General features: G+C 47.3%; 1 protein-coding gene and 1 long non-coding RNA gene across 3 annotated transcripts; both read left to right on the top strand.

Moving 5' to 3' along the window:
- The first annotated feature begins 19,366 nt into the window (after nt 1-19,366).
- Nucleotides 19,367-33,553, top strand: LOC133773801 (uncharacterized). The gene is made up of 4 exons (XR_009867972.1): nt 19,367-19,661; nt 19,777-19,876; nt 32,561-32,602; nt 33,376-33,553. It is a non-coding gene; the product is annotated as an uncharacterized LOC133773801 (long non-coding RNA).
- Nucleotides 33,554-34,023: 470 nt separating this feature from the next.
- Nucleotides 34,024-42,200, top strand: ZNF281 (zinc finger protein 281). 2 transcript variants are annotated; one of them, XM_062211560.1, is made up of 2 exons: nt 34,024-34,141; nt 34,369-42,200. In XM_062211560.1, the coding sequence occupies exon 2, from the start codon at nt 34,383-34,385 to the stop codon at nt 37,050-37,052; it is 2,670 nt and encodes an 889-aa protein (XP_062067544.1). In that variant the 5' UTR covers nt 34,024-34,141; nt 34,369-34,382; the 3' UTR covers nt 37,053-42,200. The 2 variants fall into 2 exon arrangements, with proteins under 2 accessions (XP_062067544.1, XP_062067543.1); XM_062211559.1 differs by having other exon boundaries at nt 34,365-42,200.
- The last annotated feature ends 28,763 nt before the right edge of the window (nt 42,201-70,963 follow it).

Here is a 70,963-nt window from a genome sequence, read left to right as displayed (position 1 = left end):
TGGAGCAGTGGTCCCAAGTACCACAGCGAACTAAAATAATCTGATTTATAAAAATAGCGACATCTGTCCTGCTCTTCTGAAGGCACTAAGCTAAGAAAAGCCACGGAGGGGTGGGTGTTTAGTCTAGGAGCTGAGACACCCGCATTGTACATCACAGTGCCTGGGTTCGAGTCCCAGTTCCCACCCCTGACTCCAGCTTCCTGTCGGTGAGCCCCTGGGAGGCAGTGGCGATGGTTCAAGTAATTGGGTTCCTGCCACCCACGTCCCCAGCTTTGGCTCCAGCCCAGCCCCGAACCTTGCAGGCATTTGGGAAGTGAACTAAGGGATGGGCTGGCTCTCTCCCCTCTTTCCTATCTCCTCTCTTCCTCTCCCCCCCTCCCCGTCTCTTTCTCTCTCTCCTCCTCCCTCTGCCTCTCAAATGATTCTTTTTTTTTTTTTTTTGACAGGCAGAGTGGATAGTGAGAAAGAGAGAGACAGAGAGAAAGGTCTTCCTTTTTGCCGTTGGTTCACCCTCCAATAGCTGCTGCGGCCGGAGCACCACGCTGATCCGAAGCCAGGAACCAGGTGCTTCTTCTGGTCTCCCATGCGGGTGCAGGGCCCAAGGACTTGGGCCATCCTCCACTGCCTTCCCGGGCCATAGCAGAGAGCTGGCCTGGAAGAGGGGCAACCAGGATAGAATCCGGTGCCCTAACCGGGACTAGAACCCGGTGTGCCGGCGCCGCTAGGCGGAGGATTAACCTGTTAAGCCACGGCGCTGGCTTCAAATGATTCTTTTAAAGCAAAGCAAAAAGAAGAGTCTGGTGTGAGGTCTTGGCAAGCAGGTGCTCACTGGCATCACAGCAGTTCCGTGTTGTTCTCCCCTGGGTGCTGTGAAGTTCACAGATGCTTGGACTCTCGCCATCAAAATGACTTCAGCATAAGGGGGGACAGGCCGAAGACCCCTCACTCTAGTGGCTGTGACTACCTGTGGACAGCTTTTCTTGAATCACCGTTTTGGTTAGAAGGAGCACAGGGCAGTGAGAAGTGTGCAGGTGGGAAGCGAGACCGTTCCAGCCCATCCACGAAGCGTGGGCTTGCTGCCGTCTCCACTGGCGTTAAGAGGCTCTTGCCCAGCCCGGGCCTAGTGATGCCCTCCCAGGCCGGCCTGCTTTGCCTGTTCTCCGACGTCAGGTCTGACTGTGTCACAGCAGCACTGACAAAGCCCGCTTGGCCCAAGTGGATCACCCTGAGGCTCCGTCTCTCCATCTCTCTCTCTTAGATCACATTTGGGGTTTGGAGCCACCCCCCACATTAATTCGTTGTTTAACAATGGGGATGTGCTCTGAGAAATATACCATTAGGCGATTTCATCACTGGGCAAGCATCATGGAATGTGTTTACACAAACTGAGAAGCTATAGGCTACGACACACTTAATGCGCTACAACCTGTGTGGCATGGGGCTGTGCTCAGTACCGTGGGTGACTGTGACACAGTGGTATCTGTAATCGAAGCACAGAAAAGGAGCTAGGCTCTAGGAATCTCCCAGTTCCATTCTCATCTTACGGGACCACCGCTGTGTAGTCAATCCCCTGCTGAGCCACACGTTGTAAGGCAGCATGGGACTATATTTTTAAGGCTTCTAAAATCAAGCAAAAAAGACTTCGGGGTGTTGCTTGCAGGGGCCATATAAAACTAATGAATTGAACTTTTCAAAAGGAACTGCTATTTCACTTTTTTTTAAAAAAAAAAAGTATGTGAAAAAGTGACACAGAGAGAGGGAGAGAGAGACAGACTGACACGCAGAGAGCGTTGATCTGCTGGCTCACCCCCCAAATGCCCAACGCCGGGCCAGGCTGACCCCAGAGTTAGGAACTGCATCCAGGCCTCCCCCAGGGGTGGCAGGGACTCAAGCAGTTGAGCATCGCCTGCTGCCTCCCAAGGGGCACAAGACAGCAGGACGAAATGGGAAGCACAGTGGGGCTTGAACCCAGGCGCTCTGATAGGGACGCTGGTGTCTCCTTTGCGGAGCCCAACACCTGCCCCAAGCTGTGGCTTCACGGGATTTCTCTTAGATGTGACACGGAGGGTGCTGTCAGAAGCTCTGAACCAAGGTCAAGACCTGGGTGAGCTGTGTGCCTGGGCAGGCGGCTGGATCTCCCAGGGCAGATTCTCTCCATCTCATAGTCGTTAGGAGATGGAATTTAAGGCATTTTTTCTAGCCTTGACATTTTATGGTTGTCTTTTTTTTTTTTTTTTAAAGATTTATTTATTTGAGAGACAGAGAGAGGTCTTCCATCTGCTGGTTCACTCCCCAAATGGCCACAGCTGCTGGAACTGAGTTGATCTGAAGCCAGGAGCCAGGAGCTTCTTCCAGGTCTCCCACATGGGTGCAGGGGCCCAAGGGCTTGGGCCATCTTCTACTGCCATCTTCCCAGGCCATTAGCAGGGATCTGGATGGGAAGTGGAGCAGCTGGGACTTGAACTGGCGCCCATCTGGGATGCTGGTGCCGCAGGCAGAGGCCTAACCCACTGCACCACAGTGCCAGCCACTAAAGTTATCTTAACTGATCCTAGTCATCAGATTAAAGAGAAATCAGAATTGTGCTGCTACCCTATTATTTTTGTTTTTTCCCATCAAGGAGCATGGCCTTTATACTGGAAAGAATGGTTTAGAAAGATTTGCTGCCCAGTTTGGATGTCAGAGCTCCATCCAGAAGTTCAGCTTAGGACCCGGGACCCACCCTGACCAACTAGAGCCCTTTCAGATTTACAAGAATCCTCTTCCAGACTTTATATCACCACGGTTGTGCAAAGCTGTTGCAAGTTTTCGCTGGTGTAACAAGAACAACCGGTTCCTCTCTTGGGCCTCTGGCCCGGCTCCTGCCTCTTACAACAAATATTTATTGAATATCTTCTATGTGCCAGATCCTGAGACTACAGCAGTGACAGGTTCAACAAGGTCTTCTCTTGTGGAATTTTGGAGAGATGAGCAAAAATACAATACAATAAAATAAATACTTAGAATAATTAGCCATCATCGGTCATGCTAAGAGCTAACTGGGAACTTGCTTAGCATAAGCGTCCAGATGAATGCCGTGGTGAGAATCGTGGGAATGGGGTACAGAAGGTTCTAGATAGGTTTCACGGTCACTCCGGTTGTTGGGTGGAAAATGAATCAGTAGGGACAGGAGGAGAGGTAGGGAGCAGAAAGTGGCTTGGAATGATAGGAACCGGACTGAGATCCGGTTCAGGGTTTCCTCAGGTGGCCAGCTGGTGACTGCGGATGGTGCATCCTCCTCTCTGCCATGTTATGATGTGTGTCCTATTTTGCCCGTGTGTATGGATCTATTTCCGGGCTCTCTTTCACCCTGCTGGCTGCTATTAGCACCCAACTTTTCCATGGCTAAAGCTTTTCGGTAATTTTGGTAGGGGGCGAGCAATCCTGCCCCACTACCTTTCCTTTTAGGAGCTGTCTGGAGTTCCAGACACGGCATCACCCGTGGTGCCTTTCCGCGTGGCCTCGAGCGCCCTGGGTGATTAGAATACACAGCCGTCTGGGAACTGCGGTGACATAATTCTGTCCCCTTCCCCTGCACACTGCTATTGGTATTTCTATTGGGACTGCGTTGTCGTTTAAAATTTGTACTTAGTTTAAGGAGAATCCGTGTCCTTACAGTGTGGAATCTTTCTGCCCAAGTAGAAGCTGGGCTGATCTGAAGCCAGGAGCCAGGAGCTTCTTCCAGGTCTCCCATGTGGGTGCCAGGGCGCAAGGACTTGGGCCATCTTCTACTGCTTTCCCAGGCCACAGCAGAGAGCTGGATCAGAAGTGGAGCAGCCAGGACTCGAACTGGCACCCATATAGCGTGCCGGCACTGCAGATGTCGGCTTTACTCGCTACGCCACAGCGCTGGCCCCTAGAACGGATATTTTTAAAAACACCAAACTACTCTTTTAATCTTATGAAACTAGCCCACATCCAAAAACAAACAAGATGAAACAAAAGAAGGATAAATGTGAAGCTCTGATTTCTGTCTCCAAATAGAGCCCGCGGCGGGCCGAGGCGTAACTCGGTGCTTACCTGAACGAGATCTGGGGTTTTGATTCAGTTCACTGCTGCGCACGGTGCATGGTGCCATGTGGGATGCCCTCGCTAACATGCTAACGTGGTCCTAGGCGTCCCGAGGAGAGTTATGGCATGCCACCTGATGTCTTCCAATACACCGTGGGCAGCCCATGCAACCGGGCAGAGAGCTCTGTCCTGCCCCGAAGAGCCAAACAGGCAGAGGTGGAGTCTACAGGGAGGCAGAGTCCAGCCCGGTGCCTCCCTCCGCCTCCCTCCCTCTGCCTCTCTGCCTCTCACGTACACGCAGAGCTACGGGAAACCGCTGAAGTAATTAAGCCCCTGCCACTCACCTGGGAGACCCAAATTGCGTTCCAGGCTCCTGGCTTTGGCCTCGCCCTAGCCCAGTGGTTGAAGGCACTCAGGGAGTGAACCAGCGATGGGGGATTTTCTCTGTCTGTCCATCTGTTTGTCTTTGCCTCTCAAGTAAATAATTTTTTTTTTTTTTGACAGGCAGAGTGGACAGTGAGAGAGAGACAGAGAGAAAGGTCTTCCTTTTGCCGTTGGTTCACCCTCCAATGGCCGCCGCGGTAGGCGCGCTGCGGCCAGCGCACCGCGCTGATCCGATGGCAGGAGCCAGGTGCTTCTCCTGGTCTCCCATGGGGTGCAGGGCCCAAGGACTTGGGCCATCCTCCACTGCACTCCCTGGCCACAGCAGAGAGCTGGCCTGGAAGAGGGGCAACCGGGACAGGATCGGTGCCCTGACCGGGACTAGAACCTGGTGAGCCGGCGCTGCAAGGCGGAGGATTAGCCTAGTGAGCCACGGCGTCGGCCTCAAGTAAATAATTTTTAAAAATTCCTCCTGGGACAGGTGTTTGGTGCAGCTGTTGGGAAGCCACAGCCCATGTTCTGTGTGGGAGTGCCTTGGTCCCAGTTCCAGTTCTGTTCGCCTCCGTAGCTTCCTGTTAGTGTGTTCTGTGTGGGAGGCAGTGCGTGACCGCTCCAGTACCTGGAACCCAGGTTGGGTTCGGGGCTCCTGGCTCCTTATCAGTCATTGAAAACCACGATTCTAGGGCCTGCATTGTGGCGCAGTAGGTTAAGCCCCCGCCTGCCAATCTGGCATCGTGTGTGAGTGCCAGTTCAAGTCCACTCTGTTCCACTTCCCATCGAGCTCCCCCTAATGCGCCTGGGAAAGCAATGGAAGATCTTCCAAGTCTTAGGACCCTGCCACCCATGTAGGAGACACAGATAAAACTCAAGGCTCCTGGCTTTGGCCAGGCCCAGCCCCGGCCGTGGCAAGGGTTTGGGGAATAAACCAATAAATGGAAGATCCCTCTGTAACTCTGCCTTTCAAATTAGTTAGTTAGTTAATTCATTTTTTTAAAGATGTATTTATTTATTTGAAAGTCAGAGTTACACAGAGAGAGAAGGAGAGGCAGAGAAAGAGACAGGTCTTCCATCCACTGGTTCACTTCCCAATTGGCCGAAATGGCTAGGCCAGAGCTGCGCTGATCCGAAGCCAGGAGCCAGGAGCTTCTTCCAGGTCTCCCACGTGGGTGCAGGGGCCAAAGGACTTGGGTCATCTTCCACTGCTTTCCCAGGCCACAGCAGAGAGCTGGATCAGAAGTGGAGCAGCCAGGTCTCAAACTGGCGCCCATGTGGGATGCCAGTGCTTCAGGCCAGGGCATTAACCCACTGCAGCACAGCGCTGGCCCCTGGAATGTTATGTTTTTAAGGAAGAGTGTGTGTTACTTATTAATCGGTTTGACTCAGAAAGAGAACGTACTTGGACCTGGGTTTGAATTCCTTGCTCTGCTGCTTACTAATTTGCAAACTTGGGTGAATTAGCTGACTTCTTTGAGGCTTTTTTCTTATCCACCGAAGGGTCACTTTGGGAGTGACTGAAGTGTAGTATGTAACAGCATTAGTAAATACCATAGACATTTTATATATTTTGGATCCTTTTCTGTCTTCCCCATTTTCCGTGATGCACGGAAATGAACACTTTATAAAAACAAGATTAAAAAAAAAAAGACAACAGGTTTAAAAGTCTGGCTTCCAAACTCTGGATCTTTCACTCCAGAGACTGTGGTCAACGTCAGGACAATCTGGGCTTCACTCAACTTCCAACTGTGGGCTCCCAGAAAGGGATATTGTTTTTCTTTGACGTGACAGTGGCCAATTTCCCTAGAGTCAAGTTCTCCTCTCATCTGACTTTGTAATGTTGATTCAGCTCTTTTTAAAAAAACATTTATTCACTTATTTGAGACTCAGAGACAGGGAGACAGAGTCTTCACCTGCTGGGTCACCTCCCGAATGCACACATGAGACGGGGAAGAAGCCAGGAGCCAGGGACTCAATCCAGGTCTCCCACGTGGGTGAGGGGAACGCGATGGCTTGAGCCAGACTGCTGCCTCCAAGGGTCCACGTTCGCAGGAACCGGAGCTGGCGATCAAACCCGCAGTCCAGTGTGGGGCGTGGGTCTGTTAACCGCCAGGCCACTCCCTGATTCAGCTTTTAACAAGAATATTGATGCATCCCATTCAGTACACAGTCATGTAACAACAATCTTCTGCATCCCCTCAAACGTAACTAATGAAACTTACAGATGGTCATCTTTGGTAAAAAGCCACGTTCTTTATTTGTAAATTGCTTATGCTGTGTTTCTTGGCAAGTAACGTTGTAAAAGATCAGGATTGCCCAGGACGGGGTCCTTGTTTCAAAATCAGTGTATTCATTTGTTTCCTTGGAAATGCTCTTAAGTTCATTTCTGATGGTTTTTCCCTGAAATTTCCCAGCAGTCAAAGTGAGGCCAACTAACGCATTATGTACAATGTAGACAAATTAATGTTGGAAAGAAAGAAAAGTAACAAATTTAATGACAGTGGAAAAATGTTTGTAAGATATTTTTATGTGAAAAAATAAGCTTTAGAGTAGGCAGTACAGAACGAGCTCCTGCCACCTTGCAAACAGAATGTATTTATATATGTTGGGCATAAAAAAAAGAGGAATAGGAAAGTATGAACCAATGATAACAATGCTTCTTCCTTACTTAAAAAAAGAATTATGATTTATGGGTCAACTGACAGACTAAAACACACACATGCCACTTGTTTAATGGGAGATATTTCTGAAAGTTATTCTAATTTTAAAATCTGACTTTTAAAAAGGTAAGCATTTCTTATTGGACAATTCTGTAAGGTTGTCTATAGGTAAGGAGCTCTAACAGGGGTGGCATTGTGGCACAGTGGGTTGTGTTGCCACGTGGGATGCCCACATCTCATATCGGAGTACCTGGGATAGAGTTGCACCTCTGGTTCCAATCCAGCTTCCTGCTCAGTGCACACCCTGGGAGGCAGCAGACGATGGCTCAAGTACATGGGGCCCTGTCGCCCACAGAGAGACCTGGCTGGGGTTCCTGGCTCCTGGCTCCAGCCTGACCCAGTCTTGGCTGTTTCCGGAATTTAGGGAGCGAACGAGTAGATGAAAGACCTCTCCCTCTCTACCTCTCTCTTTCTTGCTCTGCCTTTCAAATAAGTAAATTTTTTTAAATATTGTTTTAAAAGAGCTTTGCAAATCCATAAGACCTCAAGTAGAGTCTCAGCAGAAATATTTACAAAAAGCCAGGACAAATAGAACAAAAGAAGAAATGTCAGTGTTCAACACAGGCACAGAGAAGCCTTGGCGCTGTCTTTGTGGCACAGTGGGTAAGCCACATGCCCGTGTCCACAACAGCCAGGGCTGGGCCAGGTGAAAGCCAGGAGCCTGGAACTCCATCTGGGTGTCCCACGTGGATGACACGGGCCAAGTACTTTAGCCAGCACCTGCTGCCTCCTAGGGGCACTGTCAGAAAGCTCGATCAGAATCAAGGGCTCTCTATCCCAGGGCGCTCCAATATGGACGAGAGTGTTCCAAGAGAAAGTAGCAACGCAAGTCTATTATTAAGACATTAATTATGAAAACAACCAGCCTAAAGAGTGAAAAGATGTTGCCTCTAGGGAATGGGAAATTGGAGGTGGAGGGCGATGTTTTTAAATACAGGTCCTGCAGAACTTTGTGACTCTTTGAACTGTGTGTGAGTGTTGCTCTGATAAGAATAAAGACTAAATTAAAAATGAATAGGATCGATGTAGTGGCTCGGCGTGGGCATTTCTACGATGCAGCCAGGCTAACGCGGTCCAAATGGTCTAGTGGTTTCTGATGTTCTGACTTTATACAGAAATAGCCCCCAGAGAATTGAGGAGTGGCTGCGTCTTACGATATCAAGTCTCAGATAGGCCTCGGCAGGTGTGGGTGGCTGGCCACAAATGCCCGAAACCCCGTCCAGTGCCTGAAGAGCTGCCGTCTGCGCTGTGGATGGAAGGGCTTCCCCTGTGCCTTGGGGGCCACATTCCGCAGGCAGAGCTGACCTGGGCCACCCCCAAGGACCTCTGCAGCACACTCTCACACGGATGTGACGCGGGATACACGCAGCAGTGTCCGCATGTTTTTAGAGCCTCTCTCCACTCTCACAGTGTCACCGCGGTAACCCAGAAGAGACCGTGTTGGCCAGAAGAGTGCATTCCCACAGAGCTGGCAGTATTGTAGCCACGAAGGCGTGCCCCAGTATCTGAATATCTGCTGGTTAAACAGTTACTTGGTGTCTATTTAAATGATAACAAGTTGTATTGAATGCAACCCTCTTGCTGTCTGTACATTTGTTGCTTCTTATTGCAATCAGCTGTTCTGGGGTCAGCACTCAGGTGACAGAAAACACCTTAGGTTGTTGCAGGTGCGAGGCCATGGCTTGCTCAGTCCATACAACAAAGCCTTATTTTATACTCTTTGTAACTGAAAATTCTTTTGCCTGATTTAAGAAGTAATGTTATCTAATTTGTTGAAAGAGAAAGATTCATAGCCTGGCACAGTTTAGTTTCTGGTTGTGGAGTCAAGAGCTGAAAGTCTGGTTATGCTACAGAGACCCCCATTCTCCTCAGTGGCTCCCAGGGAATAAAAGAGAATGGGAGCTGGAACCGACCCGCTGCTCTTCAAAGGGCTTGATCCTCACACAGATTCTAGGTGGAGTCCAAAAACTTGTTGAGTGAAAATTCAATATACTTGGCAGAATTAGTATAGTCAGTATCACTTTTTGTTTTTTAAGATTTATTTATTTATTTGAAAGGCAGAGTTATAGAGAGGCAGAGGCAGAGAGAAAGCCATTTTTCACCTGCTGGTTCACTCCCCAAACGGCCGCAATGGCCAGAGCTGCACTGATCCGAAGCCAGGAGCCCCAGTCAGAATCACCTTTTAAAGGTGGATTAGAGAGGACTGGCGCTGTGGTGCAGCAGGTTAAAACCCAGCCTGCAGCGCTGGCATCCCATATGGGTGCTGGTTCCAGTCCTGGCTGCTCCACTTCTGATCTAGCTCCCTGCTAATGTTCCTGGGAAAGCAGCAGAGAATGGCCCATGTCCTTGGGTCCCTGTACCCATGTGGGAGACCCGGAAGAAGCTCCTGGCTCCTGGCCTCTGGTTTTGGATTGACTCAGTTCCAGCCACTGAGACCATTTGAGTGAACCAGCAGATGGAAGATCTCTCTCTCCAACTCTTTCTTTTTTTTTGGACAGGCAGAGTGGACAGTGAGAGAGAGAGAGACAGGGAGAAAGGTCTTCCTTTACCATTGGTTCACCCTCCAATGGCTGCTGCGGCGGTCGCACTGTGGCCAGCGCACTGCCCTGATCCGAAGCCAGGAGCCAGGTGCTTCTCCTGGTCTCCCATGGGGTGCAGGGCCCAAGGACTTTGGGCCATCCTCCACTGCACTCCGGGGCCACAGCAGAGAGCTGGCCTGGAAGAGGGGCAACCGGGACAGAATCCGGCGCCCCAACCGGGATTAGAACCCGGGGTGCCAGCGCCGCAAGGCGGAGGATTCGCCTATCGAGCCGCGGCGCCAGCCTCCAACTCTGACTTTCAAATAAATAAAACAAAAGCTTAAAAAAAAAAAGATGGGTTACATAAGACTTCAAATGCACCTAAGGAATTTATATTTATTTGCTATCCTCTACTAAAGCAAAACCAAAACCCACCAATTGGGGCAGGTGTTTGGCCGAGCCTTTAGGATACCTATGAGCCACAAGGGAGCACCTTGTTTCAAGTCCCAGCTCTGCTCCTGCTTCCAGCTTCCTGCTAACACACACCCTGGGAGGCAGCAGTGTTGGCTCAAGTCCTTGGGTCCCTGCCACCCACGCGGGAGACCTGGATTGAGTTCCAGACTTTTGGCTTCAGGAATCCTGGCCCAGTCTCAGCCATTGGCAGCATCTGGGGAGTGAACCAGCTGACACGCACACACGCTCTCTCTCCCTTGTGCATTTATTCACTCTCTCTCTCTCTCTAGACTAAAAATAAAATAAAATAAAATAAATCACCAATTAATTTTTGGCCTACTATATGAAGTGAGCAAAGACAATAGCTATACGTATAAAAGAATGAGAGATAAATATGAATAAGCAATTTTGTTAAGCATAACTGTGCTACAGAATAACAAATGCCAGTCTAGGAGTGATAACACCTAGATTTTATCTTCATTCCATTCCTTTATTCTGTAACCTGGGGCAAGTCACTTATCCTCTTTTTTTTTTTTTTTTTTTTTTTTTGAAGAGGTGATTTATGTATTGGGAAAGCAGAGAAAGACACAAAGAGAGAGCTCTCATCACTGGTTCCTTCCCACAAATGCCCACTCCAGTCCACATTGTAGCCAGGAGTCTGACCTAAATCTTTGTCTAAGGGGGGGTAGGGACCAAGCGCTTTCCTCCACATTTGCAGGAAGCTGGAATTGAGAGCAGAACAAGGACTTGCACTTAGGCACTCGAACATGGAATGTGGGTGTCGCAAACTATGGCTTAAGGCCCGCCCCTATTTTCATCCTTTTTAAAATGAGATATGGTGAAGCTAAAATGAGATCACCCTCCTCAAAGCAAATCACAAAGTAAAAGCTCGTGTAAATGTTTACAAATGAATGAATTAAAGGTCAGAAAGTGGAGAAGCAAACTTGCAGGAGGCCAACTGGAGGTTCTGGCTTGTGAAAAATCTATGACTCGGATTGGCCCTAAGGGGGGGATTTCCAAACATTTTGACCTTGGTGCTGTTGTATTGTTAATTTTAAAATGTTCACACATAGTTCTTTATTTCAAAGAGATTGTTGTCCTTATATGTACGGTGCATCAAATGTTATGCCAACTGGGATGCTATAACAGAGGAGACCTTGGATTTGATGGAAGCTGAGAGACTGGAATTCTGGAGGTTGAATATCCAGGTCCCTTGAACACTCATTCGACAATACATGTTCAACAACACAGGTCCTGATGGAGTGTGATGTGGAAGGGATGTCAGGCCGGCTTAGGGCCCTACATGAAAACTGTCGAGCGAGGCTCTGCAGTCAGAACCGTGTGCTGCAGAATTAGCTCTGGCAAAAGGCAGAGCTCAGCTTGAGATGCCAGGGTGTTTGTGCTTGCCTTGTTTTTTGAACTTTCAGACAGACCGGAGCAATTACCCAGTGAATTTCTTTTCCTAGAACAATTTATCCAAATTCCGCAGCCGGCTTAGGCTACTGCAGGCCCTTTTTGGTTAATATCAACAACGTGTCCTCTATGTTCTGTCTCCAGATTTCGAAACGGCATCATACGGCTCTTGTCCTCAGACAGTCTACTCTCTGTATTATCCTCCACACACAACGGGAGGTGCGGAAGTGCTGTTAGCGCTGAGCTTCCAGAAGTTCTGGGACACTTGACAGGTTGTGATTTCTGCTAAGATTGAAGGTGTTTTCTCAAAACCCATTCCTGGAAATGTGCAGTGACATCCTCTTAAAAGAAAGTGGACATCTGGATTTACAGCAGACATATTTCATAGACGATTACTGGATAAGCTAGCCTGGGTATTTGATTTATTAGGTTTTAGTATTTCAGATTTATTAGATTTTTATGTAATTATCTCCCTTTCTATTGGAAGGCAGTTCTAATTATGGAAGAAACACAACATTTTTTTAAAAAGACTTATTTATTTGAAAGAGTTACACAGAGAGAGGAGAGGCAGAGAGAGAGAGAGAGAGGTCTTCCATCCACTGGTTCACTCCCCAGATGGCTGCAATGGCCAGAGCTGCGTCTATCCGAAGCCAGGAGCCAACAGCTTCCTCCAGGTCTCCCACATGGGTGCAGGTGCCCAAGGACTTGGGCCATCTTCCACTGCTTTCCCAGGCCAGAGCAGAGAGCTGGATCAGAAGTGGAGCAGCTGGGTCTTGAACCAGCACCCTTATGGGATGCTGGCGCTACAGGCCAGGGCGTTAACTTGCTGCGCCACAGCGCCTGCCCCGAAACACAACATTTTGAACTGGGAAGAGATAAGAAGAGAAAGGGGCAAGTGATCCAGTTCTAATCTTCATCTTCTGTTTTGTTACGAAGACAATAAACTGAAGGTTACTGTTCATTTGGTCTTTTGGGAGGGAATAAGCCATCAACAAAATTCCTCTTGGTGGAATTTTTAAGCTTCAAAAAAATGAAAGATACAAACTCATTGGAGAAACAAACAAAAAAGAAAAAAATACGAGAGCCATTCCCTTAAATTTTATAATTTGGTAGCAACATTTCAACATTTTGGTATATTTTTGTACAATTTTTACATGAATTTTTATACAGTTATGATAAAAATTTATATGCTGCTTTTGTCATATAACAGCTTAGAATGTTTATTGCCCCCATGTTATTAAAAACCTTTTTATCTTTAAAGATTTGGGTTTTTTATTTATTTGAAAGGCAGAGTTGGCCGGCGCCGTGGCTTAACAGGCTAATCCTCCGCCTTGCAGTGCCGGCACACCGGGTTCTAGTCCCGGTTGGGGCGCCGGATTCTATCCCGGTTGCCCCTCTTCCAGGCCAGCTCTCTGCTATGGCCCGGGAAGGCAGTGGAGGATGGCCCAAGTCCTTGGGCCCTGCACCCATGGGAGACCAGGATAAGCACCTGGCTCCTGGCTTCGGATCAGTGCGATGAGCCGGCCACAGCGGCCACTGGGGAATGAACCAACGGCAAAAAGGAAGACCTTTCTCTCTGTCTCTCTCTCACTATCCACTCTGCCTGTCAAAAAAAAAAAAAAAAAAAAAAAAAAAAAAAAAAAGAGAGAGAGAGAGAAAGGCAGAGCTGCAGAAAGAGAAATCTTCCATCTGCTGTTTCACTCCACAAATGACTGCAGTTGCCAGGGCTGGGCCAGGCTGAAGCCAGGAGCCAGCAGCCTCTCCTGGGTCTCCCACGTGGGTGCAGATCCATGGACTTGGGCCATCTTCCGCTGCTTCCCTGGGTTATTAGCAGGAGCTGGACTGGAAGTGGAGCACTCTTGAACCAGCCTCTCAGGTAGCAGCTTCGCCCACTAAAGCCACAATGCTGGCACCTAAAAGTTTTTCAGAACTTGTTTTTATAAAATACTTTATAACATATTTTTCAAGGGGCAGGCATAGTCATGCAGGGGTTAAGCCACCACTTGGATGCCAGCATCCCATTTCGGAGTACAGCAAAAGCAAACCAAGTACAAGATTCCAAGTTTCCCTCCAATAAAAACAAAATTCACCTCAGAAGGATAGCTTGGTCTGGTCCTGGGACCTAAGAGAAATGGTCCTAAAAGATGTCAGGTGGGGGCCGGCGCTGCAGCACAGCGGGTAAAGCCAAACCCTGAAGTGCTGGCTCAGGTCCCAGCTGCTCCACTTCTGATCCAGCTCCTGCTAATGTGCCTGGGGGGACAGCAGAACAAGGCCTGAGTGCTTGGGTTCCTGCTCCCATGCGGGAGATTAGGATGAAACTTTGGGCTGGCCATTTGGGCAGTGAACCAGCAGGTGGAACATCTCTCTCCCTGCCTTTTCAAGTCAGTTACTAAATCTGCCTGTTCCGTGGATCGTGCATGAGCTTAGAAGGTGGAAGGTCTTGATTCCGGTTTGAGGCTTGCCACTAAGCCACACAGTAAGCCACCAAACCACTTTTGTGGCCGTCATTTCGGTTATTGAATGGTCAGTTTTAAGGTGGCCACCATGTGCCAAGCATAGAATAGCACTAAGGCTGTGTTCTTTAAGAGCACAGGCTGCTGGGAAAGCGTGAACACAGCAGAAGAGACCTACAGAGGCTGGAGAGCTGAGAGACTGAGGCTGACCTGCGGGGCATCCGGTGACTTCTGGGTTAATGCAGACGCCCAATGGCACCCTATGTAACAGTCCATTATGTATGGCAAATGTCAAAACTTTCATCAGGTCGAATCCACAGAAGTGTCAGGGACAACCATCAGCAGGAAGGGTAATGACAGGACATGGGAAACTGGACACGCAATGACAAACACATCTTCACCAACTCTCATTTCCAAGGTGCAGCTTAGGGGTGGACGCCATGGTGCAGTGGGTCCAGCTGCTGCTTGGCAGGCCCACAGCACACATCAGAGAGTGGCTGGCTTGACCCTCAGCTGCCCCGTGCTGCTCATCCAGATTCCTGCTAACGTGGTTGGGAGGTGGCAGATGATGGCCTAAGCACTTGGGTTCCTGCCATCCACATGGGAGACCAGGATGAAGTTCCTGCCTTTTGGCTTTGGCCTGGTCCTAGCCCTGGCTGTTGTGGGCATTTGGGGAGTGAACTAGCAGATGGAAGATTATCTATCTATCTATCTATCTATCTCTCTCTCTACCTACATACATACATACCTATCTCTCCCTGTCGCGGCTTTCAAATAAATATTATTTTAAAAAATAAAACAATTTTGCAAAATCTGTTCCATCAAAGGGTTGACCTTTTTAATCGTATGCTTCACCCGAAAGCAACTGCTGTGACTGCTTCTCTTGCCCACGTCCACTACTGTCCCCATCGGAACAGTCCAGCTAACCGGTCCTCCGTTCTCTCTGCCTGAAGGCACCCATCCATCCCCCACATTATCATCACCGCCCCCACCCCGTTTCGCCCCTATGTTTGAAAAGCTCATTCTTCTAGGGTTCGTCTCCTTTGGTTTCTCAGATCCAGTTCATCCAAAGCTTTCCGTATTTCCTGAGGCGCCGGCTCAGACTTCATCCCCCTGTCCTCACCGACACTCCCTCGCCTGTGCTCTGGTGAATTCGCCTCTGGAATTCCCCGTTAGTTTCCTCGTGTGGTTCTTGGCTTTTATTTCCTACATTGCCTTCAAACGATTCCCCTGCAGGCGCACATCATTCCCTGCGAAAATGATTTGATCCTTGGAATTGCCATGTTCCCGAGTGAATGACAAATTTGGTCTTAAGAGGCGACTTCGAAGACCCCAATCGGGGATTTCGCCCACACAGGGTTCCCTCACACTCTTTTCCTGTCTCTCCGGCTCAGGCCGTCTCTTGTGGGTCTCCGTAATTGTCTCTTCTCCATGAAGACTCAGAATCCCAGTTCTCCGGAGATAATTTAATATTTAATGTTTTATTTAATATTTAACACCCTCACCCACATTATCCTGCCTTTCTTCAGTTCTCACGCACCAATTGACCCGTTCTGCGCGCGCCTTAATCTGTAAATTCCGAGGAGAGGGACTGTGTCTGCGGTACACACGCACAGGGGGACCTGGCGACGCCTCCACCCTCACCCTCCTCCGGCTCCAGCTCAGCAGTCCCCACGGACGTAGCCATCTTATTGCGCGTGCTCGCTTTTCTAGCCACAGGATTGGCCAAGGGGTAGGCGTGGCAAACAATCTGAGCCAATCACGACAGCCCACACCTTAGCCGCCAGTGATTGGCCCACGGATGGACACATGACCCAAAGTGGCTAGAGAAGGAAGCCATTTCTTCCCGGTGTGGGAGCTGTGGGGCTGAGCCCCTGGGAATGTGGGGACACCAGGTCTCCTGCCGGAGAAGGCTGATCCGAGGGAACAAGCAAAGGAGACTCTTGCCATTCCAAGATTGAAGTGTTTACTTTTCCCATTTGGAGTCTCCTCCCCTTGTTTCCTCTGGTTTGAGTTGGGTTTTTATCATTTGCAAATGAGGAAGCTCCGCTTCATATAAAATTTAAACTTATTTTGAAATCCTTGTAGCGGAGATGTGTAAAGAGGTAACTTCCATATCTGGTATTTCCTGTTGCATATCTGGCCAATCATCTTAACTTTTTAAAAAAAGATTTTATTTATTTATTTGAGAGGCAGAGTTAGAGGGAGAGACAGAGAAAGAGGTCTTCATCCACTGATTCACTCCCCAAATGGCTGCAATGGCCAGACCTGGGCTGATCCGAAGCCAGGAGCCAGGAGCTTCTTCCAGGTCTTCCATGTGGGTGCAGGGCCCCAAAGATTTGGACCTTCTTCTACTGCTTTTCCAGGCCATAGTAGAGAGCTGGATCGGAAGAGGAGCAGCCAGGACTTGAACCAGCACCCATATAGGATGCCTGTGCCACAGGCGGAGGCTTAGACCACTAGGCCACAGCGCCAGCCCTATCACCTTAACTTTTAAAAAAATCTATAGATTTTTTTTTTTGCCAAAACTGAATTGTTCTGAGTTTTTTCTAATTCACTTACTTTCTACAGCCTTATAGCGCCTGAAAAAGTAATGCAATATAATTTATTTCATCTTCAAAGAAGGCCAACTCAACTGCCCTAAAGTTAACTTGTATTATCGACTATCCCTTCAAGTAGTGATTTCTTTATTATTCAGACTAAATACATACAGAATGCCTTTTTCAGACAGATACTGTGCAAAACATTCAATTTTGACCATTTTACTCAGATTAGCTAAGCTACTCCTCCCCACAGATCTCTAGGAAGGTACCATTATTACCTCCATTACAATAAGGAAACTGAAGCACACATTAAGTAACATCCCCTGAGGTCACACAGTTAGTGCACAGCGGAAGAGTTAAATAAACTTCAGTATGCCCAGAACAGCTGGGTTATTTGTTAAAAATACAGATGCCTGGGGCCAGTCCTATGGCATAGCAGGTTAAGCAGTGGCCTGCATATGGGCGCCAGTTCGAATCCCGGCTGCTCCACTTCCCATCCAGCTATCTACTATAGCCTGAGAAAGCAGGGAAGATAGTCCAGGTGCTTGGGCCCCCCCACCCGTGTGGGAGACCCAGAAGAAGCTCCTGGCTCCTGGCTTTGGATCCACCCAGCTCCGGTCGTTGTGGCCATTTGTAGAGTGAACCAGTGGGAGGAAGGCACCTTTCTCTCTCTCTCTGCCTCTGCCTCTCTGTAACTTTGCCTTGCAAACAAATAAATAAATCAAATAAATAAATAAATAAAAATGCAGATCCCTGAGTCTCACTAATTCAGAACCAGGTCAAAAAAAAAAAAACATTAAAAATATTCTTTAGTTTTTTTCCATTTACCCAAAAATTCTGATCTCTCATCTGTAGCCTTCAGTGATCTTAAATTTGATCAAAAATATAATTCAATCTCCTTGGTTTTTATAATAGAATAAGGTTTGGTCACCTGTGCATCTGATATTTAAATTATACTTACCTTACTTCAATAAAACCAAATATATACCCTTCAGGCATTTGCTAGAGTTTTTTTTAAATTAATTTATTTGAGAGGCAGAGTTACAGAGAGAGAGAGAGAGAAAGAGATCTTCCATCCTTGCTGGTTCACTCCCTTAATGGCTGCAATGGCTGGAGCTGGGCCTATCCGAAGTCAGGAGCCAGGAGCTTCTTCCGGGTCTCCCACATGGGTGCAGGTGCCCGAGCACTTGGGCCATCTTCTACTTTCCCAGGCCATTTGCAGGGATCTGGATCGGAAGTGGAGCAGCAGGGACTTGAACCAGCATCCATATGGGATGCCGGTGCCACAGGCAGAGGCTTAACCTACGAGGCCATGGTGCTGGCCCCTTGCCACCGGCTCAATGGAAAAAAATAGCAGGAACAGACATCTGAGAGACTGGACCAGAGAACATGCTCCCCACTTAATCCTTTAACATCTCGTACCACATTGCTCAAGGGAACTGGGGTTACCACAGAGCGACGTGGTTGGGCTTTGTGAGTTTGGGGATGCTTTCCAGTGCTATCCTGATTCCCCAGCTCCTGTTCATTGCTCAGCTTAACTGGAGATGGCCTCTGTGTTTCCAAAGCCACCGTTGCGCAGGTCACAGATAGCCACCCTGGGGAGGCATTCTCAAGAACCAGTCCAGCTCAGTTTAAATCCTGCTTCTGCTGCCTCCTGGCTTGGGGACTTTGCCTGCCCCAGCGTGCTGGTCATTTTCTTATCTGTCCAATGGGGATAACGATGGTATCTGCATCCGAACTGCAAGGTGCAAGCGAGTTAAGCTTGTAGAGCATTAGAGAAGTGCACACGCTGCAGGCATTCGCGACTGCTGTTCACCAGAAGAGGAGTTCCAGCCAGGGCAGCCAGGGCAAGGCCAGCACTCTGCTCATGGCCACAGCCTCAGTGCCAGGCGCACCGTAGGCACTCACATATAAACCAACCCAAGGGTACTTTCAGGCCCTTTCTCACCTGCACTTACTGTGACCATCGCTCAAACACGAGGCAGCAGGTGCCCCCGGCAGGTGCTGCTCTAAGCACTGTTGTTAACTCGTTCAACCCCCATAGCTGTCTTGTGAGACAGGTACAATTAGTGTGCACTTTTGTGGATAACGAAGCAGAGAAAGTTTAGTGGTTTTCCCACGGCCACACAGCTAGGAAGTGGCAGAGGTAGGACTGGAATCTAGGCGTTTGATTTCTGAGCTAAGCACTTCTCCTTCGGTGAACACACCCTCTTTGGGGTGAGTGAGTGGTGCAGTGGTTAAGATAGTGCGTGGGATGCCTGCATCCTGTAGCCATCAGAACGCCCGGGTTTGAGTCCTGGCTCCAGTTCTGATTCTAGCTTTCGGCCAGCGTGCACCCTGGGATGCAGAGGGTGATGGCTGAAGCAGCCGGGCCCCTGCCACCCACCTGGGAGACTCGGATTGGGTTCTTGACCCTGGCTCAGCTCCAGCTGTTGCACTTATCTGGGGAATTAGCCAGCGATGGAAGACCTCTGTCTGTCTCTGTGTCTTTGTAAAGTAAGAAGAATTTTCCCTCTTTCTGCCTCTTTGGCTCCGTTCTCACCGGTTCTCTTCTCTCCTCGGCTCTGAAGCGCCAGCATGTTCCAGGACTCTGTCCAGCCGGCGCCCTCGTGGACTTCAGACGCCTGCGCGGTGAAGGTCTCGTTCTCCACCCGGGCGCTGTGGATTCCCAAATCATTTCTGTATCCCAGATGCCTTTTGTACGGCTGCTCGCTCAGGGGATCACACTGACGCTGAAATACAGGAAACAAGCACCGCCGCCTCCTTCATAGACGTGCACGTTCCCTTTCCACTCAGCTCGCTAGCTCGGGAGCCAGGAAGCGCCCGTGGTAACCCGGTGCTCCCCTGCTCCCTGCGGTCCGCTCCCACGTGCCCCCAGCACCTTCCACGCGCCTCACCACCTCACAACCACTTCCTCAGTGCGCCGCTCCCTGACTGCTCGCCCTGCCTGCACCACATCAGTGTGCGCGCTCGCTGCCGCTGCAGGCAGACGGAGCTCAGCAAGAACCCGCAGCGCGGAACTGCAATACTCGCTTTTCCTAAAGAGAGGCTGGGCTCCTTCCTGATCCGGATTTCGTCACCTTCCCCCTGCTCACTTGAAAACCACGGGCTTGAGCAATGCGGAGCCCCCGGCAGGTAGCTGTGGCAGGCCTGCTCTCGCAAAGCTGGACGGTTCAGAGCCTTTCTCTGCAGGGTTCCGTGCCCCCTGGCTCCGGGGTCACGCCTCCCACTCCTCCCACTCTTCCCACAGTCGGATCTTCAGAGCATCACTATAGGGCTTAGCTCCCTTGCCACAGCCCACCCTCTTCCCTGGAAGGACGGAGTGTTCTACTGTGGAAACGACTTACCGGGTAAGCTTTTTATAGTCCATTCATCACAACGAATATGTACTTATTTCTAAAAATGTTACTCCTGCACCAGACTGCTGGATGGCAAGACCAACGTCTTAGCCCTGTTTATGGTCACACAATGCCTGATACCAAGTAGGCAATAAATGTAAATGAGTGAGATAAGGAGGATTATAACTCATTTTTAAATTTAAAATATTTAATTAATATGATGGGGAGAAAAAAGAGAACGGTATCTCTAACCCACTGGTTCGTTCCCCAAATGCCCACAACACTCAGGGCTGGGCCAGGTCAAAGCCAGGAGTCCAGGTCAGCACCGCGGCTCACTTGGCTAATCCTCCACCTGCGGCACCGGCACCCACTGTACTAGTCCTGGTTGCTCCTTTTCCAGTCTAGCTCTCTGCTGTGGCCCGGGAGGGCAGCGGAGGATGGCCCAAGTGCTTGGGCCCTGCACCCGCATGGGAGACCAGGAGGAAGTACCCGGGTCCTGGCTTCGGGTCGGCTCAGTGCCAGCCGTGGCGGCCATTGGGGGAGTGAACCAACGGAAGGAAAACTTTTCTCTCTGTCTCTCTCTCGCACTGTCTAACTCTGCCTGTAAAAAAAAAAAAAAAAAAGCCAGGAGTCCAAAACTCAATTTGGGTCTCCCATAAGGGTGGCAGGGACCCAAGTACTTGAGTCATCACCTGCTGCCTCCCAAGGTGCACCTTTGCAGGAAGCTTGAATTGAAAGTGGAGCCTGGCATCGAACGGACGCACCCCAGCACGGGATGTGGGTGTCCCAACCAGCATCTTAACTGCTACGCTGAATGTCCACCCCGAGAATGGTTATGAATTGTTCTTATGTATTAATTGGTACAGAAAGTAAGCAAAAGAAGTAAGCTTGGTAGAACATTGTTCTATGATTCACTATAAAAATATAATAATATTCAAATATGAAGGGATCTTCAAAAATTTCATGGAAAATGCATATTGTTAAAAAAACTATGCATCTCAAAGTTCTTTTGCATCCAAATAAGTTTGTTTTTTAATAATTGTTTACATGATCCTTTTGAAGTATCTTCAAGCTGTTATTACAGAATGAGGAAAATGAGGATAAGAGAGGTGAAGAAAATCACCCAAAGGTACAGCACCGGTGTCTGGTAAGGGCTGGAAGTTCAGCCACATGTGTGGACTCCAGATCTTTAGCTTTTAGCCTGTGCACCTGACTGCCTACTGGGCTCTTCTTTGGTTCTTCTGCAGGACTCCCATTTTAGCCATCCTCCTTGGGGCTGGTGTTGTGGCACAGCAGGTTACGCCACTGCCTGCTGTACCAGCGTCCCATACAGGGTGGTGGTTAGAGTCCCAGCTGTACCACCTCCAATCCAGCTTCCTGCTGATGTGCCTTGGAAAGTAGCACAAGATGGCCAAAGTACTTGGGCCCTGCAACCCATGTGAGAAACCCAATGGAGTTCCAGGCTCCTGGCTTCAGCCTGATCCAGCCCCAGCTGTTGCAGCCAACTGGGGAGTGAACCAGTGAATGGAACATTGATCTGTGTGTGTGTGTGTGTGTGTCTGTCTCTCCTTCTTTCCCTTTGTAACTCTGCATTTCAGATAGATTATTATAATTATAATTAATTAATTATATAAATATTTTAAAATATTTATTTAAAAGTCAGAGTTACACTGAGAGAGGAGAGGGAGAAAGAGAGAGAGAGAGAGAGAGAGAGAGAGAGAGAGAGAGGTCTTCCATCCGCTGGCTCACTCCCCAGTTGGCAACAATGGCTGGAGCTGAGCCAGGAGCCAGGAGCTTCTGGTCTCCCACGTGGGTGCAGGGGTCCAAGGACTTGGACCATCTTCTACTGCTTTCCCAGGCCATAGCAGAGAGCTGGATTGGAAGTGGAGCAGCCGGGTTTCAAACCAGTACCCATATGGGATGCCGGCACCGCAGGCAGCAGCTTTACCCGCTATGCCACAGCACCAACCCCCAGTTAAACAAATATTAACAGAAAAGACTACCTCCTTTATGTCACCCAGCACTGCTCTCAGGAAATAATTTCAGAAACGCTTTTCTCTTGTGAAAAACAGACACTGGGGAGCGTGTTGTGGTGCGGCAGGTTCAGCTGCCACTTGTGATATCCACATTCCACACGGGGGTGCCAGTTCCAGTCCCAGCTGCTCCATAGCTCCGATTCAATTTTCTTGAATGCTCCTGGGATGCACAGACAATGGCCCATGTGGAAGACCTAGAGGGAGCTCTTTGCTCTTAGCTTGAACCTGGCTCAGTCTTGGCTTTTGTGGGAATTTGGGGAGTGAACCAACAGATGGAAGGTCTCTCTGTGTCACTCTGCCCTTCAAATAAATAAATAAATAAATATTTTAAAAAAGAAAAAGGTGGGGCTAGCCTTGTGGCATAGGGGGTAAAGCCGCCACCTTTGACACCTGCATTCCATGCAGGCACCGGTTCCTGTCCCAGTTGCTCCACTTCTAATCCAAACCCCTGCTAATGGCTTTGGGAAAGCAGCAGAAGATGGCCCAAGTGTTTGGGCCCCTGCACCCAGGAACTCCTGGCTCCTGACTTCTGCTTGGCTCGGGCCTGGCTGGTGCAGCCATCTAGGGAGAGTGCCAGCAGATGGAAGATCTCTTTGTCTTTCCCTCTCTCTGTAACTCTGACCTTCAAATAAATAAACAAATCTTTAAAAAAAAAAAAAAAGAAAACAAATATTAGTATTGGACAATGAGAACTGTAGAACACATAACGTCCTCTCTTTCGCATTGCCCACTTGCAGCTGAGGGAGATTCCTGGTAGAATTCTTTTTTCTGGGCTTCTGACTTCTTTCAGTTGTTATTTTTATCTATTTTATTTATGATTTTTAAAAATTTTATATACTTATTCATTTGAAAGGCAGAGTGAGAAAGAGGGAGATCTCCCATCACTCTACAAATGGCCGCAACAGCTGGGGATGGACCAGCTGGAACCAGGAGCCTGGAATTCCTTCTGGGTCTCTCACATGGGTGCGGGGCACAAAGTGCTTTCCCAGGCTCATTGGCAGGGAGCGGGATTAGAAATGGAGCAGCTGGGGCTGGCGCCATGGCTCAACAGGCTAATCCTCCGCCTTGCGGCGCCGGCACACCGGGTTCTAGTCCCGGTCAGGGCGCCGGATTCTGTCCCGGTTGCCCCTCTTCCAGGCCAGCTCTCTGCTGTGGCCAGGGAGTGCAGTGGAGGATGGCCCAAGTGTTTGGGCTCTGCACCCCATGGGAGACCAGGAGAAGCACCTGGCTCCTGCCATCGGATCAGCGCGGTGCGCCGGCCGCAGCGCGCTACCGCGGCGGCCATTAGAGGGTGAACCAACGGCAAAAGGAAGACCTTTCTCTCTGTCTCTCTCTCTCTCTCACTGTCCACTCTGCCTGTCAAAAATAAAAAAAAAAAAAAAAAAAAAAGAAATGGAGCAGCTGGGACTTGAACAGAAGTCACACGGAGAGACTTAACCTGCTGCGCCATGATGCTGGCCCCTAAATTTCTTTTTAATTACAGATGGATATGTATATGTTCACACATTACAATACATATCCGTATAGTACATGTACACAGTACACAGGTTGAGTATCTCTTATCCAAAATGCTTGGGACCAGAAGTGTTTTGCATTTGGATTTTTTTTTTTTTTCGGATTTTGGAATATTTGCAGTTTTTACCGGTTGAGCACCACCCCTACTCTGCAAATCCAAAATCCAAAACTTTTTGAAAAGTGTCATGATGCTCCAAAAGCTTCATATTTCAGAGCTTCTCGGATTTTTAGATCAGGGTAGTTCAACCTGCATATTTTATATAGTGTAACTTTATATGTGACAGGATAGTTAAAAATAAAATGTTTCTAGTTTATTGATACGTGCACGCACACACACTCAGACACTATGGTTTTTTCCTATACAGTACATACATACACAAATTGAATGCCTTTTTCATGTTAACTAAGTAATTTATCTCACTGTGGTCACCTTTTCACTTAAAGGAACTACTTCACAGCTTTTCCCTGGCACAGTGACATTGTCCATATGACGACTCTTGCACTTTGGGGCCATTTTTAAGTAAAATAAGGGTTACTTGAATACAGGTACTACAAGACTTGAACAGGGGATCTGATAACCCAGAAGGGTGTGAAGTGACTAACAGGCAGGTAGCTTATACAGTGTGGAAACTCTGGACAGGGGCCAGTGCTGTAGCACAGCAGGTTAAGCTGCCTCCTGTGGCTCCAGCATCCTATGTGGGCACTGGCTCCTGGCTTCTGCCCAGCCAGCCCTGGCCATTGTGGCAGATAGAGGACTTCTGTCTCTCCTCTCTCTCTCTTTCTCTCTAGCTCTGCCTTTCAAGTAAATAAAAAAATAAATCTAAAAAAAAAGAAACTTTTGACAAAGGGATGATTCACTGCCCAGGTGGGATGGAGCAGAACAACACAATTTAAAACATGTGTACTGCTTATTTCTAGAGTTTTCCATGTAATATTTTTGGATCATGGCTGACCACCAGTTACTGAAACCACAGATGAGGGAACTACTGTCTGTGTAATGTACATAATGGGACAGTCGGAAATAAAATCTGAAAGAATCAGGAGCCCCCAAAAAGAGACACAACAATTCAACTAGAAATTTTATATAATAGTTATTCATATAATAAATCAATTTTCAAAATTGTTCAAGTTTATTATAGTCTTTGTATTTAAAAAGAATCAATTAAAAATAAACAAGTTGTATTTATTTAGGCAGAGATTGTCTATCCACTGGCTCAACTTCCCTAATGCCTACAACAGTTGAGAATGGGCTGGGTCACAGCCAGAAGCCTAGAACTCAGTCCAAATCTCCCATGTGAGTGGCAAGGTTCCACGTCTCTGGGCCGTCACCTGCTGCCTCCCAGGATCTGCGCAGGCAGGGAGCTGGAATCAGGAGGAGATCTGGAATTCAGACTCAGGCATCCGAGCAGCATCTGAACTGCTGACCAATCTACCCCACAGATCGACACTCTAATCCCCCAATCAAATCAACATTTCGTTCTTCTGTCTTAAACAGCAAGCCCTCCATATCCATGGGTTTTGTAACCACAAATTCAAAAATTCATGGATTAAAATATTAGAAAAAAGTGCATGTGTGCTGAATGTGTACAGACTGTTTTCTTGTCATCATTCCCTAAGCAATACAGTGCAACAGCTGCTTACATAGTATTTACATTGTATTAGGTATAAGTAATCCAGAAATGATTTAAAGTACACAGGAAGATGTAGGTTGGTTATACGCAGACACTGCACCATTTTATAGAAGGAATTGAGCATTCTCATATTTCCGTATCCGCAGAGGGTGCTGGAGCTAATTCCCTACAAATACTGAGAAATGACTTTCTTTACTTCCTTATCCATTTGCAGATTCTGTTTCCTACTAGTGTTTTAAAAAATTATTTATTTGTTTATTTGAGAGACAGAGACACAGGTCGAGGGAGAAAGAATTCCCAGCCTACTGGTTCCCTCCCTAACTGCCTGTAACTGGCCTGGGCTGGGCTCGAGGGTGAAGCCAGGAGCCCGAAATCCAATCCAGGTCTCCCACGTGGGTGGCAGGAACCCAGTCACTTGAGCCACCGCTGCTGCCTCCTGGGGTCAGTGCTGATGGGAAGCCGAAATCAGGAGCCAGAGCCAGGTGTGGAACCCAAGCACCCTGAGAGGGGACAAGGCCATCTTCACTGCTGGGCCAGGCACCTGCCTCTTGGGTGAGTGTTCGTCGTGATGTGATTCAGTACATAGAACGTGTGCTCCACCTCTTCTGCTGATAGCATCAGCATGTTTTTCTGTTTGGCTGTGTCTGACTGACTTCCCCTTCCGCTCAGCCTTCAGGAAATCAGTGCCAGCACCTGAGTGGACATTTGTACGCATCTTCTGCTGATTCAGTTATATTTGGGGCAGGGGGGGAAGAGAAGGTTTAGCTAATAATTTACAAGATTCAGAAAATATACATTGTCTTTTCTACTGGCTTTTTTTCATCTAACAATACATTCACATCCCTCCAGGTTAATATATGTAGCTCTATCTCCTTTTTTTTTTTTTTTTTTTTTGCTGATTAATATTATATGGGATGTGGGGCTGGCACTGTGGCATAGCGGTTAAAGCTGCTGCCTTCAGTGCTGGCATCCCATGTGGGCACTGGTTTGAGTCTCGGCTGCTCCACTTCAGATCCAGCTCTCTGCTATGGCCTGGGAGAGCAGTAGAAGATGGCCCAAGTCCTTGGGCCCCTGCACCCATGTGGGAGACCTGGAAGAAGCTCCTGGCTCCTGGCTTCAAATCGATGCAGCTCTGGCCTTCGTGGCCAGCTGGGGAGTAAACCAGCAGATGGAAGACCTCTCTCTCTTTCTCTCTCTCTCTCTCTCTCTCTGCCTTTGCCTCTCTGTAGCTCTGCCTTTCAAATAAATAAATAAATCTTAAAAAAAATTACATGGGATGAAACTATTACAATTTATTCAGCCATTTTCATGTTGAAGGTCACTCGGGTTGTTTCCAGTCTTTGCCACTGCACCCAGTGCTGCAGCGAGCAATCTCAAATACATGAGGGTGCTTCCAAGAGTTTGTGGGAAAATGGAATTAAAGGATATATTTATTTCGATGCAATAATATTTGAAGTATATGTATAATTTTTCAGAATGTTCATTTCTATGAATTTTTTGAAGACTCCCCTCATCTGCATGGATTTCAAAAATTTTTTACTCCTACGATAAACTTGTCTTTTAATTCGGTTTCCACGAACTTTTTGAAGTAACCTCATGTATATTCTTGTACAATAATGTGTTTATATGTGGGATATAACCTCTCAAACAGGAATTGCTTATAGAAACTAGGAGAGAGGGGCTGGTGCTGTGGTCCAGCGGGTTAAGCCACTGTCTGCAGTGCTGGTATTCCATATGGCTGCTGGTTCAAGTCCTGGCTGCTTCACTTCCGATCCAGCTCCCTGCTGATGGCCCAAGTCCATGGGTCCCTGTATCCACTTGGGAGACCTGGAAGAAGCTCCTGGTTTCTGGCTTCAGCCTGGCCCAGCCCCAGCAGTTGTGTGCATTTGGGGAGTAAACCAGTGGATGGAAGATCTCTCTTTGTCTCTCCTCATCTTTCTGTAACTCTGACTTTCAATTAAATAAATAAATAGGGGGCAGCACTATAGTGCAGTGGGTTAAGCCACCATCTGCAGTGCCAACATTCCATATAGGTGCCAGTTCAAGTCCCGGAAGCTTTACTTCCAATCCAGCTCCCTGCTAATTCGTCTGGGAAAGCAGCAGAAGATGGCCCAAATCTTTGGGCGCCAAGAAGCTCCTGGCTCCTGGCTTCGGCCTGGCCCAGCCTCAGCCTTTGCGCCCATTCAGGGAGTGAACCAGGAAATGGAAGATCTCTCCCTCTCTCCTTCTTTCTCTAAATCTCTTGCCTTTCAAATAAATAAATAAATCGTTAAAAAAAAGAATCTTTTTTTAAAAAAGAAAGCAGGCTATAGCATGATTTATAAGCAAATAAAAATACACAGCATAGTGCCACACATTCAAAGCAGCTTAGTTAAATGATGCTAATAATAAGGATATTTGACCATGCTGTTACCTAGCAGCCTTTTGATGGGAAAAGATACGTTTCCTAGCAACCAATGTGTATACATCATTGGATAAGAATTTGTAAGCAAACTGCAAAAGACAGAACCTGGCCCATCGCTACTGAGAACCGTTGTTACAAACCAGATTTCCAGCTGTGCTAGGCAGACCACCATACACTGATGGAGAAGACAGGTTTATTTGAGGCCCTAGTACTGGTTACTGAGTTCCTAGCCCTATGAGCTAATCCAACCACAACACGCATGTAACAAACCTGAGCTTTCTGGGGCAGGCACTGTGGTGCGGTGGGTTAGCTGCTGCTTGGGGCACCACAGCCCACATCAGAGTGCCTGACTGGAGTCCCTGCTACTCTGCACTTCCTTTCCCACCCCCTGCCACTGGGCCTGCCACAGCTGATGACCCCAAGTACTTGGGTTCCAGCCCCCCACGTGGGAGCCCTGAATGGAGTTCCTGGATCCTGGTTTCTGCCTGTCTCAGCCCTGGCTGTTGGTGGCATATGGGGAATGAACCAGCAGGTGGAAGTTAACTTTCTCTTTCTCTCTTCATTCTGTCTTCCAAATTAAATAAATTGAAAACACCAAACTAAAATGAACGTGGGCTTTGGAAGGTACTACCAATTGTATTAGTAGAAGCTGGTGACCTAAGATTTATGAAGGTGTCTGTTCAAAGCAGTGTGTGTGGAAGAGCACTATGTTGGAGCCTGTATGGTGGCACAGCAGGTTAGGCCACTGGCTGCAGTGCCAGCATCCCACATGAGCTCTGGTTCAAGTCCTGGCTGCTCTACTTCCAATTCAGCTCCCTGCTAATGCACCTGGGAAAGTAGTGGAAGATGATCCAACTCTTGGGCCCCTGCACTCACGTGAAGACCCAGAAGAAGCTCCTGGCTCCTGGCATCAGCCTGGCCCAGCCCTGGCCTTTGTGGACATTTGGGGAGTGAACCAGCAGATGGAAAATATTTCTGTCTTTCCCTGTTTCTCTCTGTAATTCTGCCTTTCAAATAAATAAATAAATCTTAAAAAAAAAAAAAAAAAAGAGCACTATACTAGAAATTAAACACTAATCCTGGGCTCTTGCCAACCTGTCAGCATTGTGGCACTTGGAGCACGCCTCAAATCCCCACATTTAAAGTAAAGCTTACAGGGCTGGTGCTGTGGCATGGCGGGAAAAGGCGCCACCTGCAATGCTGGCATCCCATATGGGTGCTGGTTCCAGTCTTGGCTGTTCTACTTCTGATCCAGCTGCCCGCTCATGGCCTGGGGAAGCAGCAGCAGATGGCCCAAGTGCTTGGGCCCCTGAACCCACCTGGGAGACCCTGAAGAAGCTCCTGACTCCTGGCTTCAGCCTGGTCCAGCCCTGGCTGTTGCAGCTGTTTGGGGTATGAACCAGTGGATGGAAGATTTTGCTCTCTCTCTCTCTCTCTTTCTCTCTCTGTAACTCTGACTTTCAAATAAATAAAAAAAATCTTAAAAAATAAAGTTCATAATACTCATGCTGCCTGCTCTGCAGTGTTGTAGTGAGGAACAATTGGAATTGTGTAAATGAAAGAGCACTGAGTCACACAGATAACAGCACTGGTGCTGTTCTGATCTTGAGTAGTCGGTAGGTACACTGTGTGGTGGCACCTTTCTTCTTCATGTTGTCAAAAAAGAACATATTACCACTTACAGGAAGATTGATCTTGTAAGAATCATGAAGTGCACTATAAAATACTGAACAATCAATAAAAAGAAACAACAGAGTAGACGTGGGCTATTCAATCTATCTGCAGATACCGTTCAATGGGCTTCTAGAGCAGCAACAATATTTGCAAAGCTGCCTGCGCTTTTAATGTTTCCTAGGTCAATGAGAGTGAAGTAGTAGAGTGATTTTTCCTCCTTTCCTTTAAGTTTCTATGTTGTACTCCTGGACAGTACCAGATGCAATATCCTGGTGTTCTTTCCCTCGTCCTGGCCCCGCCCATTAAGTACACACAGGCCTAGAGGAATCCAGCTACGCTTTGGAGGATTCCTGCCCCATTACTGGTTTTTCAGTGTAACTGCAACACTGAGAAATTGGTACCTCTATAGATGAATATCCCATATGTGTATGGTGGAACGGTAAAAACTAGCCCACAGGCACGAGGGATTGTTCCCTTCAGAAACGTGGCGTACGTAAGGAATTGCTCTCCAGCAGGACAGAACGTTGGTATCAGGGTTCTGGAAATCTCAGTGCCAGTTGGAGATTGGCAGTTGGTTCGTTCCAGCTGTTCTTAAAGGTATTCTCTCTGCAGGAATTTAAAAGTGGCTCATAGTTATGGCTTAAGATTGTGATGCTTAGCTGTTTCTGTTTGGCTTCTTTCCTTAGATAAAATACAATGTTTATAAACCTCTGTAGGGTTAGGTCTGTTATCACCACTGTCCATAGGTGGTAAAATCACTGGGGAGAACAGATCATGAGCTCTGGGGCATACAATTAGATTGATTACTGTAAGTGCTTTACTTTCAGCCGGTACCGGCAGCTCCAGGTAGAGGAGGGTGTCCTTGGCGTAGCGTCAGCTTTCCAGCTTCTTCGTGGTCTTTAGTGGCGCTGGTTGTGTGCATCTGTTGAGGAAAAAGAATAAAGAAGATATTTTTTGAGATTCAAACTGCCTGTATCTAAAATCCCTTTTCAGTCTCAGTCTTATTTTCAAGAGGGAAATTGTTGATCATGTTTCATTGCTTGCAAGGCTTGAGTGGATGATAATTTAAAATGGACATGCAGTAGCTAAAAGTATTGGGGAGCAGGTATCCCCCCTCATAGTTCAGACGCGTGCATTCCAAACCAGGGTGCCTAGGTTCGATTCCCGGCTCTGGCTCCCGACTCTAGCCTCCTGCTGATGCAAATCCCCGGTGGCAGTGGTGATGGAAAGATGATTGGGTTCTTGCCACCATGTGGGAGATCTAGATTAGGCTCTCAGCCTGTGGCTCTGGCTGGAGCCCAGCCCCAGCTGTTGCAGGGTTTGGAGAGCTAAAAAGCGAATGAGAGCTCTTATTCTCTCTCTCTCTCTTTCTGCCTCTCAAATAAAAATTAGAGACATCCTATATTCTCCTCAGTTTGCTAAGACATGGGAAAAATGTGATTTTTTTAAAACTCCCTTTGTAATTTGTAGGAACAATTACACCTACTATAGAAGAGCTGCTTGGTTTTCAGAGCATCATATAAATTTCATGTAAACACCTGGGTTTCTTATATAGAATGATAACACGTGTTGTTCAGGGTTCAGGAAATTTTATTTACTCAGAAACTCATGTTGTCTATAAAACACAATACTCCTATCTTATAAACAGAATTAAAATTTGAGTGACCTGTTAATTTTTCTCTATACAGCAAAATATGAAATAGAGGATGAGCAACTATTAAGAACTGTTACTCATCACAGAGTTTTTCCATGAATCAGGGAAAATATTTTTTTTTGAGTGCTCTAGAATTAACTCGAATGGGGCAATCAAGTGGGCCATAACATGAGTACCATGTAAAGAGCTTAAATTCAGTCTGTATATGTAGATCTTGACCGAGGTTACTTGAAAGATGGACTTGAGAGTAGGTATTGAGCTTGGCAGAAATCATGTACACACAGGAAAAAATCCTTTGAACATACTTGAATTTTTAAGTTTTATGACCAGAATGGAATTTTAATATTTGTTTATTTGAGAGGGAGAGAGAGTGCTCCATCCACTGCTTCATTCTCCAAATGTCCTCAATGGCCAGGGCTGAGTGTGAGACAGGGACTCAACCCAGCTATCCTTCAAGGCAGGCAAGAATCCAGTACCGACGCATCAGCAAGAAGCTAGGTGAGGGGTGGGAGCTACAGCCAGGAATTCAACTCAGGTACCCCCATGGGAGCCATAGGCATCTTAACCACTTGGCTAAAGGCTTGCCCCAAAGTGAAAATTTTTGAATGTACAAAACTCTTCATTCTGATTTCTTATTAATACGAATGCGAGTCCTGCAATAGTTCTGGAAGCTGATAAAATCCATGGTAACCACGCGCCACGCTAATGTAAAAGGTGTCTGTGACAGAAGAGATGGGAGTGGGCTATATGGAACTCTTAGCACTACTTCCTCCTTTTGCATGGAAATCTAAATTGTTCTCAAAACACTCCATTAAAAAAGAAAATAGCAACAAAAAGCATTTCTGTCTTACTCAATCTCCTTGTTTCCATTATCTGTAAGTATTCATAGGTAGAACAAATATTAAAATCTTCCTGTGGTATTTTTCCATTTGAAAACGGTTTTACTTAACTCAATGAACAATTTTCAGATTGAGTGTAGACCCCTATTTAACACTTGCTAACAAGAATAATATAGATTTTCTTTTCCTTTCTATGGTGAAAATACATGGAAAATTTGTTCCCTATCATCTCTAATGAGCTTAAAGCAGTTCCATCCTTTCCAAATTTAAGATTTTTAGATTTAAGAGGCTGCATTTATATTTTATAAGTAGCTAAGCATTTTCTAAAGCTCAAGACTAGTAAGTAGCAGATCTTTGAAACATTTATTCTATATAGGATACAAGAAAGACGTATGCTGTTCCTAACAGCCGATTGTGGGAAATTAATTGGTTTTTAAAAAGCATTATTTAGAAAACTATTCATATCTATCACCTTAAGTCTATGATGTTAATGTTTTATACTTTCATTTGCTTCAATGTTTACCCTAAGATTGTAACAAACGTTTTCTCTTTGTGGTCTAAAACATTGCTTAGAAACCCTATTGCTGAGCGCTATTTCTGTCATTACTTGGATGGCATTTTTCTGAACTTAATTTTTTCATTATCCAGCTATCTTTCAGGGACTGGCATGCTGGTTTTTCCCAATTAAAATGCTGTGTGCTTGGGATGCTGTTTTTGTTTTCTGTTTCTAAAGAATTGAATAGCACAGCCGCCGTAAGTGATGTGCTGGTATGTTATCATATAAATGCTCAAGGTACAGCTTCTAATGCTGAAAAATAGGAAAATAAATTGACCTTGATGAAGTGTGTCTTCTTTTGTCTGTTCCCAGGAAAGTTTATTTCAGGCATTTCAACTGCTGAAATGATTAGCGTTAACAGCTTTCCCCTTCCATTTTATTTTACAGGGTCTCTTCATCTTCCTGATATATGGGGTGTACAACCCAGAGGTAAGTCTGCTTGGAGTATCTCAAGGCTGACAGAGTGAATGAGAGAAATGACAGGTTTCTTATCTTGATAACCGAGGAACAAAGTTGGCTTTTCCTAGGCGTGTCCTCTTGCCCTTCATGCTTGGACTGGCTTATATGCATCCAGGCTTACCATTAAACACTGACGCCCTGAAGGATGGGACAGCCTCATTTCTCACAGGCACCGACTAATATTTTACCACTGCCCGAAGTTTCCTGAATCCTCGGTCCTCAACGTCTCGCTATGCGTGGCGCCACTGAAGTTTCAGTTTACGTGGAAGAATGTTCGCGCAGAGTTGCGTGGGTTTAGAAAAGTACAATTACGTCTTATCTCAACATGCTCATGAAATATTATCTTTTTCCAGGCAGGCTCAGAGAGGCCCGTAAGTGTTAGTAAACAATAGTTATGGTTTTGATTGTGAAACTTCTCGGGGGAGTTATTTAATGAGGAGAATGACTTTAGTGAGGAATGGACATGTGGTTTCATCAAGAAAACACCCCCTGCGTGAACTGCTGTCCCAGTTCTACCAGGAAAACTGTGATTGATCAGTGCGCCTCGTGAGGGGCGCCCGTGGACCCCTAGCACCGACTACAGCCCGTGTGCTTCTGGGGACGCAACTTGGGCTTCGAGAGGCCACTGGACCAGCTGCCCTGGGGAGCGGCCCGGGTTTCTGGGGCGCCAAGGGGAGCTGCAGCGGCCTGGTGGCCAGGCGCCCGCGGCCCAGCTGAGTAGGTGTGTGGGCGTGCTTCCACAGGGCTGCTGCACCTGGCTCCCACGCGCCTGCCTTTTCCGGTAGCCTGCAGGTAGGTTGGCAGTCACTCAATTTTTTTTTTTTTTTTTGCAACGGTCCCTCCATTGCGGTTTCCAAGTGGGTTCCTCCTACAAACAGACACGACGCCTTATTAGTGTTTGCAAACGAAAAGGTGATCAACGCGGGCTTTGGGGTGGTGGTGGTGGTGGTGGTGGTGCTGGGAATTTGGACCCTTGTTTCGGTAGACTCAAACCCGTCCCGAACGACCCAGTTCTGGGTTTGCATCTTGACCCAGTACCTGCATTGGCAAACCCTACAGGAAACGAAGCCCCCCCACCACCAGGGCCTCAGTTTCCCGTCCGCCCTCCTCCTCCTCCGCCCCGCCCCCGGCCCCTGCCTCTGAGACTCCCACGCCACGCCGCGGCCCCCGGGCCCCCAGCTGCCCGGCCCTCGGGCCCCACCTCCAGCGAGGCCCCCGGCCACGCTCGCCTCAGGCGCGCCTCGGGAGCCCCGCGTAGTAGGGCTCCAAGGCCCCGCCCCCCGCCCCGTCTCCGCCCAACCGCCCCAGTGATTGACAGGCAGGCCGGGCGGAAACTGCGGCGCAGGCGCCCTGACGCGGCAGAGCTCCCCTCTGGCCGGGTCGTGGAGTTCCCAGCAGACACCGCGCCGCGGCTGCGCAGTCCCGGGGAGGCTTTTAATTCCATTGTGGAGAGGACGGCGTTATTTTTATTAACCGGAGGCGACGGTGGCTGCGGCGGCGGCGGGACCCGTAAGTGTGGCCGGCGGGGCCCGGGAGGGGGAGGGCGAGGCCCGGGGGCGGGCCGCGGGGCCGCGCGCGCCGGTGCCGGGGGCGCCCGGGCTGGGAATGAGTGCTGGGCGCGTTGCGGGCTGGGCGGCGGCGCGGCGGGGTCCCGAGCGCTGCGGTGGTCCCGGCCCGGGGCCCGGTCCCACCCCTTGTCCTCCCTCTCCCCTCGCCCCGCTCCTCTCCTCAGCCAGGCCTCCTCCGGGGCATGAAAATCGGCGGTGGGTTCCTGAGTGGCGGCGGCGGGAGCGGCAGCAGCGGCGGCGGCGGCCGGCGAGCGGAGATGGAGCCCACCTTTCCCCAGGGTATGGTCATGTTCAACCACCGGCTCCCCCCGGTCACCAGCTTCACCCGGCCGGCGGGCTCGGCCGCCCCTCCCCCGCAGTGCGTGTTAGCCTCCTCTACCTCCGCAGCCCCGGCCGCCGAGCCCCCCCCTCCGCCGGCCCCGGACATGACTTTCAAGAAGGAGCCGGCCGCGTCCGCCGCGGCCTTCCCCTCGCAGAGGACCTCCTGGGGATTCCTGCAGTCGCTGGTTAGCATCAAACAGGAGAAGCCGGCGGACCCCGAGGAGCAGCCGCAGCCCCACCACCACCACCACCACCACCACCACCACTACGGGGGGCTGTTCGCCGGGGCCGAGGAGCGGTCCCCGGGCCTGGGAGGCGGGGAAGGGGGCGGCCACGGCGTCATCCAGGACCTCAGCATTCTGCACCAGCATGTCCCGCAGCAGCAGCAGCAGCCAGCCCAGCACCACCGCGACGTGCTACTGAGCAGCAGCAGCAGCAGCAGCCGGACCGATGACCACCCTGGCCACGAGGAGCCAAAGCAGGACGCCAGCGTCAAAAAGGCGAAGAGGCCAAAGCCAGAATCTCAGGGAATCAAAGCCAAGAGGAAGCCAAGCGCATCTTCCAAGCCGTCTTTGGTAGGCGATGGAGAAGGTGCCGTCCTCTCCCCCAGTCAGAAACCTCACATCTGCGACCACTGTAGTGCTGCCTTCAGGAGCTCCTACCACCTGCGGAGACACGTGCTCATCCACACCGGGGAGAGGCCCTTCCAGTGCAGCCAGTGCAGCATGGGGTTCATTCAGAAATACCTGCTGCAGAGACACGAGAAAATCCACAGTCGAGAGAAGCCCTTCGGGTGTGACCAGTGCAGCATGAAGTTCATTCAGAAGTACCATATGGAGAGACACAAGAGGACGCACAGTGGAGAAAAGCCATACAAATGTGACACTTGCCAACAGTATTTTTCAAGGACTGATAGACTGTTGAAGCACAGGCGCACATGTGGTGAAGCCATAGCTAAAGGAGCCGCTAGTGCAGAACCTGGGTCGTCCAACCCTAACAATATGGGTAACCTGGCTGTGTTGTCTCAGGGAAACACAAGTTCTTCAAGGAGGAAAACGAAGTCAAAGAGCATAGCTGTTGAAAATAAGGAACACAAGACTGGGAAAACGAACGAGGCGCAGGTTTCAAATAACCTCAGCATGCAGAGTTACACGGTGGAGATGCCCACCGTGTCTGCCAGTGGCGGCATCGTGGGCACTGGTCTAGACGAACTACAGAAGAGGGTGCCAAAGCTCATCTTCAAGAAAGGCAGCAGGAAGAGCACGGATAAGAACTACCTTAACTTTGTGTCACCACTCCCAGACATTGTCGGGCAGAAGTCCTTGTCCGGGAAGCCAGGTGGCTCCCTTGGCATAGTGTCTAATAACAGCGTGGAGACCATTAGTCTTCTCCAGAGTACAAGTGGCAAACAAGGTCAAATAGGTAGCAATTACGACGACGCCATGCAGTTTTCAAAGAAAAGAAGATACCTACCAACTGCCAGCAGCAACAGTGCCTTTTCTATAAATGTAGGACACATGGTCTCCCAGCAGTCGGTCATTCAGTCCGCGGGGGTCAGTGTTTTGGACAGTGAGGCGCCATTGTCACTTATAGATTCCTCAGCTCTCAATGCTGAAATCAAGTCCTGTCATGACAAGTCCGGGATTCCTGATGAGGTTTTACAGAGTATTCTGGATCAGTATTCCAACAAGTCGGAAAGCCAGAAAGAGGATCCTTTCAACATAACGGAACCACGAGTGGATTTACACACCTCAGGAGAACATTCAGAGTTGGTTCAAGAAGAGAATTTGAGCCCAGGCACCCAAACACCTTCGAATGACAAAGCCAGCATGTTGCAAGAGTACTCCAAATACCTCCAGCAGGCTTTTGAAAAATCCACCAATGCAGGTTTTACTCTTGGACACGGTTTCCAGTTTGTCAGTCTGTCGTCACCTCTCCACAACCACACTTTATTTCCAGAAAAACAGATATACACTACGTCTCCCTTGGAGTGTGGTTTTGGCCAATCTGTTACCTCAGTGTTGCCATCCTCATTGCCAAAGCCTCCCTTTGGGATGTTGTTTGGGTCCCAGCCAGGTCTTTACTTGTCTGCTCTGGATGCCACCCATCAGCAGCTGACCCCTTCCCAGGAGCTCGATGACCTGATAGATTCTCAGAAGAATTTAGAGACTTCGTCCGCCTTCCAGGCCTCATCTCAGAAACTGACTAGCCAGAAGGAGCAACAGAAAAACTTAGAGTCCTCCACGAGCTTTCAGATTCCATCTCAGGAGTTAGCTAGCCAGATCGATCCTCAGAAAGACATAGAGCCTAGAACAACATACCAGATTGAGAACTTTGCACAGGCGTTCGGTTCTCAGTTTAAGTCGGGCAGCAGGGTGCCAATGACCTTTATCACTAACTCTAATGGAGAAGTGGACCATAGAGTAAGGACTTCAGTGTCAGATTTCTCAGGGTATACAAACATGATGTCTGATGTAAGTGAGCCATGTAGTACAAGAGTAAAGACGCCCACCAGCCAGAGTTACAGGTAAGGTCCCAGAGTGACCAGGCTGGGGGTCTTCTAATGTAATTTTGTTTTATTTTGAGAACACTGCCATTGGAATGTTTCTACACGATCCTATTAAGAATAATGTAATGCCCTTTCAATGCAACTTTTCATATTTAGTTTATTTTGTTAGTGTGATTTTAGCTCTGTTTGTATTATGATTTTTAATCAAAATCAATAGATTAAAAATAGTTTGACATTCAAAGTGACAATGTTTAGCAATCAAATTTACATGTATAGATTGTCAGGGAATAGCCCAAAAGTTTTAAATGCAAAAACAAACAAACAAACAAAAAACCTCTACAAAAACTAAAAAAAAAAAAATCTTTGTTGCTAGGATTAAGGTTATTCTAATTGCTTTACTCTCAGGAAAGTAATAACGCATGGGAATTCTGTACGTTATCACTGTAATGGAATATCCAATTTACAGATAGTATGATACACATTTCATCTTTTAAGTAAGGGATCGAAAACATTTCAAATCGCCCTATCTGGGCTGAAATGTTATACATTTCATCATTTAAGTTAAGGGATTTGAAAAACATTTCAAATTGCTATCTCCATCTGGGCTGATCCAAAATTCGGAGATTGTTGGCTACCTATATTATTTTGTTGCAGCTTTTAAATGTACTCTGAACTTCCAAACCACATTCATTCCAGCCTGGTAGAACAAATACTCTTGGATCTTTGATCAAAGCCTGGAATGATAGCTTTAATAAAAGAAGAAAAAAAGCACCCTCTGTTGATCCTGTTAACAAGGCTGTAATTCCATTAAGTGATTCTACTGACATCCAGTACAGTGTTGAAGCCCAGGTGGTTGGTTGGCTCCAGTAGAAGAAGCCATGTTGGAATCACATAATACATTGAAATTTGGGGTATGCATTATTTATTATACGTGGCCTAAAACGTTCTCTTCTCTGTGCTGTTCCGTATCACCCACACGTCTGTGTTTTTGTTGTTATTAACCTCCCTGGTTAGAGTTCTGGACCGTCCTCCTCCCGTCTCTCCCCTGTCTTGACAGTTTGGATTTGAAAACGACTTACATTCCAATAGATAATCGATTATGCCTTTTATATGCCTTATGGCGTCCAAATAGCTAAACCAGAATAAACATCCCTAACCCCCATCTTTTTTTTTTTTTTTCAAACCCCATACTGATTTCCATGTATAATAAAACCCCATGTACTTGGAGCTACAGGTACTAACAAGGTTGTGATTCCAGCTGGTGGTGTAGCTCACGTGAGGGGCGAGGGTGTGTTTGTGTTCCGTGATGACATCAGAACCTCTCAGTGAGATTGCAGCCTTTGCAGTGTGTTTTAAAGGGTGCGTCAGTCAGTATTGTACAGGGGTCTTGTGAAGTCATCAGAACCTGCTATGAACGCTAATTGCCATTTGAAGCTACTGATAGGCGGTGGCTCTGCTCTAAACCACTTTTTAGCAATTGTATTTTTTCTTGATTATATATTTTTTAATGTACTTTGATGTTTATGCTGATGAGTTTTTTATGTACTTTTGGTGATGTTTCAGTCTTATGTACTCTTCTGACGTCAGAAAAGTACCACTGGTTGTTTGCAGTCTTATTGTGTAATCAGCCTACCACAGGCTTCCATGTATAATAAAGTAATTAATATTGTGCAAGTGTAAAACACTTTTGTTATAAAAGCAGTGTTTGGAAAATAAGAAATTATTAAAAATGGTTACAAAATACTAGTTAATTTCCTTTCCCCACGTTCCTCCCTTTAGCTTTGACTGCTAAAGGGTCTTTGCAAGATTCTTAGGAAATGTGTTTAATCCTCTTAAATACACTCAGTACTAAAAAGTCTGTATTTCTTATTTCGGTAAGTGTGGCGAGTTCTGTTGGGTACAGAGTATAAAGCTGTAATGGCAGGAGGGAGAGGACCTTTTCCACTGTATCTCTGAAGCTGTATGATTTTTCTCCAGTTTTTTGTTTCATACAGGTTTTGAATTTCTTTAACTTTTATTGTGTGTACTGAATACTGCATATGTATTATTCTGATTGTTTGCTCTAGTTTACTACCAATAAAAGTCCTGTTAATCACAAAATCGAAGAAAGGAGATATCACTTAATATCATCCAGTCATGATTTCTGGAGTTTTCTATGGACTACATAAGCTGTTCACATCACTGGAATAACCTGCAATTCAGGAGCTTGCATTTGTATTGTATATTTTAAATCTAAGTATTTTATGTTTCTAGGCTTGTTTTATTTGAAAGTGGGTTGAATGTTTTGTGTTTGAGGCACTCAATAATACGGGAGAATAGAAATTTAACATGTAAATGGGAACATGTTTTATTGAAACGGGTTAGCTGTCCTGTTACTCCAGAGAGATTATTTATTGAGGCTTTGAGGTCCAGGTGCATACCTTTTTGCCTCAAAAAAGGTTGAAATGCAATGACAGTATGATGTAGATAAAATTTTATGGTCATGAGCATTTTTTAGTATGAAAAAAGTATTGCTAAGTCATAGTTAGCAGTATTTTTTAAAATTGAGACTATGGGTATTTAAGAGCTAAACCATGTAAATATTAGAGATGCAGAAAATGTTGGAAAGCTAGTAAGTATGTTAAAGGTGAGGGAGGAAAGAATGCAGATGGCTAAGATCATGAGAAAAACTGCTTTGGAATTTAGTGGCTACAAATGTTGAAAGATCAGAAATATTAAAAAGGATAGAGGTTGTCCGTTGAGGCTTTGCTTCTCGTCGTGTATGATAGTCTTGTAAGATGAGGAATGATTGCGTTCAATGTTAAGCATGGATTTCTGTGTAGACAACTATCTCTACTTATGGGCCCATTTGATTAGGAAATGGAAGTCTCTTTGCTAAGGTTATTCACTAGATTTGGCCGTTTTCTTGAACCTTTTACTGATCTGCCGTGATTGCCCCACACTGATGACTTATTTCTCTGTTCCAGATCACCCTTTAACAGATTTATTTTTTTAACCCACCTGCCTGCCTTTTTTGTGTATTGTTTGTATCTGAAGAAGATTATTTTACAACGAAAGGTTTTTACTTGTAAGGCGTTAGGGTATGAAGTAGGAAACAGATGAGTCTCTGGGTTTCTGTTGTGTTACTGTATGTTCAGGATAACCACCATAATGTAGCAATTATTGGCCATTAGTTTGTGAGGTGATTCATTGATGAGAACAGAGAAACATGAAAAATAGCTATTTAAAATTACGTTTGTTTATGTTTTCAAAATTGCGTAGACCGATACAAATATAGCTACCTCAGATTTAGTCTTCTGTATTACATGAATCAGATGAGAGGCAGAAGTTGTTGTTCGTTCCTGGTATTTGGCTTTTTCTAGCTGTTCGCCATGAGTAGCGTTTAAGCCTGAACTGGGTGATAGCTTGAGCAATATGGCCTTGTGGGAACATATGCAATCTTTCGTTTCCAAATTGATAGGTTCTCGTTAAAACAGAACATCCCTCATAAGTTCCATTTTTAGAGCAAAATGTGAAGACTGTCATTTTCTCAGTGTAGTGGTCTCCGTGCTTTAGTAAGCGAGATTTCATTTTTTCAGAGTGATGCAAGACTCTTTTGTTAGTGCTGTGGTGGGAGCCGTACATCAGGCTGGGTTGAGGTTCTGTCAGTATTGTTCCACAAACATTTCTGTTACGCGACATCTCCTGGTATTTGAGAAAAGAGGTCTATTGGTGATTTGCCCATCTGCGTGTACCCTGTTTGAAATGATAGAGTTCTCTATAGATTTTTGAGGGAAATTATTATCGTCTACTTGTTAATATTTTTTATCCTTAATAATTTATTTTTTAAAATGTTAGCATGAAGACAGCATCTTGGAATTCTATCATCTTAAAAAGAATCTTGAGACCAAAAAAAAGATCCTCTCTGAATCTATTGATATTTTAAAGAGTTTATTGACATAAAGAGGACATATACTTTTTAAAATTATTTCTACTCTTTAATACAAATACTGTTTTGCTTTTTTTTAAAAAAAAAAGTATTGACTCTTGAGTGTGACTAAGTTTCTTCTGTGTGGCTTCCTGATGAGTCTCTGGCTCCCTCATACAGGGAAGTGTCATGTAACATGTTGGGGGCCACTGACTTGCACACCTGATAAAGTTGGTGTCCTCCTAGCCCCTGACCTTAGTCGAAATATGTCTGCACAGGAAATCTTAACAAGCCAGCCTGCAAGCCCACAAGACCTCCCCCCCTGAACTCTGACACACAGGTCTTACCTGTTGTGACTACACACTAAGAATCCCTTCTGTAGAAGACTGCCTAAATACTGTAATTTTCTCATATAAAAAAGTCAGAAAGCTGATGCCTAACCCCAAAGTCATAAAATGTTAGGATTACTTTTGAATTTTATCTGCAATTCAGTTACTTAGTGTTTATGGAATATATTTAAGTAATATGAAGCCAGAGAGTTTCACGATGAGCTGGGCAACTGAGCTGAATAGAATATTTATTTCTTCGCCCATCTGATGGCTCCATACAGATGCTGGATGTAACAGTTGCTCAGTGTTTTCCATCAACAGCCACCACCAAAAACAATAAAAACCCATGTTCATGATGTTCAATCATTACAGACAACTACTGTGGCTTTTGTAGTTGCACAGAAGAACCTTCCCAAATAAGTACTGGCAGAAGTGAAAGGAAACCCACAGCCAACCCACACCTTTTTACGTAAGAGGAGTACTACTGAGTTCTTAATAACATTTCCACTATCCTGAGTAATGCCTGAGTATGAGTAACCAGGTTGAAATGTAGAGCATGCTGTGTTGAAATAGGTGTCTCTTGGGGAGGATAGATAAATAGCTGGACCTTATAATCCAAAGGGGGAAACTTGGTTCTCTGTGTTTGTAGAGAACAAAAGAATAATGGCCAGAGGTTGAAGGCTAGGGCAGGTAGAATGAAGAATAGGTTTTGCAGGAAGGTAAGGAATGTAGAATTTATCCCAGTATTTATAGTGTCCTGGAGAATTTAAGTAACTGAAAGGGTAAAGGAGATCTTTGGTTGGAAAACGTCGCTCTTACTTTGTCATTCTTCCGGTTCAGACTTATTTTGGTACCTTTGGTTTGTTATGAACTTTAGTACTATTGTGGAGCAATTAATAAATAACTCTTAACAGACAAGTGTGGTGCACTTCTGTTTACATTGCCAATCTAGGGAAAAGATGGCTAATCTTTGTGTTTACATATTAGAGCTTTTCTTCAGTAACTCATAAAATCACACAACTTCCATTGGTTGGTTAGAACTTTAATTTTGTTCCCGCCAAAACAGTCTAAGTTACTATTACATGCATTCCAGTAAATCCACATGGAGTTTAAGAATTAAGAACTCTAATCCACATCCTCCACCCATCAAAAGAGAAATTTACAAGTACAGTGCATAACGGTGTATTGTGATAGGAATAGGGAAGGGAAAAGTGTGATTGCAAAACGTTAGAAACCCTTAAGTTTTACCTTGAAAAGTGTTTATTCAATTTTAATTTGTGACCAGCTCATTTATTTTGCTGCAGATAAGAATCTTGCTCTCTCTCTATATATACATATATATAGTATATATATTATCTGTTGAAAAAGTCTTAAGGGAGAACTTAAGTTTCATAATCTTGAATTTTGGGATTTTTTTTTAAGTCTGGAAATGACATTATCAGATTAACTTTTTAAAGAGAGGATTGCAAAATTGAATGACAAAACCAGCAATATAATTTGTGTTTGGTTGCACATAAACTAGGCTCTTCCTCCCAGGAAGCCAAGTGCAAATATTTGAAAGACAGTTCCTTCTTTTTGGAGGATAATGGGAACTGTAAATGGGTATCATTGTCGGTCTCCGTGAATAGACAACCCATGACCTTGATCGCCTCGGTGGTGGAGCTGCAGAGAGCCTTGCTGGTGGCTTGCAGTTTCTTCATGGTCCAGAGCAGCAGAAGTGCTCGCTGTAGATAAGAGCCTGCTGAGGTGGGACCTGACGTTTTCCTCTTGCAAGTGGGTAAGGGACGTGGTAAACAGTAGGAAAATGCATTTAACAGTGCAATGTGCAAATTTTATTCAGTCACAGGTACATTAGAAAACACCAAGGTTCATAGCACTGTGTAAATGCATTAAAACCTTTTTAAAAATTGGTCTTATATTGCTTTTTACTTGTAAGTAGTCTTTCAACAAACATCTTAAAAGTGTGAATATGGTAAAGATGATGCTTGTAGGATAAGTTACCAAAGGATTTTATTCATTTAGATGTGGGGGACAGAAGCTGAAGTTGCAAATGTTTAAATTTTTTTTTAAATGAAATCCACTAAGATGTTATTCATCTGTTGTATGCTCAGGCACATATGGAACAGCTAGCTGCGTGGGGTGTGTGCATTTGTTTTTGTTCTTAAAGGTTTAGATCAGAAAATTGGCAAGGGGTTATCTGAAACTATTATACTCTTAACTTTCCAAGTAGCCTCTTGGGGTTTTTGGTTCGTTTTTAGTTTTTATTTATTTGAGAAGCAGAGAGATAGGGCTCACAACAGCCCAGACCTGGAGGAGGAACTCAATCCAGGTCGCCCGCCCGTGTGTGTGTGTGTGTGTGTGTGTGTGTGGAATCCAGTCACGAGCCTTCAGGGCTGCCTCCCAGGATCTGTGTTAGCAGGAAGCTGGAGTCTGAAATCGAACCCAGGTACCGAGATACAAAACTGCTCAGCTAAACACCTGCCCCCACCTCTTTGTTTCTGTAAGTGAAAAAAAATCAGATGAGCAGATTGTTAGAGATGTGTTTGAAGTCAGAAAAACCTTTCGAAAAACCTTAAAACTGTTGTGACAGATTTGTGTCTGAAAGGGAAGGAAGGATTCTTGTGTAAGAACAGTGAAAAAATCAAAGGAATTAATGGACATGTTTACCATGCTGTTATGGTTAAAGGACTCCAAAGGGTGGAATTCGAAACATTGGCAAGACCTGACAATAAAAACTGACCATGGGTCGCCTCCTGAGGGTTTCTGCTGGTGCATCATAGGAGTGCACTGCAAAGCAGAATGGAAACGTGAGGTGGGAAGGTTCCAAGAACCGTACTGGAGAATGAATAGAACGTTAGGATTTTCACTTTGTTTCGATTTATGAAACCTCTGGGAAGGATAAAGAGGGACTGTTACTAAGGGGATGGAGAAAAGCGCTTAGGAACAGAAGCAGGAATGTTGTGCTTAGTGGTTTATTTCTAAGAAGTCCTTAAGTTTTTCTCCCTCAAAACTTGACTTTTGACTTACTATAATAATTTAAAAAACCAACACCATCCTAAACAGCTTGTGATACAGAGTAAAAAATTACATTTTCATTGTTAAATACCTAGTGTTACAAAAGAATGATAACTATTTTTGGCTTTTAAACCGTGTCAATTCATCTACATATGTAATTAAAGTCTTACATACATGCAAATAAAACTTTACAGAATTGATTTTGCATAGTTATAATAGCAAAGCTTCTCATGAAAATTATTTTTCTGATTTCTAAGCCAAAACTAACATGTATTTTATAACTTAATAAGAAGTGATCATATGGCATCCTATTCAGTCATTTGCCCAACTGAACCAGTGCTCCATCTGGAACTAAAACACAAAGACATTTTGAGCAGTCTGAAAGTACTGTCTGTTAAGAATGTGCAGTACTGAAATATCAGTTGGAATTTTGGCAGCTGAATGTGAGAGGAGAAATTAAAAATATATGTTGAAATGCCTGTCATAATTCAGTTATTTTGTTTGTAAGCCATGTATATATAGTAATTTTTAAGTTTTAAATTTATATTTAAGACTACCTCCCTCCCTTCATGTACTTGCTTTGTAATAAAAGTATTTAAAACACAGATTACTGAAGGCTGAGTATACACACACACACATATATACACATACACATAAGGAAATTTATTTTTAAGATGGAATACTAGCAAGAGCAGATGGTGGGGATACTGCCCAGCAGTTAATAAGATTGATGTGTTTAGAGCTGTTAAAATTGAAAGAAGTTTAGCATATCAACAGGAAGCAAACCCCTGTCAGAACCAGATTTGATTTTTGTTTCTGGGACCAGGATTGTGGCACAGTGGCTTTAGCCGTGGCCTGCCACTGCTGTCATTCCATATGAGCACGGGTTTGAGTCCTGCCAGTTAGCAGCTAATGTGCCTGGGGAAGCAGCAGACGGTGGCCTGAAAGCTTGGGCCCTGCACCCACGAGGGAGAGCAGATGAAGCTCCTAGCTTCGGCCTGGCCCAGGCCCAGCAGCTCTGGCCGTTTGGGAAGTGAACCAGCAGGTGGAAGAGAGTTCTATGTTTCTGTCTCTTCTGCTCTGTCTGCCTTACAAATAAATAAAGCTTCAGAAATCTCATTTCTTACAGGGTCCTAGACATTGGGCTTTATGAAGTAGGTGCTATTTTTGGAATTCTTTGTTCATATAATGTGTGAGTAATACCCAGTTTCTCCCTGTGTTTCAGAAATAGTCACTTCAGATCTTTTAAGAGGTTCTCGAATGTTGGATGGCAGCAGTTTGGGTTTATAATAAAATGTAAGAACTGTTTTTTGGAAAAGGAAAATTTTCCTTTGGATTAAATGACAATGCATTTCTAATAATCTGTTGAAAGGTGAAAATAAGCAATTATCTTGTAAGCATGTGAAATGAATTCTTACTCAAATTATCACTTCAGTGTGTCATTTGACTAGAACAGATTAAAATTCTAGTCCTATTTGCCATTCCTTCTATAAGACCATGGGATTAGCTGAAGTCTGTGGACAGCTGGAATTTATAAATCTAAGTTTTTTTAAAAAATGTTAATTGTATCTGAATGGCAGACAAGAGACCTTCCATCTACTGGTTCACTCTCCACATGACCTCAAGCGCCAAGACTGGGCCAGGCCAAAGTCAGGAGCCAGAAACTTGATCCAGATGTCCCAAGTGCGTGGCATCACCTGCTGCTTCTCCAGGTGTGCGGTCGCAGGGAGGTGGAATCAGATATGGAGCCAGGACTGAAGCCCAAGGGCTCTGATACGGATGTGGTCGGCCCCGGTGGCATCGTAACCCTGCACCAAGTGCCCACCCCGATGTAGTCGGATTTTCTTGTATGAATACAGCGTCACTTGATTTTAGATTGGAAGTGGATGAAGACGTGCTTTGACAGTTTTGTAGTTTCACTTTGCTGGTTTGATTTAAAACTGCCGTTTGTACTAGAAATAAATTGGCCACTTTCCTCTCCAGAGGCTCCTGTAAGTTGGTGTAATTTATAAGATGGAAATGAATGACGCTCAGTGCTCCCCTTGACTTTGGGCCCAGTTATGCCACCCGAATTGAAACCACATGATTTTAAAATGTGAAAGATTGATACGATCTGAAGAAACACCAGGGCATAAAACCACCTGATTTTGCATTTGGACACTATTCCCTCCTCTGCTTAGCTCCTTTTAATCATGGAATTTTCAACTGAGTGTGACCTCCCAGCTACCAAGTTCAGAGGTGGTGCATGCCTTACATTAAGCACTAAGTAACGATGCAGCAAAGTGTGGAGAAGCAAGCTGCTGGTGGTCACTGACATCTAGTGCCTTAGTCGTGAGTATGTCCTACTGGTAATTGGAAATTAAGCCAGATGTTTTGATATTAAACATTTCAGTATAGTATCTCCCAAATGAGACTAAAATGTGTATGCGTGATGGTTGCATTACGAGAAAGATGTTACGGAAGAACGGGGCTGGCTTCAGTGGTGCAGCAGGTTAAGCTGTCGCCTGTGACCCGAGGATCCCATATGAGCACTGGTTCCAGTCCCGGCTGTTCCACTCCCCCACATTGGAAAGCAGCAGATGGTGGCCCAAGTCCTGTGCCCCTGCACCCATGAGGGAGACCAGGATGGAGTTCCTGAACCAGCAGATGGAAGATGTATTTATTTGAAAGGTGGGATGACAGAGGGAGACTCTGAACTTCCTTTGCTGGATCACTCCCCCAAATGGCTGCAGTGGCCAAGACTGGGCCAGGAGCCTAGAACCCCCTGTGGGTCTCCCTTGTGGGAGGCAGGGGTTCAAGTACTTGGGCCATGATTTGCTGCTGCTATTCCCAGGCATAGTAGCAGGCAGCGGAATTGGGAACAGAGCTGCCAGAACTCAAACCAGACTCTTAACAGGCGCCCTGATGTGGGATGCCGGCATCACAGACAGCAGCTCACCTGCTGTGCCGCAGCGGTCCCCAGTGTAAGACTGTTCAGTACTTGTGTTCTCAGATTTTTCAGTCCATGAAGCACTCCATGCATCCCATCAGTCCTAGAAACTGAAAGGAAAGCAAGAGAGAGAGGGCATTACTTTTTTTTTTTTTTTTTAAGGTTTATTTATTTATTTAGAGAGAGAGAGAGGTCTTCCATCCGCTGGTTCACTCCCCAATTGGCCGCAACGGCCTGAGCTGCGCCAGGAGCTCAGGAACTTGTTCTGGGTCTCCCATGCGGGTGCAGCGGCTCAAGGACATGAGCCATCTTCCACTGCTTTCCCAGGCCACAGCAGAGAGCCGGATGGGAAGTGGAACAGCTGGGACTCGAACCAGTGCCCATATTGGATGCTGGCACTGCAGGTGGCGACTTTACCCGCTATGCCACAGCGCCGGCCCCAATAAACAACTCATCAGATGAGAGCTCTGTGGCCTTTGATGGCCAGCTCAGCGAAGTTGTTGAGATCCTAGCCTGAAGCAGCCTGGTTGTCCGGGAGCTGGCGGGACGGGTGCACCAGCAGCCACAGCAGCGTAAGCTTGTTAGCCGTGCAGCGTCTCAACCCCTCTCCCGGCTGCTGCATCGGAATCCGCATGTTAGCCAGGTCCTGCAGGCTACCAGCTGGGGAAGCACGGTTCTCCAGTGGCTTTCCTTTCTCATCTCTTACCAAAAATCCATCCAGTTCCTGTGGGTCCTGAATTCAGATCTCACTGCTCTAGTTTATAAAATCCATCTGCACACCTCTGGCTGCCTGCCGTCAGACGCCAGACACTATTGTGAGCAGAAAGGGGGCCACGTGGAGCGCCCTTAAGTCTAATAGAGGGGACGGGTGAACCACGCGCGTGTGCTGAGGGGTAGCTGAGGTGTGAGGGGGGCAGAAAGGGGCCAGAAGGCCATGGGTGCACACCTGCCCATTCAGGCGGGGGATTCCTGGGAAGGGTGGGGGTAGTGGAGTGAACCTAGGGAGGCAGGGTTTATTTAGGGTGCCGAGACCCAACCGTGAGGGTTAGGAATCATGGGTGGTAATTGCTCTGGGATGTCGCAGTCCACATGTCCCTTGGGAGTGTTTTCCCAGTGAAGAGCCGAGGCTCAGGGAGGCAGTGTCGCCCCCCGGGGAGGACCGGTGAGACCCTTTGGTGATACCGAGCTTTGGGGGTTCTGTTTCATTTTTAATTTTACTGCTCAACCGTGTCTTCCTTCAGAGGTTCAGGCCTCATGGCTGGGCCTCATTTAAAACCTTGCCTGTGGCATCAGATGGAAGAAGGTGACGTCATCTTCCTGAGCCTGGATGTCCTCACCCACAAGCACCCAGTGCACCGGCCAAGGGCTCCTAAGGAGGAGGGTCCCCGGTTACTGGTAGTCAGCATTCAGCTCCTCCAGGGCAGGCACGTGTGGTGTAACAAGTGCCTGGTGGGTGTAGAGACACCCAGGAACCTCTCTGAAGTGGGGAGACCCTGATCACTCGCTATCCAAGAAGAAAGCCATGTGGGGGCTGGTGCGTTGTGGCGGAGTCACAGCCCCAGTGCTCCACTTGTGATCCAGCTCCCTGCTAATGCGCCTGGGAAAGCAGCGGAGGATGGCCCAGGTGCTTGAGACCCTGCACCCACATGGGAGACCCGGATGGAACTCCTGGCTTCCGCCCGGCCCAACTCCAGCCATTTGGTGAGTGAACCAGCAGATGGGAGACCTCTCTCTCTCCCTCTCTGTAACTCTGCCTTTCGAATCAATAGAAATAATAACAAGCTTAAAAAAGAATGAGGGAAGTCAGGCCCAGCAGTGACTGAGGGTGGGGCCGTGTTAGTGACGCTCTCCCAGGAAACTGCTTGGCCTGCCTGACTCGCTGTTTGATGGCGCTCACCCTTTTATTCCCCATCACTGTTTCATCTGACAACTGTATTGACTGACTGAAGGAAGGCACTGCTTATGTCGCAAGTTAGACTTCAGCGAGGGGCTGTGAGGGGCGTCTGTAGAGTTTGCTCACATCTAGTAACTCTGGTGTATTCTGAATAATTTTTGGCTCTAATCATGATAAATTTAAAAGAATGTGATACTTCGAGGTCAGCCCAATTTTAATGAGAAGAAATCTATTTGAAGGTAATTAAAACTCCTTATTAATTTCTTGATTGTAGATAACATTTATCAAAATAAGTTAGTCAAGGTAGAGGGCCAGAGTCTCTCTTTTTGTTCCAAGGTTTTCCCTCTTTAGCGTTAATACAAAAAGCCTCCCTTACAGTGAGGTCTGATTTCGTGTGATTACTGAATAATACGTTATAGGGCGAGGACTAGCGTAGCAATTCCTGCTTCCCTTCAGGAAAGCAGGGGCCTGCTGTGTTGGTAGAAGCGGTTTCTGTGCGATAGGAGTGCCCGCGCCGGGAGCTGTGTGGACCAGCAGCGTCCCCGGCTTGTGTGCCCTGTAACCTCGGGACAGACTGGACGCTGTGCAGAGAAGACGCCCCCAGGAGCAGATCCCAGAAGTTGCAGCAGAAGCCGGTGAAAAGCGCTCCAGCCTGGGGCCCCAGTTTAAGTCCTAATCCTGGCTCCAGAAGCTCCGAGCCCGGGGAGGCTTCCTTGGTTACCTCTTCCACCCGCGTGAAGTGGATATAAAATACTTGGCTGCCTGTTTCTCAGGTCGCCGCGTCTTAGTGCAGAGAACAGGATGGGTAAAGGCCCCAAACCCGCCTGGGCAGAACGGGGCCCACTGAACACAGGGAAAGGAAGGCTTCCTAGTTTTCTCCTTTCCCTACGGAATCTTCCCGGGTCCTGTTGGTGATTTGCCCAGACAGGCAGTACTGGTGCTTTTGTGCTCAGCTGTTTTTGGTATTTAAAATGTGTCTTTTATAGTGTTCATGTTTGAAATTTGCATACCGGCAAAGTTTTCTTTCCTTTTTTTTTTTTTTTTTTTTTGCAAAAGGCAAATATTTTAAAAGATTTGTTTATTTGAAAAGCAGAGTCACAGAGCCAGAGGGGAGAGAGAGAGAGGGAGAGAGAGAGAAAGGTGAGAGGGAGGGAGAGAGAATCTTCTTCCATCTGCTGGTTCACTCCCCAAATGTCTGCAACAGCTGGGGCTGGGCCAGGCAGAAGCCAGGAGCCAGGAGCTCCATCCAGGTCTCCCATGTGGGTGGAGGGGTCGGCACTTAGGCTATCAGCTCCTGCTTTCCCAGGTGCATTAGCAGGGAGCTGGATCAGAGTCCGAGTAGCTGGGGCTTGAACCAGGCACTCTGATAAGGGATACAGGTAGCCCAAGTGGCAGCTTAGCCCACTGGACCACAACACCAGTCCTAGAAAGCACGTTTATAGTATCTAAAGGTACGTTACTCTCTGTGACATTCAGATGATGTTTGTGGTTTCCATTGGAAAGGTGAACATAAGGAAATTTAGAATATTACCACCTTCCTCATCTTGTTGTCCCCTCACCTAACAATTTATAGAAACACTTGACTCTTGTCTCGTCATAGCATTTTTCTTGCTTAGTATTTGCATGTATTAACAAGTGTTTAAAAAGAAATAGAATTTTCTCAGAAACCATGACACTTTGTTTTGTTTTCAGAATAAACAAGTTTACAGAAAAATTAGAAGACATAATGCTAAAGAGTAGACAACTCTAATGTCTGCATTAACGTTTTTGGGAACGGTAGCTCCCCAAAGAGACTTTTCTGAAGCAGTTTATAACATGGGACCTGCTAGAGAACGCACTGAGTAATTAAGAGAATTTGATAATATTTTGAAGTTTTTTAACACAAGGGCACATGATTTTCCACTGCTTGTGTTTATAATCTGATGACTGGCTTTTCAGGAACTCACTATTGCTTAACCACTTAGCTCATTTAACCTCCTAAAAAATAGGTGAAAAGGAAAACAACAAAATACATTGCTTGTATTTGGGATTTGACTTCAGTATTCTATCTCTTTAATCCATGAATATCAACCATAAAATATATAATTTAACAATGGACACTTCCAAATGCAAGCCAGAAGTTTGTTATTGTTATGTCATTGACTAGTGTATTTGGTGATTTTAGTAAAATTTTTAAAAATATCTGTATAAATTAGTTTCCTAATTATATGTAAGAGATTGCTTCATTGTGGAAATCTCACATTTTAACATGATGACACATAATTGGTATTTTCCGGTAGATTTAATGTCATAGTTTTTTGTTTTTTTTTTTTAAAGATTTATTTGAAAGTCAGTTACAGAGAGAGGGAGAGAGAGGCTTCCACCTGTTGGTTCACTCCCCAAGTGGCCACAAAGGCCAGGGCTGAGTCAGGCCGAAGTAAGGAGCCAGGAGCTTCTTCCTGGTCTCCCGCGTGGACGGCAGGGCCCCAAGCACCTGGGCCGTCTTCCGCTGCTTTTCCAAGGCCTTTAGCAGGAAGCTGGATTGATTGGAAGCAGAGCAGCCGGGATGTGAACTGGTGGCTGTATGGGATGCTGGGTCACAGGTGGTGGCTTCACCCCCTATACAATGTCACACATTTTCAAAAGGGTGATTTTTTTTTAGCATTTGCTCTTTTAAACAACAATTTGCCAAAAAGGGCAGCTCATGACAAGAGCCTCGGGTGATTACTGACGTCATAAATAAGAGTGTCAATTGTTAAATCAACAATGGGAGTCACTGTACACCTGCTCTCCATGTAGGATCTCTGTCCTTAATGTGCTGTACTATGCGAATTAATCGTAAAACTACTACTCAAACAGTACTTTATACTTTATGTATCTGTGTGGGTGCAAACTGTTGAAATCTTTACTTAGTATATACCAAGTTGATCTTCTGTATATAAAGATAATTGAAAATGAATCTTGATGAAGAATGGGATTGGAGAGAGAGTGGGAGATGGGATGGTTGTTGGGGGGAAAAGCCAGTATAATCAAAAGTTGTACTTTTGAAATTTATATTTATTAAATAAAATTTTTAAAAAATAAATACTCCTAGGTGAGCATTTATAATAGTCCAAGGGTACTTTAAAAAGTTCATGGAAAATGGAACTAAAATGTAAGTTTGTTTTGATAAAAAACATTTTTTTTTATTATTTAAGACCTTTATTAGCAGGTGCTTGCAGTTTGTTGACTTTTTTGAAAAAATCAAGTTGTAAACTTTTATTACAAATTAAAAATGAAGTTCTTAAAAATCTCAACTTGACCAGATATGAAACAATTTAAAAACCTTTAAAGGTGTATTGAGAAAAACCAGGCTTTTTAAAAAAACACGTTTGTCGTTACCAAAAAGAGACATCTTTAGGTAAAAATAATAAAAACCCCATGCTGCATAGATAATGCAGATAGTTCTAGTAATCTGGTCAACGGGCAAAAAGCAAGCGCTTAAGGTCTTCAGCTCCAATCTTTTGATAAAAAACATTTTGAAACCTACATTTAATTCCTTCATAATACACATTTTCCTTGAACTTTTAAATATTTATTTGTTTACCTGTTTTGTTTGAAAGGCACAGAGACAGAGATCTTCCATCCACTGGTTTACTCTCCAAATGCCTGCAATAGGCAGGGCTAGGTCAGGCTGCAGCCAGGGGCCTGGAACTCAGTGTGGACCTCCCACACGGGCTGCAGGGCCCAAGAGCCTGAGCCATCGTCTGCCTCGCAGGTGTGTGTTAGCAGGAAGCTGGAATCAGGAGCAGAGCTGGGGCTTGGACCCAGGGACTTCACTATGCTACGTGGGCATCCCTAGTGGCGACTTAGCTGCTGCACAAAATGCCCTCCCCTCCCTAAACTTTATTTATTAAATTTATTTATTTGAAAGGCAGCGTTAGAGGTAGAGGCAGAGAGGGCTTCCACTGGCTGGTTCACTCTCCAGTTGAATGCAACGGCCAGAGCTGGACCAATCTGAAGCCAGGAGCTAGGAGCATCTTCCAGGTCTCCCACGTGGGTGCAGGTACCCAAGGACTTGGGCCATCTTCCACTGCTTTCCCAGGCCATGGCAGAGAGCTGCATTGGAAGTGGAGCAGCCGGGACTTGAACCAGGGCCCATATGGGATGCCGGCACTGCAGGCGGCAGCTTTACCTGCTACGCCACAGCGCTGGCCCTCCTCCCTAAGCTCTGTGAAGGTCCTTCATAGATGTATATATACTCTGTGCTGCTGAGTAGCTCCGAACATCAGCCACATACGTTGTAGACTTACAGCTCTGGTCACCAAGGAGATCTGCAGAGGTGGTCAGTGCAGAATTGGCCCCTGCCGTTGAGATGCAAGCTTTGTGTCCTGGTGGGACCTCGTCTCCTCTACACAAAGGTAAGGTTAGCGAAACATCTAATGTTGCCATTTCACTTCTCCACTGGAAAATCATTTCACTTTCACGTTTCCATTTTTAAAGTATGACATCACTCTGTAAGTAGCAGTATTAACTGAGAGCCAGGCACTGCTGGCTTACGGCTCCGTCGTCAAGGAGCTTGAGTAAAGTGTGTGCCCCCAAAGGACCCGAAACAGGTGTAACGAGGGGTGCCGAGGGTGCAGGTGGTTGGGAATTGACCCTGGTGCAGGGATCACAGAGACTTGGGGGATGAGAAGGAGTTAGGCCAAGAGCAAGCGGAGAGAGGCGTAGAGCCGCTGCTGCAATGCCAGCATCCCATGTGGACGCTGTTCCAATCCAGCTCCCTGCTGATGGCCTGGGAAAAGCAACGGAAGACGGCCTGAGTGCTTGTACCTGGGGGAGCCCCGGGAGAAGCTCCTGGCTCCTGGCTTCCTGCGGCCACTTGGGGAGTGAGCCAGCGGATGGACGATTCTCTGTCTCTCCCTCTTTCTCTGTAACTCTGACTTTCAAATAAATCAATCTTAAAAGTAAGCAGAGAGCAGCTGAGGGCCCGGTTTGAGCCTGCCTGTCACAGTGCGGTCAGTAGCACCCATGGGTTGCACAGGCAGCAGTGGGGAATGGGGAGTGGGGTGTTGGCTACAGGGGAAGTCCCAGCTAGGGGATGGTGAGCAGGGGATCCTGAAGGGTTGACGGAACAGCTGTGGGAAGGCTGTCCGTTGCAAAGCTACTGTGCTGTTGAAAGCAAATATAAATTATCCTAAAGTACTGCGCATTTTAAAGCTTTCATGAGCAATTTCCATTAACAGTGTAAGCTAAGATACTGAAGATAAAGCTCCAGTACTTAACAAGAATTTAGTAGCGTTTTTACTTAGAAACAACAAAGTTCAATGATGTCCTAGGTTTTTAGGTTTCTTCTGTGTATCCTGTTTATTAAGAGGTTAGACGGGGTGGGTGTTTGCCCCAGCAGTTAAGAGGCTGCTTGGGACACCACATCCCATATTTGAGTTCCTGGGATCCAGCCCAGCCCCAGCTTCCAATCTGAGTAAAGCACCAGATGGAAAATCTTTTCGTCTATCTCTCCCTTTCAAATAAAATGAAAATCAGTTAATTAGGGGGAAAGGGAGTTGGAAAATTTAAAATAAAATTCAGCACTTAGCCTTTTAACACTTTCTTGCATGTCCAGTTTTCCTATGTCTATACATTTTTATCCTTTTTATTATTTTTTTTAAGATTTATTTTATTTATTTGAAAGAGTTACAAAGAGGTGGAGCCAGGAGCTTCTTCCAGGTCTCCCACTTGGGTACAGGGGCCTGGGGCCATCCTCCGCTGCTTTCCCAGATGCATTAGTAGGGAGCTGGATCGGAAGTGGAACAGCCAGGACTCAAACTGATGTCCACATGGGATGCGGGTGCTGCAAGCCAGGGCTTTAACCTGCTGTGCCTCAGGGCTGACCCCCCCCCCCCTTTTTATTAATTTTCTGTGCAGTTTTTTTTTTTAAGATTTATTTATTTATTTGAAAGAGTTACACAGAGAGGGAAGGAGAGGCAGAGAGAGAGATAGATCTTCCATCTGCTGGTTCACTCTCCAGATGGCTAGAGCTGCGCTGATCCAAAGCCAGGAGCCAGGAGCTTCTTACAGGTCTCCCATGAAGGTGTGGGGGCCCAAGCACTTGGGCCATCTTCTATTGCTTTCCCAACGCCATAGCAGAGAGCTGGATGGCAAGTGCAGCAGCCGGGACTTGAACTGGAGCCCATATGGGATGCTGGTACTGCAGGTGGCGGCTTTACCCTATGCCACAGCGCCAGCCCCTCTGTGTAGTTTTTCAATCCTACTCTATATCTTTGGTGCCCTGTATTGCTGGTTGTTGATTTTTCACTGTTAAGATGATGAATGGTATAATGCTATGAATGCCTTCGTGTGTAATACTTTCTCCCCGACTCTGATTGCTACAGTGTGATCAATACTATACATAGAAGATAGTGGGTTAAAAGGCTTGAAAATTCTTTAGGCTTTCCTATGGCAGGATTATCCTCCAAGTGTTGGCCCGATTCCCCACTTACCTGCTGTAAATGAAAATGCCTACCCTCAAAGAAGAAATATTTCCATTTTGATGTAAGATGCAATTATTATAATTTACATTTTTGTAATTATTCCAAAAGTGGTTCTGTTTATTGGCGATTTTTCTTTTGTTACTTGATTTTGCCTACATTTGGACTTGAGACATCGTCTAAGTTAAACAGAGGCCGGTTTATCAAAAGCCTTCCAATATGCCTGGACCCTTTGAGCCAATGTTCAAATGTAAAGACATTGCGTGTGGGGAGATTGTGGGGCGGGATGAGCAAGCACATCCACCCCAGCGCTGCTCAGAGAGGTGACGTCCGGGCAGACTGACGAACGGCTTCAGTTTCGGTAGAGCAGGCAGTGAACGCGGTGCTGTAAGAGTGGAGAGATGCTTAGCGTTTATTCAGTTAAAAAAAAAAAAAGGTGAAAGGAAGTTCGGTTGCTGTCTTTTCTCTTTCTGTAGGAATGTTCGCGTAGGGACAGCATCTCGCAGAGTTAACAGTGTGTTACATCTGAGTGATGGGACTGTGGACTTGTTTGCTGTACATCTTTGCTTATCTGTATATTCTGATTTGTCTACAGGGACACACGTATAGTTAAAAACGAAAGCTGTTCAAAAAACAATAAAAATGAGGTGTGAGGCTTAAACTTATTTTTTTTTAAAAAGATTTACTTATTTATTTGAAAGTTGGATTACAGAGAGAGAAGGAGAGGCAGAGAGGTCTTCATCACTGGTTCACTCCCCAGTTGTCTACAACAGTCAGAGCTGTGCTGATCCAAAGCCAGGAGCCAGGAGTTTCTTCTGGGTCTCCCACACTGGTGCAGGGGCCCAAGGACTTGGGCCATCTTCTACTGCTTTCCCAGGCAGAGAGCTGGATCGGAAGTGGAGCAGCTGGGATTAGAACTGGCGCCCATATGGGATGCTGGCACTGCAGGCAGAGGATTTACTCGCTATGCTACAGTGCCAGCCCCAATTTGCTCCATTTAAACGTGAAATGTAACTCACTTTAGTGATTACTGATGGGTCTTCTCTTAACGAGACTGCTGTGGGTGTGTCTTTCCCCAGGAATGGTGCCGTTTGTAGCAGAAAAGACACACCCACCCCAAGGCACAAGAAGAGGACCAGGGTTCTTCAAACCTCTTACTGGTTCCAGAGAGTTTCTGTGTTTGGCGATGTATTCTGTACCCTTTTTGTATTAAGGACATTTAATTTTCAAAAAGATTTATTTATTTATTTGAAAGTAATAGAGTGGGAGAGACAGAGAGCGAGCGAGAGCGAGCGAGAGCGAGCGAGAGCGAGCGAGAGCGAGTGAGCGCAAGCCGGCTTCCACCTGCTTGTCCACTCCCCACATGCCTACGGAGGGCTGGGGCTAAGCCAGGCTGAAGCCAGGAGCCTGGAACTCCTTCAGGGTCCGCCGTGTGGGTGGCAGGGACCTAAGTACTGGGCCACCTTCTGCGGCTTTCCCAAATGCATTAACAGGAAGCTGGATTGGAAGTAGAGCAGCCAGGACCTGAACAGGTGCTTCTATGGGATGCTGGCGCTGCAGGCAGTGGCTAAACCTGCTGTGACACAATGCTGGCCTCAGGGAAAATGGCTTTTTAAGGAGATACTGAATTAGGTTATCTTTAATCGCAATACAGTAGACATTCATATTTAAGTTGTATACCTAAGAATGTTTTATCTTTAAATTATTATTTTAAAAATATATTTGAGAAGCAGAGAGACAGAGACAGAGGGATCTCTGTTAGTTCACTCTCCAGATGCTGGGCCAGGCTGAAGCCAGGAACCAGGGACTATCTAGGTCTCCCATGTGGGTGGCAGGAACCCAACCACTTGAACCAACATCTGCTGCCTCTCGTGCGTTAACAGGAAGAAAGCCGTGCGTGGAGGTGAGGCTTGAACACAGGCACTGTGATATGGACGCAGACATTCTCAGAGCTGTCTGAACTGCTGGGACAGACAGGTACCCTGTAGGTGTATTCTCAGCAAGTCTGATCGTTGTTGCATTCTTTCAAACTCTACCCTGAGGACAGCGTTGTGGTGCCGTGGGGTAAGCCACTGCCCTTGATGCCGGCATCCCTTATGAGCACAGATTTGAGTCCTGGTTGCTCTCTTTGCAATCCAGCTCCCTGGTAGCGCTCCTGGGAAAGCAGCAGAGGATACACGGGAGAGCTGGATGGGGTTCCTGGTTCTTGGCTTCAGCCTGATCCAGACCTGGCTGTTGTGGCCATCTGGGGAATGAACCGGTGGATGGATTTCTGTCTCTCCCCAACCTCAATTCTGCCTTTCAAATAAATAAATATTAAGAAAAAAACCCTGCATTTACTGTTACCTTTTAGGGTGATTGTATCCTCTGCATATTTGTACTTTTATATTTTCTTAAAGATTTATTTATGTGAAAGAGCGAGAGAGATCAATCTTCCATCTATTGTTTCATTTTCCAGATGGCTGCAACAGCCAGAGGTGGGCCAGGCTGAAGCCAGGAGCCACAAACTCTGTTCAGGTTTCCCATGTGAGTGGCAGGGACTCAAGTACTTGAGCCATCACCTGCTGCTGTGGCTTCTCCCCAGGCACTATTAGCAGAGAGCTGGATCGGAAGTGGAGTGGCCGGGACTCGAACCAGAACTCTGTTGTGGGATGAGGACATCTCAGGTGTGAGCTTAACCTGCCGTGCCTTGATGCCTGCTCCGTGACTTCGCGGTTTCCCTCTGACTGCAGAAGCCATTGCGGCACATTTATTTTCGATGTAGTGAATCGCATTCCTTGGTTACCAAAAGACCACACTTGGATATTGCACACACGGAAAATTATGCTTGGCCCAAGCAAAAGGTATCCAGTCCTGGGGTGCTGAAATAAAACTGGACCAGGGATCTGGGATCTCCATGGGATTGAGAAAAACGTAAGGTTCGCTCAAATCCTTCAGCATTCTGTTGCTGGAAACCTTTCTAGAAAATCTAGGAAGTGATGATTTTTTATAAACGAGGTTTATATTGAGCTCCCCAGCTGCCAGTCACCAGCTTCCAGTGAGGCAAAGTGGCAACTTTGTAAGGCAACTGAATGAGCCCCCCCCCCCCCGCCCCCGCCCCGTGTAACCTTTTTGCTGGGTTTCCTTTTCCTCTCTGCCGCGTGAGTTTAGACTTCCTGGTGGCAGGCACTGAGGGCCGTGTGGCTGGTGTGAGTCACGTTTGACTCACACTCAGGATGCCCACGGTGAGCTTGGCCCGGGGACCACGGCTGTTTCCTCCGGGACAGGTGCTTGGGCTTTTCATTCTGTTTTTAGATCTGTACTTATTCAGTTCATCTCACTTGCAAGGCAGAGGCGGAGCCAGACAGACTGACTCCTCAGCTGGTTCACTCCCCTGGAGCCTGCACCACCCTGGGGGACCAGCCCGAAGCCTGAGAACCCAAGCGCTTGGTGCCACCTAAGCTGTGAGTTAGCAGGAAAGTGGCATCGGAAGCAGAGCTGGGACTCGAACCCAGTCCTCTGAGAGGGGCTGTGAGATCCCAAGTGCCAGCTTTAATCACTGCACCAGATGCCCGCCCCCGTTGCTCACTTTCGGTGTCCTTGAATGAGTTCTTTGATTCTCATGATGATTGTTTCTCAGTTTATTTCTTCCTTTTAAATGTATTTGATGCATTTAATATGGAGTTTAATATTGTCTTTTAGGGAATAGAAAAATCTAAAACCTCGGTGAAGAGAGTGGGTGTGTGGGGGACGAGCATTGCCACGTTCAGTGTGCCCGAATGGTGGGACCTCAGTGAAGGATTCGGATCTGGACCTTCCCTCCTCCAAGGGGCCCCGTGTTTAACGCTCTGTGGTTCCCTTTAGTCTGTGAAATGGGTTCATGCCTGGGGCTGGCACAGTGGCGCAGTATGTTAACCCTCCGCCTGCAGTGCCACCATCCCATATGGGCGCCGGTTCTAGTCCTGGCTGCTCCTCTTCCTATCCAGCTCTCTGCTGTGGCCTGGGAAAGCAGTAGAAGGTGGCCCAAGTCCTTGGGCCCCTGCACCCACATGGGAGACCTGGAAGAAGCTCCTGGCTCCTGGCTTTGGATCGGTGTAGCTCTGGCCATTGCGGCTATTTGGGGAGTGAACCAACGGAAGGAAGACCTTTTTCTCTGTCTCTCCCTCTGTCTGTAACTCTACCTCTCAAATAAATAAAATCTTTTTTTAAAAAATGGTTGATGTTTGCCCCCAAGATTAGTCAAAGTAGGTTCATACCACTTCCGCAAGGACCTGCCTGTAGGGGTGGATGTTGTTGGCTGGGCCACAGCTTTGAACCCCACATCCCGTACTGGAGAGCAGGTTTGAGCCCCGGCCACTCTGCTGCAGATCCAGCTTCCTGCTAATGCACGTGGGACGGCAGCTGACCCTGGTCCAGTGTCACTGCCATCTGGGCCCCTGGCTTGGGCCTGGCCCAGGCTTGGTTGCTGCAGGCGTGGGGGGGGGGGGGGGGGCGGAGCAGAGGATGGGAGGTCTCTCTGTCCCCCCCACCCCGTCACTCCACGTTTCAAGTAATAATTAAATAAAGCTTAAAAATAAAAAAGGAACCTGCGCTGTAGAGCCACGTAACAATTCAGGTGATGTAAAGCAAATGTATTGCGTTGGTTAAGCTTGAACTGAACTGGCAGTGAAGTCAGGTCTCAATCCAGTTTCACACTTACTGCTGATGAAAGACGGCCCTGTTAAGCACAATATTTTCCCAGAGTGCAGGCACAACAGAAAATAAGGCACTTCAGAGGTGCTAGGTTAAGACAAAAGGAAGAAACTGGAATGTGTTTGGATTTCTGCAAGTTCACCGTGGAACTAGTGAACTGAGTGTTTTTACCATACAAATGGTAATTGAGAAGCTCAGGAAACTTATGGTTATTTGTTAAGTGGAATGGACTTACAAATACTGCTGTCCTGGAATCTTGTGGGTGTTAAGACCTTAATTAAAAAAAAGAACAAAAAAAATTTTAAGGATGTATTTATTTATTTGAAAGAGTTTACACAGAGAAAGGAAGAGAGAGAGAGAGAGGGAGATCTTCCACCTGCTGGTTCACTCCCCAAATGGCTGCAATGGCTGGAGCTCGGCTAATCTGAAGCCAGGAGCTTCTTCCAGGTCTCCACGTGGGTGCAGGGGCCCTGAGAGTATTTTTACATCAGCCTTGGATCTGGTGTTCATTTATTCACTCACTGACACATCTGTTAATTTAAAAGATTTTTGGGAGCCGGCGCTGTGGCACAGCGGGTTGAAGCCCTGGCCTGCAATGCCGACATCCCATATGGGTACCAGTTCGAGTCCTGGCTGCTCTACTTCCCATCCAGCTCTCTGCTATGGCCTGGGAAAGCAGTAGAAGATGGCCCAAGTGCTTGGGCCCCTGCACCCACGTGGGAGACCCGGAAGAAGCTCCTGGCTCCTAGCTTCAGATCAGCCCAGCTCTGGCTGTTGTGGCCATCTGGGGAGTGAACTAGTGGATGGAAGACCTCTCTCTCTCTCTCTCTTGCTCTAACTCTCTCTGTAACTCTGTCTTTCAAATAAATAAAATAAATCTTTAAAAAAAAAGAGAGATTTTGAAAACCACGCACCACACACTGTGTCGGTGCTAAACTAAGACAGCCAAGGTTCCTGTCCCTGGAAGTAACGTTCTGGAGAGAGTTGGCAGACAGAAAATAGCAAACCAGCAAGATAACTGGACTGTGCTAAGTGCTACAAAGGAAGGACAGAGGATACTGAGCTAGGGCAGGATGGGGGCGGGGCGCCGCTTAGCTCGCTGCTCCAGGAAGGGTTAAGACGCCTGCCTCTTGGACTGTGGCTCATTGCCCCGCGCTCCTAGAAGCAGCCTGTGAGCCCTGTTAGTGCCTTTAGCCGGGATGGTGAGTTAGGGGGACGAGGTTAGGCGGACTGCTCGAAACCTAGCGGTCGGCGTGACCAGGACGTTTCTGAAGCTCCGGTGTGACTAGCCCTTCAGAGACAGCCTTTTAGGATGGCACTGTTGGTTCTATGAATATTGTAGCCATTTAAAAAATTAATTTAGAGACAGAGAGCGTGCTCCCATCTGTTTATCCTCCAAGAGCCTGCAAGTGACCAAGGCTGGGCCGGCTGAAGCTGGGGTCTGGGAGCACAGTCCACATCTCCCATATGGGTGGTGGGCATCCAACTACTTGAGATCACTGGTTGCCTTCCAGGATCTGCGTTAGCAGGAGGAAGGAGTCAGGAGCTGGAGCTGTGGATCAACCCAGATACTCCGATGTGGGACTCAGGTGTCTTAGCCAGCATCAGCCACTAGGCCAAACTCTTGCCTAGTGGTTGTTAAAAATTTCTTTTTAAGGTTTATTTACTTGAAAGTCAGAGTTACAGAGAGAGAGGGAGAGAGGGCTTCCATCCACTGGTTCACTCCCAACAGCCAGGGCTGGGACAAGCCGAAGCCAGGAGCTTCTTCCAGGTCTCCCACATGGGTAGCAGGGACCCAAGCACTTGGGCCATCCTCTATTGCTTCTCCCAGGCCACAGCAGGGAGCTGGATATGAAGTGGAAGAGCCAGGACATGAACTGGCGCCCATAAAGGATGCCGGCCCTGCACGAGGCTGTCTTACCTGCTATGTCACAACGCTGGCCCCTTTAATCTTTTAAAAATATTTATGTGAAAGAGTGACAGGGAGTGGCAGAGGTCATCATCTGCAGGTTCACTCCCCAAATGGCTGAAGCCAGGAGCCCGGGACCCCTCGGGGTCTCTCACTTGGGCGGCAAGGGCCCTGCATGCTTTCTTCCGCAATGTCCATTTCTTCCACAATATTCTTCCAGAACTCTCTGCGGTCCTCTCGTGTAGTTCGTAGTAAATGTGTTCACTTCCAGGGTAGCCTCATTCCTGAGTTGTTAAGTGAGGCCAGCATGTATGGCTTTATAATTTTGTAATACACAGGGTGTTTTTATTTTGATGAGTTCTGTTCCTTTATTGGCTCATGTTATTGAGCACCTACTAGGTCCTGGCAACATCACAGGGACACAATAAAGAAAAAACAACCTCTAGGCTGGCGCCGTGGCTCAACAGGCTAATCCTCCACCTAGCGGCGCCGGCACACCGGGTTCTAGTCCCGGTCGGGGCACCGATCCTGTCCCAGTTGCCCCTCTTCCAGGCCAGCTCTCTGCTGTGGCCAGGGAGTGCAGTGGAGGATGACCCAAGTGCTTGGGCCCTGCACCCGCATGGGAGACCAGGAGAAGCACCTGGCTCCTGCCTTCGGATCAGTGCAGTGCGCCGGCCGCGGCAGCCATTGGAGGGTGAACCAACGGCAAAGGAAGACCTTTCTCTCTGTCTCTCTCTCTCTCTCTCACTGTCCACTCTGCCTGTCCAAAAAAAAGAAAAAAAAAGAAAAAGAAAAACAACCTCTGTTCCTCGCCATAGTTAGCATCTCTGACTGTGGGTCTAGCTTGCTTTTCTCTTTCTGAATATGCTAATCTGCTGTGCACATCAGCCCTGAAGACAAGCTTTAGGTGAGGTAAATAGATCTCTTTTATGCTCTACTGTTCTTGCTTGCGCATTATTGCTGTCAGTGATTTTTTTGTATCCTTTGGGATGTGGGTACTTGGACTTTTTATTAAGGTAATTTGGGTGTGTTAGAGACTCAACTCTTTGGGCCCTGAGGGTGCTTTTCTTTGCTTAGAAGCGTCTAACTGCTGGTGGCTGACTGATGGTGCAGTCACGACACCACTGGAGTGAAGATCCAACTTGGAGCTCGTGAGATAAATCATTTCCACATTCTTGCTTAAGTGGCCATTTCAGTGTGCAGACGCACACTTTCTGCTGAAAGCGAACCCGAGTGTCTCCTTGACCCAAGGGCTCAACAATTTTTGAGCAACATAGGTGTGATGGCTTAGAAAGAGTTTGATAGATTACAAAAAAAGAAGATCCTGTAAGATTAGAGTTTTTCCCTTTGAGGAGTTATTGGCCAAAGCATCGCTTTGAAATGGTGTGTTTCAGACGTATCGATCGTGAGAGTCAGGGGCTGTTTTTATGTTTTATGATTGACATGCAGAAAGGACTGAGCACTGGCTTAGCCACATCTCAGGTTCTCTAGATGGATTCCTGAATCCCTGTGAACGCTTTGATCCTGAGACAGCGCAACCTGTGGTGGTGAGCGCTGCTTGTCCTTTCTTGAATGCTCTTTATAACAACACAGACTCGTACTGCTCTCACGCATGAACACGAACGACCAATCTCTGGGTGAAGGCAGGGCTTGTGTGGTCAGGCTCGTCCCCTGGGGGACGCCTAACTGCCTTTGGTCACAGACCAGAAGCAAGAGGGGCAGCCCCACCTCCTCATCCTTCACGGAGCCCTGTCTGCGTGTCCAGCAAAGAGCTGTGTCCCAGGCAAACTGAATATGGAAACAACCTCTTTAAAAAAAAAAAAAAAAAGGTTTATTTATTTATTTGATAGGTAAGTTACAGAGAAAGAGAGAGATCTTCCATCCACTGGTTTACTCCCCAAATGGCTAGGGCTGGGCCAGGCCAAAACCAGGAGCCGGAAGCTTCTCACATGGGTGCAAGGACCCAAGGACTTGGGCCATCCTCCACTGCCTTCCCAGGTGCACCAGCAGACACAATCTGCTTGTTTTTGAAGGGCACGTGTATCTTTATCTTATTTTTAAAATGTTATGTATTTGAGAAGCGGAGAGTTGGACAGCTAGACAGAGAAAGAAATCCCACACGTTGGTTCACTCCCCAAACTGCGCGGTGGCCTCGCATGGGCTAGCCCAGCTGGGACACAGGAACCCAGTCCGAGTCTCCCGTCTGGATGGCAGGGACCCCGCTCCCTGAGCTATCACTGCCGCATCCCGGGGTACACATATCAGCAGGAGGCTGCAATTGAGAGCAAAACCGGAACATGAACCCAGGTGCTCTGATGTGGGAAACAGGCATCCCAAAGGGCAGATGAGCTCATGGTACCACAAGGCCCCTGGCCCCTAGGTTTTTTTTTCTTTTTTTTTTTGGACAGGCAGAGTGGATAGTGAGGGAGAGAGACAGAGAGAAAGGTCTTCCTTTTTGCCGTTGGTTCACCCTCCAATGGCCGCTGCAGCTGGCGCATCGCGCTGATCCGAAGCCAGGAGCCAGGTGCTTCTCCTGGTCTCCCATGGGGTGCAGGGCCCAAGGACTTGGGCCATCCTCCACTGCCTTCCCGGGCCATAGCAGAGAGCTGGCCTGGAAGAGGGGCAACCGGGATAGAATCCGGCGCCCCGACCGGGACTAGAACCCGGTGTGCCGGCACCACAAGGCGGAGGATTAGCCTGTTAAGCCACGGCACCGGCCTCCCCTGACAGATATTTGAAATGAGCTCTTGACATTTTAAGAATTGCTAAGGTGCTGATTTATCAAGGAACATTATACGTAGCCTTTTCCCTTTTACAAATGACTAACGTAGTAGGTAAGCATCATGGAGAGTTGGGTGGGCAGGGACCACCCATAACCCTGCCATTTCATTTCTCTGACATACAAACACGTGGAGCATGCATGCCATCACAAGGCTCATGTAATCTGTCTTCTCTTTAATTTCACATTGGCTTCAGCATTTTTCTCTATTGCGTTAGTCTTCATAACTCAGAAAACTAGCATTTCATTAGGAAGATGGGCCACGATTAACATCGCCCCGTCACTGCGATTTAGGTTGTCTCAGATTTGGAACTGAACATTGTTTCTTTCGGATCATTTCTTGGGCTCAGGTTCCAGCCATAGGATTACTGTCTCAAAGGAAATCGACATTTTTGTGACTCAAAATACGCATCGTTAAATTGCTTTATAAAAGGTTTGGCTGTTTGCTTTGCTGAAGTTGAAAGGTGAATCATCAGCCACGAGCCAGGGCTTACATTTTTGGACAATTAATTATTATTCCCATATTAGGCAAACGGAGAGGAAGGCCTGTGCCCGCTAATTCTCTTCTAATTGATTTCATTGCGTAGCACTGACTCGTGGAGAGAAATGTGCCGGCCACAAGACATTCCCGACATCAGAGGCATCACTCTGGGAAAGCCTGGGCCGCTCCCAACTTTGTAATCAGTTCCCAGAGCTCCCTCCTGTTTCTTTTGGCAAAGATATCAGTGGCTGTGGTCAGACGCAGCTGGAGGGTAGCAGGCACAGGGCGAGCAGATCAAGGTGCCTGTTTTTAGCAGTAGGTTGGCAGTCTGTGGCCAGGTGTCTGGGTATTTTGAGAGAAGTAATTTTGAAAAGAATTTGCAATGCAGAAATGAACAGCGGCAGAGTCACAGGCAGGCCTCGTGTGGAAATTCTCTCTCTCTCATCACCGATCAGCTGGCGGGGCATAGTGGGTTCCGGGGAAGGCACACCTCCACCAGGGTGGGTGCCTGGGGCCTTGCTCAACGCATCCGCGTGGGCCTCCCTGCCCTTGGCTTGCCCGGGGTCTCCCCCTGGGACAAGTAAGGGCTTGCAAACAGGAGTCGCAACAACCCTGAACTTCAGCTTCTGGCGTGGATGACTCCGGCCGATATCTTCATTTTTGTAGGCAAAGATGTAACTTCCTTGCGCATCGGTGCTTCCGTGAGGCTACGCACAGGATGTGAAACGCAAACTCACGTTGGTAGTTCACCAGCAGATTTCCTTGCGTATATAATTAGGATTAATGGCAAACACCATTTTGATTACTTGTGGCTTGCATTTATTTAGGCCGTCCTAGCTCCTCAATAATGTGTTAAACATTAAAAAAAAAAAAATAGCATTTCCTCCTGTCCAGCAGGTTAAGAGGAAGTTGGTCCATTCTGCGGAACTGGTCTCGAGTTTACTGGCCATTACTTTATTTGCTGACCGGCAGAGTTCTAGCGTGAATAATAGCATTCTTTAGCAACGTTATTCTGTTTAGCATAGCATTGCGAACATGGAATGGCAATTTGGTAAGAAAGACTCAGGCTATTTAGGGGAGGAATAAAAGATGAAATGGGTGTAGGTTTCACTCTGTTGTTATATTAAATTAATGTTGTCAGGAGATGCTGGTTCCAGGTCAAACGGCTGAAACCTGTAAGTAGTCTTTAGCACCAGGGAGCCATCCTTATTCAAATACTCATCAGGTGCAGCAGGGCAGGTGCGCGTGCGTGGGGGTCTCCTGTTCAGGGCCAGGCACTGGTTCAGGTACTAGGGCTACTGCTGGAAACTAAGCAGAGACCCTCCTCCTGCTGGGGGAGACAGACAGGAAGTCAGCAAAGCTGTGATATGTCAGAGGGAGATGAGGACCCCAGAGGACGAGCCCGTGGGCAGGTGCTCACTTTGGACAGGACTTTGAATCAGGTAGGTTAGGGCGCCTCTCACATCAGAGGGACCAGAGGGCGGGACCTGCAGGAAGTAGGGGGCTCCGAGCTTGACTGTGGATACTGGGGGGCAGAGAGGACATCGTGAACAAAGGCCCTGAGGAGCGGCCTGCCTGGTGTGTCCCACTAAGTGCTGTGGCTGGAGGATGGATAGCAGTAAGGTCAGAGACTTGTCGTGGTGGCCGGATCCTACAGGGCTCTGTGACTACAGATGAGGGCTTGCTTTGGCTTCCGTGTTGCGTAAGACACAAAGCCATAGAGACTGATGCTCGGGGAGTGATATCTGACTTTAAAGGAACATGGGCGTAGGTGCGTGGTGGAGGGAGGGAATGAGTAACACCACACACAGCTGTGCTTCCAGGCGGCAGCTACTGCAGTGTGAACTGATGAAAACCTCGGTTCCGCAGGTGCAGTAGCACAGGAGGCTTCCCTGGGCGGTGGAGAGCGCCAGACCACTCCTCGTCCAGCTGGGAGATAACTGTGTCTCGGCTGAGGCGGTGGCACTGGTGGTGATGGGATACATTTTGAAGGCAGAAGCAGTGAGCTCTTCTGACGGAGTTGATGTGTGAGGTGAGAAAGCAGTGGACGTTGTGTGTGACGGCGAGGAAAGAGAATGCAAGATACAAGAGGAGGGGTCCGCCTTGTCGAAGGGTCCCGCGCACCTCGAACGGCGAGGGAAGCCGGGCGCTCTGTGGAGGCCCATCTGGAGAACACTGAGGTCTGCCGTGGAAGACCGAGGGAGAGACAGGCGCCTCGGAAGTTTAGGGATGGTGGAGAAGTTTCAGAGTTGCTCGAAGTGAGTTGACAAGAGCACCAGAACACAGCTGTTAGTGGTGAGGGCTCTTGTGAGGTTGCTGACCTTGAACCTCTGCCCTTTTGATCTTGTGTAGCCGCATGCCAGCAAGGGGAAGGGAAACAGCTGGGTTCATCCGGGACTGGCATTTTCCTAGGTGGATTCGCAGAAAATACAGAGGGGAAGGGAGCCAAAGGAATTGGCCCGAAGGATAGGATAAAGACCGTGGGATCTAAGCTAAGGAAGAAGGCAGGAAAGGCAGAGGGGATCAGCAGTCTGGAGGCCCCAGTGTTTCTAGGAACAACTGGAGTTGGCATCGTGCAAGTTGGAAGACGTGTCCCTGAAGGGGCTCAAGGCCTGAGCCAGTGGCTGCACGCAGAGCTGTTTTGGGCCACGGCCAGGTCAGTCTGCAGTTTCTGCAGCTACATCTTCACTAGAGGCCGACCTGCCAAGCCCCCAGCGTTCCAGGTCATCTCACTGTGCACGCCCGCTCATCAGCTAGGGTAGCCATCAGCCCCAGAGCCCAGCGAGGTGGGCCGGTCCCAAACCAGCTGGGTAACTGTGGATCCAGAATAAATGAAGCTTCTGGTCCCTTCCACCTCCAGTCCGGGAGCCTTCATCTGTCCATGACCTTCAGCACGGGCCCTTGGGTATCAAGGGCGTGGGAAGCTGGCCCGTGCATCGCGCTGTCCTCTGGGTGGGGTGTGCGTGACAAGAATCAGACACCAGCAGCACCCGGGGAGGACTGGATCCTTACCTGTGCTCCCCAGCTCTCCCTCTGAAAGCCACTTGTCCCCACGTGGCCGGCGAGTGCCTGTGGCCCTGTGGTCCTATCCGTGGTATTTATTCAGGAGGTGGAACCTCCCCCTCCCCCCTGGCGCTTCCCTCTCAGGCCAGGAACCAGGAGCCATCAGGTAAATTTTTAACAAGGTGGTCCCAGCTCGGGCTTTGTTGGGCAGACTGGTGAAGGGAGTGGTAGATTTTAGCGAAAACAGCAGCCCTGTTTTCTCCTCGGGGCTTCTGGGGTCCCTGGAATGTTCCAACCACCTCACCTGCTCTTTAAATTGGTTGAGCCTCTCGGGAACAGAAAACAAAAAAAGGACGTTCAAATGCAAATAGATAGCTGTGGAAAACAACCAGGATAACCCCGGAGCTGACTTCTGCGGAAGGTCTCTGGAGAAATCTCCCACGATGCATTTCTTTTCGTGGATTGGAGTCCCAAGGTGGGCAAGGAAGGCAAAAACTACACAAAAACAAACCAAAGATCTCATACTTGGAATCCGGCTCAGGACCAGTTGAATAGCTAATTGTCCCTGGAGTTCATCCACGGCCCCACCCCACCCCCCTTCCTGCCTGAATAGATAGATAATCCTCACAAAATGGCCATTCATCCTGCAAGTGGGAATTTCAGGCGTCCTCACTGCCGACCTTGGCTGGAGTAGCGACGACGGAGATTGAGTGATGGATTTGTGCGTGTGCGTGCTGTAGCTGCCGGGTGTGGTGGTCCCTAGTTTGTACAGATGTTTTAGCGAGAGGAAAGGAAGACGTATGGCATTTTCCTTAATGAGCACCACGAGGCTGGATCTGGTAGACACGTGTTTAAGATACACCGTTATTCTTGCAACCTATTTTTGAGCACACACTTGATTGTGTTTTGTTGCTTCCAGAAAGGACCTGGTGACAATTACTGGTCCCCTTTCCCTCACCTTTTGGTGTGCCCACAGTTACTTCGGAAAGGAACTAAAATGAGAGGCTACAGCTCAGCACAAAGGGTAGTATCTCAGATTTGTCATTGTTAAACTTGGGCTCCTATTTGTTTTTTGCTATGAACTGGCTACAATGCGCGTTTGGGTAAATTGTTTAGCTCTATTTTACTGTAACTTAGAAAACCAGAATGAGAAATATATGATAGTGAAAAAAAAAAAAAAAACTGTAAAGACATTTTTATAGCTTCACGTGATCAAAAACCCCAGTTGGGTTTTTTGGTTTTTGTTTTAACTGAAGGTGTCTGATCTCGTGAGCAGGTCTACATTTCTTAGCATGTTGAGTTTTTATATTTTTAAGCTGTCTTTTAATTTCAGGCACTTACCAAGCCTTCAGTTTGTTAATGGAAAGCAATCCCATTTACACTGGCTGGCTACACAGCAACTTGATTCTGGTAAAATAATCTCTTAAATCCTTATATACACAGTCCCTGGCTGTTGGCTTTATAAGGTCAGTAGCAGCAGGCCAGCCCTGTGGCTGTCAGGAGCCTGGGCTGTCTAAGATAGCAGGAACTCCGACAAACACACAAACTAGCCAAGAGTTTAAACAGTACCGTTCGAGCTGAGTTTAACCCGGTCTGTACAGAGAACTCTTAAAAAATGACCAGCAGGGCTACGTTAGCTCCGGGAATTGTTAAAAAGCTAGGGCTAGAAAATGGACTTGCCCAAGTTCAGGTATTCTTTTTTTTTTTTTTGACAGGCAGAGTGGACAGTGAGAGAGAGAGAGAGAAAGGTCTTCCTTTGGCGTTGGTTCACCCTCCAATGGCCGCCACGGCCGGCGTGCTGCGGCCGGCGCACCGCGCTGAACCAAAGGCAGGAGCCAGGTGCTTCTCTTGGTCTCCCAAGGGGTGCAGGGCCCAAGCACTTGGGCCATCCTCCACTGCGCTCCCTGGCCATAGCAGGGAGCTGGCCTGGAAGAGGGGCAACCGGGACAGAATCCAGTGCCCCGACCGGGACTAGAACCCGGTGTGCCGGTGCTGCTAGACGGAGGATTAGCCTGTTGAGCCACGGCGCCGGCAAGTTCAGCTATTCTTAAACTATGAAAGACTACAGCAGTGTTTCTGAGGCTGCCTACTTTTGAAGGAGAAAAGCTTTGGAAACGGCTTGGCTCCCAGGAGTCAATTCTGCTGGGTTAGCAAGAGTTTGGGGGTTTTAGGAACCTGGAAAACGGGGCTCCAGGGTTCTGAGTTCCAACACTGCGAGTCACCCTGACCTGTCAGCCAATCTCTTGGCTTCTCTCTGGAGAGAGGAACTAAGACTGTTGACTTTTCTGGAGTTGCAAAACACAGGGTGAAGGGATAAGCAAGTACTGTGTAAACATGCAAATACCATGAGATGCCCAAAGGGGTGCATTTTAATAAAGACAAAGCACAGTCTTAGAGGAATTGCAAGTTAGTGCTCTTTATATAAGAAAAGGGAATTTGATTTTCAAAATAGAGGTTTCTGTTTGCAATCTTCAAGGGTGTCAACTTGGGTTGGAGTGCAGTTCATCTGCTATGCTTTACTGGATTAACTAGTGATCAGAGAGCAAACCCCATGCGTTCTAGAAGTGTGC

The sequence above is a fragment of the Lepus europaeus genome, chromosome 14, assembly GCF_033115175.1.
Source record: "Lepus europaeus isolate LE1 chromosome 14, mLepTim1.pri, whole genome shotgun sequence".
Classification (NCBI taxonomy): Eukaryota; Metazoa; Chordata; class Mammalia; order Lagomorpha; family Leporidae; genus Lepus; species Lepus europaeus.
Note: the sequence above shows the minus strand (reverse complement) of the source record. Positions and strands in the feature narration are given on the sequence as shown.

Bases quoted from the DNA above. Each gene is read 5' to 3' on its own strand.
- ZNF281 (XM_062211560.1), top strand. From the start codon at position 34,383: ATGAAAATCGGCGGTGGGTTCCTGAGTGGCGGCGGCGGGAGCGGCAGC.